This window comes from Callospermophilus lateralis, chromosome 9, assembly GCF_048772815.1.
Source record: "Callospermophilus lateralis isolate mCalLat2 chromosome 9, mCalLat2.hap1, whole genome shotgun sequence".
In the NCBI taxonomy this organism is placed as follows: domain Eukaryota; kingdom Metazoa; phylum Chordata; class Mammalia; order Rodentia; family Sciuridae; genus Callospermophilus; species Callospermophilus lateralis.
Window position 1 is genome coordinate 59,816,699 of NC_135313.1, and position 71,879 is coordinate 59,888,577.

At 42.2% G+C, this 71,879-nt stretch overlaps 2 protein-coding genes and 1 long non-coding RNA gene across 4 annotated transcripts in view; 1 reads left to right on the forward strand and 2 right to left on the reverse strand.

Moving 5' to 3' along the window:
- Positions 1-17,664: 17,664 nt before the first annotated feature.
- Gad1 (glutamate decarboxylase 1) lies at positions 17,665-54,230 on the reverse strand. Of its 2 annotated transcripts, XM_076865871.2 has the most exons (16): positions 54,125-54,230; positions 50,768-50,830; positions 44,887-45,045; positions 43,375-43,617; positions 38,351-38,441; positions 30,831-30,943; positions 29,517-29,632; positions 29,353-29,432; positions 29,070-29,124; positions 27,630-27,746; positions 26,325-26,389; positions 23,765-23,843; positions 22,600-22,749; positions 19,944-20,051; positions 18,608-18,697; positions 17,665-17,838 (listed from the first exon to the last, which is right to left on the reverse strand). In XM_076865871.2, exons 1-16 carry the CDS (start codon positions 54,204-54,206, stop codon positions 17,665-17,667), a joined length of 1,785 nt encoding a protein of 594 aa, XP_076721986.1. In that variant the 5' UTR covers positions 54,207-54,230. The 2 variants fall into 2 exon arrangements, with proteins under 2 accessions (XP_076721986.1, XP_076721987.1); XM_076865872.2 differs by lacking the exons at positions 17,665-17,838; positions 18,608-18,697; positions 19,944-20,051; ... (6 more) ...; positions 29,517-29,632; positions 30,831-30,943 and adding an exon at positions 32,345-32,381 and having other exon boundaries at positions 54,125-54,206.
- On the forward strand, positions 34,615-45,097 carry LOC143642121 (uncharacterized). The gene is made up of 3 exons (XR_013155592.1): positions 34,615-34,678; positions 42,509-42,706; positions 45,023-45,097. It is a non-coding gene; the product is annotated as an uncharacterized LOC143642121 (long non-coding RNA).
- A 12,683-nt stretch (positions 54,231-66,913) lies between the features above and the next one.
- Positions 66,914-71,879, reverse strand: part of Erich2 (glutamate rich 2) — an 11,845-nt gene continuing 6,879 nt past the window's right edge. The window contains exons 4-5 of the mRNA XM_076866559.2: positions 67,668-67,739; positions 66,914-67,038 (exon numbers count right to left, since the gene is read on the reverse strand). Of these exons, the coding sequence (XP_076722674.1) occupies positions 66,914-67,038; positions 67,668-67,739 (197 nt within the window). The remainder of the gene's footprint in view (positions 67,039-67,667; positions 67,740-71,879) is intronic.

The window sequence follows — 71,879 nt, forward strand, 5'->3', positions numbered from 1 at the left end:
CACCTCTTCCAGCGATGACTAGGAATCCTTTAGGGGCGTTCAGTCTCCAGGCTTGCTCTTCGAATGGGCAGAGTGGGAAATGAAGGTTGAGAGTTCTTCCTCAGACAGAGAATCTCATTCTCCAAAGCACCCGAATCTCAGCATTGTTCATAGGTGACTTTTTACTGAAGTTGTTTGATAATGGAGAGGATTTACAGAATAGAATATTTAAAATGGATGTTAAACATTGCTATTCTTTTTTTAAATGTGTTCTTTCTATATGTATATGACAGTACAGTGTATTTTGACGTATTATACATACATAGAATAACTTGTTCTAATTAGGATCCCATTATTGTTGTTGTATACAATGTGAAGTTACATTGGTTGTGTATTCATATATAAGGATAGGAAAGATATGTCTGATTCATTTTATAAACATTGATACACTTAAAGGTCCTTGCTATCCTTCCCCAGGGAATTTATTTCAGCTGTGCTTCTCCTTATCATTTATTATAAGGTTTAATTGTGTCCTCCCCAAAAATGATATGTTGAAGATCTAACCCCCAGTCCCTCAGAGAGCAACCTTATTCAGAGATAAGATCTTCTTATGGGTAATCAAATTCAAATGAGGTCATTAGAGCTGATCCTAATTTGATATGACTAATGTCCTCATAAAAAGGGGAATTGGACATAGAGACAGATACACTAGAGGAAAGACCATAAGAAGAGACACAGGACAAGATGGCCATCTACAAGCCAAGGAGAGAGAACCCTTCACAACCTCAACAACACCTTGATCTTGGACTTCTAGCCTCCAGAAACGTGAAACAATAAATTTCTGTGGTTTAAACCATTCCATTTGTGGCACTTTGTTTTGGAAGCCTACTTGTTGGTAACCAATCTCATCTATTTGGCCGTTTTTCTGAGGGAAAAAGTCTCTCCCTACCAAATCCCTCAAATTGCAGGTAGTTTTTAAAATAACTTTCCTCCTTTTCTGTTATATTTGGTTTTGTCACATTTAAATATTCTTGTGCTTAGCTTGGATATAAACATAAACTGGTTACATAGAAATGTCTTTTATTCCTCCTGGAACAATTTCCCAGTGACTCAAGACTTTGACCTTCAGAACGGAACACTCTGCCTTCCGCATTTTGTAGAGGTATTCAGTATGAGTTGAGTCTCTTGGGAGAGACAACAGCTCTATGCCTGGGATGCTACGAAATGTGGCTACAGTGTGGTCTCTAAAGAGACAGAATAAGTTTTTCTGGGCACTGATTAATAATCTGTAGTTTAAGAAAATCCAGGAACATATTTTTGGCAAGGTATGGATCATAGAGCTGGCTCTATAATGACTCCTGCCGGCTGAACTTGGATGAAATATTTAGCTGCACATAGAATAAACTGAATCAGCATTGCAAAGATGAAAGGCATGCGTAAGCTGTATTTCCTTTGTAGATGCACTTCTAAAAATTTTGAGATAAACAAAATAGTTATTCGTGTTTTAAATCCATAAGAGAAGTTGGTTTTTTGAAGGGCTTCATCTCTGAATACTATTATGCACAGGGTGTGGCTCATAATAAGTGAACAATATATATTTATTAGATGAAAGAATGAATGAATTCTGTTAAGGGAAAAGTCATTTTCATGGAAGACAATCAAATTGGTTTACTGTAGCAATTCAGAAAGTTCCTGGAGAACTCTTAGTCAAACTTCCCACCCAGTGCAGAACCCTGTAAGGCAGCCCACTCCCTGTAAGGAGTGGTAGGAAGGACAGCATCTCACTCCAGGGAATGAATGGGAGTGGAGGGTTTCAAGTAAAGTGTGTATTCTGGAGCTAGACTGCCTAGATTGAATTGATTCTGACACTCAAGAGCTTGTGACCTTGAACAAGTTACTTAAACTTGGTACCATCCAGTCTCCTCATCTATTAACTATATATAATAATGGTACCCACATTCTAGGTTTCTGTGAGGGGTGAATGAGCTCATACATGTCACAAGTTAGGCAACACTCAGTGGCAATGATCACATCTCATCATGTATTGAGTTGCTGTGTTCTTTTCTGTAACTTTGCTTGCCCTGACTTCGGTTCTGCTTTCTGGAACTACCAACATCATCAAATAGCAGTCATTATTCTCTCCCCCTTCTCAAGTCAGGTCCAAATGAAACATCCCCAGTGGCACCTTATAAAAGCACATTCCCATCCAGGTGCTCCTTGCTGAACTCTGTCAATATTGACTTACTAGCCACTCCTTCCCAGGCCATTACCAATGGCTCTCTAGATGTGGCCCAAGCAGGCTGGAAGACAATGAGGCTATTATCATCCTGTTTGGGACAATATACTTCGATACATCTAGCCACAGATTTCAGTAAGTGCTCTGGAAGCCAAGTTGCTTTGGAAACTCAGTCACTAAAATCTCTCATTATACTTTTTTTTTTTTTAACTTGTACATCTCTAAGTCTCATCATCCTCATTCTATGTCAATATAGCTGATGCATTTCAATGTTAGTGTGAGTCTACATACTAGTCTTGTTTCTTTTTCATATCATGTGTAATTAGGGAGGAGGAGGGAAGGGAGGAAGGAAGGAAGGAAGGAAGTTGGTCGTGTTGACAATTTTCATATTTTTTTTTACAGTTGAAACAGATGTTGAGTGAGACTATTTATGGTGCCCAAGAATTGGTGACTGGAGTTCAAAGATGAGGACAAAGAAATGTTAAGTACCTCATGTTTTAAAGAGATCCATCAACCGCTGGGCTAGATCCCTCTCTTGGTTGTATTAAACTGTGGTTTAACTGGCTCTTTTACTGGCATCTATCACTCAGTCCTGGTCTCCACCCATTTCACGTCCTGTGGGCCATGCAGTGATTTTTCAAGGAGCCCTTTAGCACTGCTTTAGTGAGGTGGGGAGGGAAGGGAATGCCCTTCCTCTTCCAAGCTAGATGGTGGGAAAAGAATTTCAGGAGATCCACTCACAGAGAGTGGGAAACTTGAAAAAGGGAGATTTCGGTATTTTGCTGTCTTACTGGATGTCTGCTTCGGCAGTAGACATGTGAATTTGTCCTGTACTTTTCTGAGCAGAACAAATGAGGACTGGGGCATGATAGCAGGGCCAAGAGAAGAGGGCACCAGCAGAAGGATTCGCTCTCACCGGTTAGTGTGGCAAGGACTCCTCAGGTCAAATGGACCCTGAGGGGGTAAATGAAGTTGAGCCATGAGGACTGACAGAGGCCTGAGAGAGGTTGGGAGAAGCTGAGCCATGCTGGAATGCACATGTGGGCAACTGTGCAGCTCCAGCCTCAAGCCCCTTGTGCACAGCATGCAAGAGCCTGGGCCTATAGCCACCAAAGGGAAGATCATGTCAGTGGCCAATAAAGGGCAGACAAGTGTCCCTTTCCCTCTGCCTCTCCCTGCCTCCCCCAGAGGAGCTACAGCCCATAGGAGAAAAGAGAAGGTAATGTAGCAGAGGCGGTACATAGAGAGATGGGGAGGAGGAGTAAAAGAGCAGCCGTGTCTTCTCCTCTACTTGAGCTTCCCCGAGTAACAGCCATCAGATGATGATGGAAAGGACGCTGTCAATCCAATATGATGTTGGAAGTTTAGATTAGGTGGATTTTTAATAACTAAAAAGACCAAAAGGTTGAAGAAATTACCCATGATACTGTTAGAGGACCCCCATCCAATGGGCAGAAAGATATATTTTAGCAGTTGGAGGCAGTGGTTGGAGGAAAATAGGATCATGTCAAGTTTGGATTCATTGAGTCAAGAGTGCTTAATAAGATGGTTACACCATATGACTTTTAGGTGACCTGCTGCTCCAGCTAACTCAGTTGGTCTTGGAATTAGTTTTCTGTTGCTATATTATGGAGTCTCATGAATTTAGCAGCTTGCAACACACCCATTTATTGTCTCACAGTTCTGAAGGTCAGAAGCTTGGGTGTGCTTGGCTGGACTCTTCGGAGTTTCATGCTCAAGTTGTTTGTTGGGCTGGATTCCCATTTGGAGGCTCTGGGAAAGAAAGACTTTCTAGATTATTCAGGCTGTTGATAGAGTTTTCTTGCAACTGTAGGTCCAAGGTCCCTGATTCCTTGCTGGGTGTCAATTGGTGGCCACTAGCGTTTCTTCTTACATGATCCCCTCCATGTTCAAAACAGCCATCGTGTCCTGACTTCTCCCTTCTCCAGGTGAGCCCTTAAAAGCAGAACTTGGAGAGATGTGGTAAAGGGAGATTTGGGTATTTTGCTGTCTTACTGGATGTCTGGTTAGGCAGTAGACATGTGAATTTGTCCTTTACTTTTCTGAGCAGAACAAATGAAAATTGGAGCATGATAGCAGGGCCAAGACAAGAGGGCACCAGCAGAAGGATTCGCTCTCACCGGTTAGTGGACCCACCTGGATCATCCAGACTAGACTCCCTATCTTAAGGTCAACTGATTAGTCACCTTGCTGGTGAGACTATGGACAGACGACTGGACATAGAGTAGTTATGGGAGACTTGAAAGAAACCATTCCTGAGAATGCTTATTGCAACAAAACAGAAGGCGCCTGGATCCCTAAGGACTTTACAGAGTGTAGATAGCAGAGCAACACTGGACAGCTCATTTCTTGACTTTTTCCCATAAGAAATACATTTCTTTTTAAAGTTACTCATGTCCTGCCCCCCTGTTCCCATACCTCATGTCAATCCTAACGGATTTATTCCTTTAGCCATAGCTCAATCACAAACTGGACAATTCCTCATGTGTTTGCTAGATGAAAGTCCCAGGGGAAAAATAGATCTGCCTAGCTCTGTCTTTTAATACCAACAACAGACATGGCCAGTTTCCACCAGAGGTTTTATTCCTTTTTTTATTGTATGGTAGCTGTCCAGGCTGAGGCTGCATCTCGTGGTGTACCTTGTACATAGGAGTGCCACTTGTGGACTAAAGGCCTTTAAGAAAGTCCTGTTCTCATTTCTCCTTCCTTCATTCCCTGTGTGCCAGCTGGAGGATGGAGGTCACAGGGGATGGTGGAGTCATTATATGGGAGACTGGGATCCTGAATCACCAAGTAGAAAACTGCCTGCCAAAATTTGTAATGTGAAAGAGAAATAAGCACCCTTGCATTAATCACCTGAAATTTAGAGGTTGGTAGGTTATAACAGTTATCATTTCTTAATACTATGCAAATCTATGTATCTGGTCCCCCTCCCTGCCTATGGATTGGCAGCCTGTAGTTGACTGAGTAACTGTTCAAGAGTATCTGGTTTCCTCCTAAAGAAGGCTTGTACTTTGCTACTCCATACTTCATCAAGATATCCGAGGCAGGACTAACCCCTTTGGAGGGATTGTGGGCGGGCATGTAGATAGAGGGTTCCTGTTTGTTGCTTCACTATTACTTTATCTCTGACCACTGGCCCTTTCCATAGTCCTTTGCAAAGGACTGTGCAACCATATTACTTATGAATCTTTTGATTGTATCATAAACTTATTTCAGACTTGTTGAAATATTCCGTATTTTCAGACTCCTAAATACCCCTAAAGTCTTCTTCAGGCCCAGAATTCATACATAGTGATACAAAATGTAGTATAGATTAGAGGACAGATATTCCCTACCTACAATAAACTCAACACTGATTTCAGTTGGCTGGTGTTACTGTCTTGAATAATTACCTTCTGAATGTCAGAGCTGTTCTGAGCAACAGTGAGTTCCAACCTGCCTCCTCAAATGCCAGAAGTTCCAGGATCCTTGCTTGTTGCTGTCCACAGGCAGCTGTAACCCTGATCTTCTGGTTTCAGTCTCTTGGCTTGAGTCTAGCAGTCACAGACTCCCATTTGCTTTGTCCCACCACTTGGGAATCCCTGGCACTCCTAGGCCATTGCCAGAATCCCGGATCAGCCTCTTTCCCAGTGTGATGGGCAGCCTTTAAGAGGTGAAAACATCCTTTATGCTTCTGCATTTGGCAGGTGAAGCAAGGTAGGGATTCAATGTCAACCCTGGCAGGCAGGTTCTAGCTGCGGATGAGCAGCTTGTCCACTAGGTGGCACCTGTGGAGGCTGGAGAGAGACAATGAGGACTTTTCTGTTAAAAAAGCACAAAGGAAGGGTTCTGCTTTTCTTTTCCCTTTCTATTTATTCCATCCACCACCATCACCACCCAAACCCCACTCCTAAAAGTAACATTAAAACAAGGCACCTTTCTACTTCTCCCTCCCAGGAGGGTTCCAGCTCCTCTCAGGTGCCTCTGTCTAGAGCAAGGCAAGAGGCTATTCTTTCATTTAATGTCTGAAACCATGGCCCAACCAGTTTGCTCTAAAGCTGTAATTGAAGCCCACTGAGCGCCCTAACCCTCACCTCATTCCATTCCTTCCTCCCAGCTGATTTTCTCCCAAGGCCCTGCAATTAAGAAGTGTGGCCCCAGGCTTCCCTTTCTGCTCTTTTTCTTCTTTGTCCTCCTCTTTGTCTCTTTCTTTCTTTCAAGTCTTCTCCGTTTTCAACCTACTTTGGATGGAAGAAAGTGGGGGGAAAAAAATCTCTCTTATCCACTAAGGGGGAGTCGACGACAGCGGCAATGTGGTGCATGAGGGTCTGCGTGGGCAGAGGTGTGATTTGGCCTGAGAGGTTACATCCATTTGCTCCAACAAAATGAAACTGAAGCTATGCCAATAAAAGACCTTGGCATTTCCAAGGAATTCAGAGAAGTTTGAGGATTGAAAGTGAGTTTTTAGATCAATTTGAAGGGAAAAAAGAAGATGGAATTTGGTCTCTGAGTTCCTTTCCCAGGCCATATCTGCATGGGAGTAGAAATATGGTCATAGCATTAGTAGCAAAACCCTATTTCTTTGGGGCTACTCTCAAATGTTATTTGGGGGAGCTCCAGGCCTGCTCAAATTCTTTCTAGCTAGTTCAGAAGGCCCAGGTGAGGAAGTGAGGGAGATACAGAAGGGCTTAGACAGTCAGGGCAAGATGGTGAGTGAGGGGTTTGGGGGCAGGGCCAGAACAAGGAGCATGGAGAGGGTCTTCTGATGAGGTCAACTTCCTGGTAGACAAAAGTGCTCATGAACTTAAGCAGGGACCCAATCAGACAGACGCTTCTGTACTGTGCTCCTAAGCAGGGGATCCAATAGAAGAAAAAAAAATTGACACATGGACAGAGGGGGCATCAATCAATAATAGTGTGGAGAGTGTGGACAGGCTGGGAGATAAAGAAAGGAGAAAATTCCAGAGACCATAAAAAGAACAGTCCAAAACTCCTCCCCTGGATTCCCAGCTCTGGGGCCCCTTCTCTTCAGGAAGTCTATCTCTGTAACTCTATTGCTTTTGCAATAAATCTACTTCTTGCTTGTTATCTCTGTGTCCTGTTCTTCAATTCTTTGCTGAATGGAGACAATGAACCCAGCACCCCTAGACGGTAACAGAAGTATCCCCTTAAATGCACGGGAATTCACCCAGCCAGGCTGGGCTGCATTCTGACAAGGTACACTCAGTGGCTCCCAGTCAGCCATGGCATGGAACATGCTCTCTGGGTCTGCAAGCATGCTCCAGACATCACTAGTAAGGAAGGACCCCCCCTACAGCCTGGCATGATGGAGCCTTTTCCTTGATGGGACCTCATACAGTTTCCTTTTGCTCCCTCCTCCCAACATGCAAGTATGTAAGAAACCTAGGCAAAGTCCTTTGTCTTTGTTTGCTCATAAAATGATTTGTCTGCTTTGTGCCCCTTTCTTAGGTTTTGTTCTCTGAAGCTGTTGGGGAAATCTCTTCTGCTCCTAGGAAAGACAACGAAGCCCGAATACTACCAGGGGAAAATGCTTGTGCTTATTCTGCCATTATTGCAAATCAGTTGTGAATATCTTGAACAAGCCTAACAGAGTGGGGTAAACCATGATCTGGTTTTGTCTTCCAGTCTCTGGTTTCAGTTATTGAATCTCTCTTTCTCATCAGTTAGTGGACCCTTGGTGTTAACTTAGATTCTATAACCTCCTGATCACTCTTGATTATTAAAGATGTTCCAGCTTTACAAAGTTCTCTGTTTTCCATCTTGCTAGGCTTATGCTGACGTGAAGTGGTAGAGGCAGCCTGCAGACTGCTCTATTCCTCTTCCTTTATTGCCCACAGGGTGGGGTGGGAGAAGCTTGCATCTCCTCTGGGATGTCTCCTTTCCAGCCTCCAGATGCTCTGGGTGTTGAGCCCCAACTTATGACCCTGACAAATGCCTTCTCTCTTCTCTGAGAAGGTCTTGGGGTTGTGTTTAACTTGCTATAGTTAAAAGGGCCAGCTCTGACCCCCCAGTAATCCATAAGTGATCCAAAGGTTGGCAGTTGTCTTTAGAATGTGGAGTACTTACCACTTTTGTGTCTCCAATGATGGATCCCAAGTATCAATTTGGGGAAAAGAGAAAAACTTCACTCATTAGTCTGCTCCAGAGTATAAAACCATTGCTCACATACTCTTCTGTTCCCCCACATCCACATTTTGAGGACCAGGGGCACAAGAAGAGCCCAAGATAACTCACCACACCATGTCCTCCTGCCAGCAGATCTGCTTGCTGTTTCTCTATTCACATCGGCTAGAGTGACTAGGTGGGCTCCATCATGGCCACGTTGTCCTGGTATGGGTACACCTGGTTCTCTTCCCTTTAGGCCTAAAATTATATTTATGGGTGGAATAAAACATCCTCAAAAGTTAAGTACTTTGGGGCTGGGAATACAATTCAGTTGGTAGAGTGCTTGCCTCGCATGTACAAGGCCCTGGGTTCAATACCCAGCAACACACACACACACACACACACACACACACACACACACACACAAATAATAGTAAATAAAATTCCCCTGTTTCAAAAGAAAAAAGTTGGGACTGGGTTGTGGCTTAGTGGTAGAGCGCTCACCTAGCACGCGTGAGTCGCTGGGTTCGATCCCCAGCATCACATAAAAATAAATAAAGTAAAGGTATTGTGTCCAAGTACAACTAAAAAAATATTTTAAATAAAAGTTAAAAAAAAAAAGGTTAACTACTTTGAAACCACCATCATTAAACTCTTTGTTTTTGCCAAACTTAATTCACTAAATTGAGTTCCTGACAGAAGGCTTGGCCCTTTCCACAAAGCCACTGGCACTCTCCCCACACACCCCCATTGTGGATTCCACTATGTTATGTGCCTCCAAATATCATCTTGCGCTCTAAATTTCTCAGGTTATAGTGAAACAACTTTCCTTCTCACTAACCCCTTTTCATAGATCTCTGACACGAGTTCTTAAGAATAATCTAAGGTCTTTGTCTATAAAAAATACTCTCAGCAGGACATTTCCAGCTCAACTTAACAGATTTCAGGTTCACATCTTCTCATTGTCCGTGGACCATCAGTTTTGCCTTTTCCTCAGATGAGGTTTGTGTCAGAAGCTACCTTGGCCCCTGTGCGCAATTATTTATGTTGGATGCTACCTGTAGGTTCTTTTTTTCTTTTTTAAAAATATTTTAGATGTTACTTGCCGCAGTCCAGCTGCAGCAAAATAACCGGGGGTTGACGAGGAACTTGCGAAGATTGATACAGCAGGAGTGGAAGCCGTTTATTGTAGGACAGGAGCAGTATTTATACATTCCACACAGCTTATCTAATTAGCATAAACTAGATACAGCAGTCAACCAATCAGGAATCTCCACACTTAATGGCTTACTGGCATTACTTCACAAATCACTCCCTCTGGCATTTTGCCAGGCACCATCCAGACTTGTTTACAAACTCTTACAGTTAATGAACTTTTATTCTATGCATTTATTTATATGTGGTGCTGAGAATCGAACCCAGTGCCTCACACATGCGAGGCAAGTGCTCTACCACTAGCCACAGCCCCAACCCTACCTATAGGTTCTTAAGGTAGACTGAGCAATAGTCCCTAAAGATGCCCATACCATTGCCCCTGGGACTTATGAATATCATCTTTCATGGCAAAAATAACTTTGAGATGGGAAGATTATCTGGATTATCTGGGTGAGCCCAATGTAAGCTTCAGGGTCCTTATAAAGGAAAGAGGGGAAGTAGGAGAGTCAGAGATGGAGATGTGAGATGGAGCTCTGAGTCAAGGCATGTGGCAGACTCTGGAAGCTGGAAAAAGAAGGAGATCTCCCCTAGAACCTGCAGAAGGAGCACAGCTCTGCCAACACCTTGACTTTAGGGAGGAAAATCCATTATGGAGAGTGAGAAACCAGGAAAAAGAGTCTTGAAGTGGTTTTGTTGGAATATTAAAGCAACCTAGCATATCATGTTTATTACAAAAAAAATTCATTCTTTAGCCCCAAACATAGTGAGATACCCTTTATTAATTTGCTTTACATCATTTTCTCAGGTCAAAGGGTTTGTTACTGGCAGTAAGTGATGCATGTATTTGGTTTCCTTTATGTGTAAAAGATAACAGAATCCCATAATGCCTAGATGGTAGGACTGGAATGGTGCTGTTAACTACTAGTTACCTTTCTCATCCTCAAGGCAGCACATCACTGTGCTTTCAAACCAGCCTCACAAATGAAGCCTGGGAAGCAAAGTTACAGAGCTTGTTCTACAAGAGGGGCCATTAACAGGCTTCAATAAAGAAAAGTTCAAACATATGCAGATCAAGGAAAAAGAAAATGACCTAAATGGAAGGTCTGAGATGTAAGAAGGAACCATGCACAAATGTAATGGTAAATATATGGGCATATCTAAGCAAAAGTCATCTGAATAAAATGATTACTGTATAAATTGTGAGGTTCAAAAGGATATTTAAAATACTGGATAATATTGGCATGAAAATGGGGAGAAGATGATCAGAGTGAAAGTATTCTAAGGTTCCCATGTGATTTGTGAGGAGAGTAACATTATTGTGAAATGGTGGAAAAGCAGAATATAACCTGTGAGCAGAGAAGGAAAAGAGTAAAATAACAGAAACAAAATACAAACAGCAATTAAAAGAGAGAGAGATTGGGGCTGGGGATGTGGCTCAAGCGGTAGCGTGCTCGCCTGGCAGGCATGCTGCCCGGGTTCCATCCTCAGCACCACAACAAAAAAACATGCGTCTGCCGAAAACTAAAAAATAAACATTAAAACATCGAGAGAGAGAGAGAGAGAGAGAGAGAGCGCACATTGTACAAAATAAGATTCTAGAATGAAACCGAAATATGACAGTAATCACAATAAGTGACTAGATGACATCCTTCAGTTAAAAGACAAAAATAGATTGGAAGAATGATGAAATCAAGCTCTAGGCCTTGTATACAGGACAAGCCTAAAACAAAGACAGAAATATTATAGTTCAAAGAGAAGAAAATAAATATGTTGGGCAAAGACTATATAAGGAAAAATAGTATAGCTGTGTTAGTATCAGATAAAACAGACTATTAGAAAAAAGGCAAAATAAAGTTGGTAACTACCTAGTGATGAAAGCTTTAAGTTACCAGAAAAATATAAAAATCAAAATTCATTTATAACTAAGAGAACAAAAATTAACAAAGTATAAGGGAAAACTGTCAGCTCTCCCATATTCAGGATAGAATGATAACACAATATTATGTGCCCAAACTTGTGGTATCTAGCCAATGAGATCCTTGCAGGGAATACATATACTCTTAATTGCTTCCTTTAGAAAAGATGAAAAGTTCAAAATTAATGACCTATGCATGCAATCTGAGAAGTTAGTAAAAGAAAAAGCAGATTAAGCTTAAAAAAAGTATCTTTAAGTAGAAGGAAGGACATATTAATATAGAAGGAGAAATTAATGAGGTGAGAAGCAATCATATAATCGAGAGTATTGACAAACACTTTCTGAAAAGCTTAATGAAAATGACAAACCTCTGCTAAGAGTAATCATAGCAAAAGAGAGGAGACACAAGTTAAGACTATCAGGAAACAATGGGGAATATAAATATAAATTAAACAGTTTTTAAGAAGAAGCGATTGCAGACAATTTTATGCCAACAAATATGACAATTTAAAGTATGTGTAAATTCCTGGAAAAATATACAACCTGCAAAATCTGACTTAAAATATGGAAAACTTAAAACAATTCAAGTAACACTATATTAATAGCTAAAAAAAAGACATAGTCATTCCAACAAGTGTAGAACATGTTATTGATGAAATTAAACACATATTTACTATAAAAACTTACAGCCAACTCAGAAAACCAATGTCCTTACCCCAATTAAGGACAACTACAAACAAACAAACAAACAAACAAAAACAGGAAACAAAATCAGTGGTGACCGGTGAAAACATTTCCTCCAATATCAGGAATGAGGCAAGGATGCCTACTAACATTCTTTTTTTCAACTATACTGGATATTTTGGTTTGGTTTGTGCAGCATATCAAGGAAAGGGGAAAAAAAACCATAAGAATCAAAAAATGAATAGACAAAATTGTCGTTATTTATAAATGGCACAAAATTGAGTTTGAGTAAGCTTTCTAGGTGCAAAATCACTGCTCATTGCCTAAAGGCAATGATATTTCAATAAATTAATTTTTAAAAAAGGCAATGACAGGTCTGGGGTGTAATTCAGTGGTAAAGCACTTGCCTCACATGTGTGAGGCACTGAGTTTAATCCTCAGCACCACATAAAAATAAAGATAATGTGTGTTCATTTACAACTAAACAAATATTAAAAAAGAAAAGCCCAAATCTTTGGAAATATATTTTTTAAAAAGGCAATGACATTTCAATGTATCAATAACAATTAATTATAAAATGAAATTTTAAAAATATGCCACTTAAAATAATAATATATGCCAGGCATGGTGGTAAGTGCCTGTAATCCCAGCAATTCAGGACTCTGAGGCAGGAGGATCTCAAGTTCAAAGCCAGCCTTGACAAATTAGTGAGGCCCAAAGCAATTTAGCAAGACCCTGTCTCAAAATAAAAAATAAAAAGGGTTGGGGATGTGACTCAGTAGTTAAGTGCCCTTGAATTCAATTCCCAGTTAAAAAATAAATCTCTCTATCTAATTCACCTAGGAATAAATCTATCAAAAAATTTACATATCCATTTGAAAACTTATTAAAAGCCATTACAGATGACCTAATTAAATGGAGATACATACTATGCTTTTAGTTGCTATATTCAATATTTAAAAAGATATTAGTGTTCTTGATCCACACATTCAGTGAAATTTCAAGAAAAACTCCAAAAGAATTTGTTTTTGTGGAACTTGATGAATTGATCTCAAAATTTATGTAGAAGAGTAAAAGGATGATAATAGCCCTTTCACTCTCAATGGAGAACCAAATACAAAAGTTAACTCAAGATAAACCAAAGTCTTAAATGTGAAAGGCATTAAATCTGTAAAACGTAGAAGTCAATATATGGGACTACATTTATAATTTGATGTAGGAAAAAATTTCTTGAGGAAATTTTTTGATAAATTTGGCTATATTAATTTAGGAACTGTTTTTTGGTACTAGAGATTGAACCCGGGAGTGCTTTACCACTGATCTATATCCCCACTCCTTTTTATTTTTAATTTTGAGACATAATCTCACTAAGTAGCTGGGGCTGACTTCCAACTTTCATCCTCCTGCTTTCAACCTCCCAAGTCACTGGAATGAAAGGCATGTGCCACCATACCAGGCAAGAACTTGTTTTTAAAAGACCATTTTAGTTGAGCAAAAAGGAAAAAAAGAAAAAAAAGTTTGGGACTTGGAGAAGAAATTTACCAAACACATAATTTTTACAAAATCAGTATATAAAATATGTAAAAAAGAGTTAAAGAATCAGAAGAGATAATTCAATTGAAAATTGGACAATGAATATGATCTATGCACCTCATAGAACAAAAGTCCATAATAATGTGAAAAAGATGTTCAACCTCACTTGTAATCAGAAAAAAAAAAGCTAAATCTATATATGATATGATTTTATACCCACCAAATTGGGAAAAGTTTAAGGCCAAGTGAGGGTGAGGAATAACTGCATTGCTGAGTATAGTGCCACTTGGTATTGACTGCTCGGCTTTGTTCAATAAAGTTCAACAACACTGCCCCAACCATTTCCCTGCTAAGTATTATAAAGCTTTAAAAATCTTTTGCATACGGTGTCAGGAAACAAATTTAAGAATGCTCATAACAACATTGTGCCTGAGGGCAAAAAACTGGAAAAACTCATATATTCACTCCCCAGAGAATGGACAAAGTGAAGTGTACCCATGCACTGCAATCGCATGACAGCAATAAAACTGAATGTTGAAGGTGAATCCTGAAAACATGGGGCTTCCACATGCAGCTGTGCATTCAGGTTGTCCCAATGGACTGAGCAGGCACTAAAATCTATTCCACCCCCACGGGCACAGGGAAGCTTGTTCTTGAAGGAAGGGATACCTTTTTTTTTTTAACTGCACCAAGTCTCTATGGATTAGCTCTGGACTTGCAAAATTATAATGTTGTCTAGAAAAATAAGTCACAGAAGTAATAAATTCTGTTTTATTTCACTTCCATAAAGTTCAAAACCCAGCAAAACTAAACAACAATGTCTTTATATGTGGTAAAACTACATAGAGAAAAGAGTGATAGCACAAAATTCAGACTAGTGATCACTTCTTGGGGAGAGGGGAGCATCCCATTTAGGGAAGGGTTGGAGAGCTCTAAGGTACTTTGATGTTTTGTATCTTAGGCTGATTAGTGGGAACTCAACAATAACTGTCGGGAGCTGCCCTGGATGCAGATGACTTCAAGTCCTGATGGGGTTCTGAACAACTATTGCATTCAGTCTGGCACGGTGATGCCAGGTCGTAGTAACTTGGGCGTTACTCCTGCTAAGATAACAAGGCGTGCCTCCAGGACTAGGCGTCACCTTTGTTCACACAAAACATGGGTTGAGTTACACTCACCTGCTCCTTTGTAATCCTACCCCTTTGCCCTTTTGGGGATAGAATGTTCTACACCTCCCCTTGTGTGTCTCCTATATAAGAATAAAGAATTCCAGTGGCTCTCTCTCTTTCCACGGACCCCGAAGGTCTCAGAGCTGTCCCTGGATTATTGAAAAGGTACTTCTGTGTGTTTGCGTGCTTTCTTCTTTGCCATTTTCTTAAGTTATTGGAATAGTCAGATTTTGTGAAACCAGCATTAAGTCACCAGCTAGGGTAGATGGCGATAGATAGCATTATTTTTATTCTTTATCCTATGTATGTGTGTTTAAAAAAATCCTCCTTATATAATCTGGGATGATTTTAAATAAAAATGATCCCACTCAAGAGAAGTGCCTGAAGGGTAGGGACTCCCAATTAAGGTCTGGACAGCAGAGACTGGACAGCAGAGACCGCTACAGACTCAGGACAAAGGGTTGTGTCTTAATTGGTCACCAGAGGAGAGACCTTGACTGCATTCAAGGTGAAGGACTCCAGTGGAATCCTTCCAAAGTGCATCATGCAAAAGTAAACTAAAATTATACATTACAATTTGTAGAGTGTTTCATTTCATTTCTCATATATATATATATATATATATATATATATACACATATAGTTGTAGTTGGGCACAATACCTTTATTTTATTTATTTATTTTTATGTGGTGCTGAGGATCAAATCCAACGCCTCACATGTGCTAGGCAAGCACTTTACTGCTGAGCCACAAACCCAGACTGAGTGCTTCATTTCTTAAAAAAAAAAAAGTTGACAATACCATATGTCAGCAAGAATATGTAGTAAATGAAAAATGTGTGCATTGTTAGTGAGAATGCAAAATGGTGCAGCCACTTTGGCAGATGGCTTAACAGTTCCTTATAAAGTTAGACATACTCATGAACTACTACAAAATTACAGGAGATCTAGTTATTTCCATATAATCTAGGAATCCTACACCTGGCAATTTACCCAAGTCAAATGAAACCTTTGTTCACACAAAACATTAGTATGCAGTGAATATGAATTTATATGAATAAGATAATATTTATTATCATTTAATAGAATATCATAGAAATTTGGCCCTATTTTCTAATAATTCAACTCTATTACATTTCCTGAGGAAATGAATTAGGACTATTATACAAGAAAATGCAGTAAGAATGTATGAGTCTGTGATCTTACACACATTCAGAGACCACTGACACCAAATGATATACAGTCCTCACTAGAAGGAATATGTGTCTGCCATGCACAACACTGTAACCTTAGTGCCCAGAACAGTGCCTGATATACAGAAAGAAAATACTTGTTGAATGAATGGAACTCCAAGCTATAAATAGGAAAATGAGAAATGGGACCAACTTTTCTTAAGGCTTGAACAGCAAATTTTATTTAACTACAATCAATATAGATGATTGATTGTTTTTATAGATGAGGGGCTCAGGATCTATGACAACAGGTTGAATCTTAGCTTAATGAAGACACTGAGCATCACCTAAACTTAGCTAGTGGAAAGTGAATGGGCTAAGTAAAATTATAACTCAAAATCTTTCTTTACATGAAATACAAGTGAGAAGAAATATTTTTCAAATTCTCCATGGAGAATATATTTATTTACATTCTTCTTGCATACTCTAAAACGCACAGTGTAGATTTCGTTTCTTCAAAAACAGTTGTGAAACGGTAGTTTATCAGAGATCTTCAGAAGTTCTTCAGAAACATTGCCTTAGGTTTCAGCTAAGCGAGTCACAGAGATTGGTCATGAACTACTACAAAATTACAGGAGATCTAGTTATTTCCAGCAATTACTAGAAAAGCATTGAGAACACCAGACATACAGCCAGACAGAAGGCAAGAGAAGAGCAGATGTTTTTGAAGTAATAAGATATCAATATATATGACTCTATGTACAGTATCAGAATTCTTTTACAGACAGTACACTTATGCATAAATCATCATTTTAAGGGCACTCTAATATAAATACACGTCTCACTAATTTCAATCTTTTCTCTTTGGCTCACAAATGCACGAAAATACCATAAACAGTATTCGGAGCTTACTTCATTAATATATAAATAAGATACATTACAAATGGAAAGAAAATATAAGATGCCTCTTTAACATGGTAAATCTCTGAATATAAATAAGCAATATTTCACTGACGTACAGTTAAACAGTATTGAATCATTACATATGTTCCCCCCACCCAAGATCAGACAACGGTAATATACACAATCTACACAAATCAATCTCTAAAAATGCAGCAATAGTACACCTGTAACAATGACTGCTACTGTTTTTCCCTAACAGGACACTAATGGGGAGGGCGTGATGCTTGTCACCTAGTAGTGCTTTTTCTCATCCATCGTTCTTCAGGTCGGAGAAACTCTGACAGGGAGGTCAACTCCCATCACCAATATTCCCTTTGGCCTCTATGACACAGCATTTTGGAGACCATCTTTCCTGCCATTGTTGGGCAAGCTGGTTTGCAATGTGTTTAACTCCTCAGTAACTGCTGAAAGTGAAGTTAATACCCTTGGGGCAGGAGACATGCTGTGTGCTAGTACTAAGCCACACTCACTATACATATATATATGTAGAGAGAGAGAAGTATATATAACTGTACATATATACTGTGTTCCTAATGTGCAACTTTTTTTTTAAAAAAAAGAACATTATTTCCTGCTAACTCTAACAAGCTTAAAGTTGTAACAAGTATTCTTCAAGATATTACATTTTCCTTCAATGAAATGACCTATGTGTTTCAGCAACTTATAGAGGTTTGTTCTAGAGTGTCAGCGGGGAAAGGGAGTCCCATCAACTTATGTTCTTCGAGGGTGATTACAGATCCTGACCCAGTCTTTCTATCTCCTCAATGAGGAAGTCGATGTCTGACTGGGTGGCGCCTGGGTTTGAGATGACCATCCGGAAAAAGTTGGCCTTGTCCCCCTGAGGCTGGTAGCCCACCATGGTTGTGCCCGACTCCATCATCAGGGCTTTGATCTTTGGAGCCACCTTATAATGGAAAACAAAACAAAACTCAAAACCAATATTAACACCTTCTCTTTTTAACAGTTCAACCCAACTGGCTTTTCACCATTTGTGTCTACACTGATATAAGCACAAAGAAATATTTTATATCAGGTGTGTTTTGTGGCTAATATCTAATGACTATTTAAGCCACCTAGTCAGTCATAAGATCCCTCAGAAAGTACTGGGTGACTGGATTTTGAAAGTCAGTCATGGAACAACAAAAATAAAGAAAAACAAAGACAAATTCAACAATACAAATTAAGGCTTCTGCATAGGAGCTCAGGATACTGTGTTAAACATGTATTTGCTCTGTGGTTGGATAAATAAAATATTACATAAATATATTACTAACAACTCTGGATAATAGATAAATACAGAAATCAACAGCTGAAATGAATCAACATTAGAGTAGACTTAGACTTAGTAAAAAGGTATCATAACGGACATAGTTTCATGTCAAATGTTCCTAGAAATATGTCTGTGTCATTCACTTGCTCCGCATAGGATTCTTGTAATGAAGAATGCCATCCTTCCAAAGGCAAGATGCATTCTTAAGAGCTCCCTGTTTTACTTGAACTGCAGCAAGGGCTCAATTTAGACCTGAGAACAATGTAACAAGATGGCTCACCAACACCCATGGCTAGAAGCCCACCCCAAGTCTTTATTTTTCATTTCTTTCTCATTAGAATAAGGATGTCCTGACCAGAGAAACTGCAAAGAATTAGGTGAAACAAAAAAAATAAGTCCATACCCTGTGTAATTTTTCCTGTCGCTCAGGGCTATCTGGAATACCTCTGAGGCTTTGTGGAATATACCAGAAACAGACATTTGTGTGCTCAGGCTGCAAAGATTTTAACAAACAAAAGATAATTAAGAGAAAATGAGAGAAAACTGATCCCAAGCCCATATGCACCCTCAGTGGAAGCTTCTCAGATCATAATATATGAGTCAGAAAAAGCCTGGTTTATCCGATCATATCTCTTAGGAGAGCTTCTCCCTGCAATCAATTTTCTAGATAACTCCAGTTACCACTTTTAAACACTGAAATATTAATATTAAGTACATTTAGGTAATTGAAAAAAAGGTTACTATTTATCTTGCCATTTGTAGAGCCTCACATACAGAAGATCCTTGAAAAATGATTTAGTTTATTGATACTAAATAGTTGTTTTTGATGCTTTCACTTTCCTAGTTGCCATTTCTAGCACCACATCTGCCAGTGACTGGCTTGAGACACTGCATTTGTTGTTTTCAATCTGCTAGTAGAATGTTTAAAATAATGCAAAGAATCAGAATAAGGTCCCATGGGTGAGATGCCCAAATATTAGACCATTGATTTTAACTGCTCAAAGCTTTTTCTGTGCTCATTTGGGGACTCTCAGGTATTTTCCTGATAGTTGAAGTTGCTTGATAAACAGGCAAAAGTGAAATGTAGGTGGTATTGTATACTCTGGGTTCTGAGTGATTTTCTCTTCGCAGCACTGACTCCAATTTCATCTTCCTTTATTCAATGAGAGCTCCATTAGGGAAGAGAGTATGTGTTTGGGCCAATACTGTATAATCCAGTCCCTGGCATGGGTCTGGAATGTGGTAGGAGCTCAGTAAACACTAGTATGACAAATGTTTTATTGTGTGAAGTCGGGGTATAAACTCAGGGAAAAGACAATTTTATCTGAATCCTTTATTCTACACAGAATAAAACAGAATCTCATTTTAGAATTGGTCTTGGTGGGTAAACATATACCCATCCTAAGAGATCCCACTCTAAACTTCTTGGAATTGAGAAACTCTTTATCATAGAGGTCCAGTACATTTTCATCTGGATGATGAAAAATTCAGACTTCCATGGAAAGACCTCTAGTATGCAAAGGGCTGGCTGAGAGTGACAGGATTTTAAACGAAGTAAAGGGGGGAAAGTCAGTGCAGTGCTACCAGAAGAAAAGTTCATGAACGTGGAGGGAATTAAATGAACAGTGCATATGAATGAAAATTCAGAAGCAGCTCATGGCGATGTGGGAATACTGGCTTTGGAAGATTCCTGCAGTGGTTTTTCTGGAAGTGCTGTGCATTGATCCATAACCACTTACCTCACCATCGAAAACCATCTCAAATTCTTCTCTATTTTTAATCTTGGTGTAGAGATATTCAGCCAGTTCCAGACATTTGTTGATTTGATTTTCAAATCCCACTGTGCCCTGTTTTTAAAGAAAAAGGTCATAGTTGTTGATGGTAAGTTGTATTTCCATGGGATGGGCATTTGGGAAGACTATGCTGTCCTTGCTTATGGGGAATATCAAAAGGAGTGTTCCTGGATGGAGATAGTCAGGAAAAACCATCTAACTGAATAAGTACAGCTTCTTCAAAGCTCTGAGGACAGTAAGATGAAGTGGGCTTGCTTTCTCTCTTGAAGACACTCTCGTCTCTGGGAAGTTATTCTCAATAGAGCTTTGAGCTTCCTGCTAGTTATTCAAAACCTCAACTTGATGCCCATTTCTTGTTTCTTTAGGATAGTGCTACTCAAAGTGTCATATCTGGACTGAGGCCAGTCCACAAACCATAACCAGTCCAGGATGACATGAGTTATAGACATCGCGATTAGGCATTAAGAAACTATTAAAGCCATTCAACAGAGTAATTTTATGCATATTGACTCTAATGAAAATATTAGCTTATATTTTATATGTTCTGTATTTCATTTTTCCAGCAATTATTTTTTTATTTGTTCTAATTAGTTGCACATGACAGTAGAATATAATTTCTCATTCCTCTGTTTGTACATGACGTAGAATCCCACCTGTTGTATAGTTATAGTGTACATAGGGTAATAATATCTGATTCATTCTACTATCCTTCCTACCCCCATACCCTTCCCCTCCCTTCACTCCCCTCTACCTAACCTAAAGTAACTATATTCTTCTCTAGCCCCAACCCTTATTGTGAATTAGCAACCGCATATCAGAGAAAACATTCAGCCCTCAGTTTTGTAGGATTGGCTCATTTCAGTTAGCATGATATTCTCTAGCAATTCTTAATTGTAACAGTTCATGATAGCTTACAAAACAAACAACTGGTTCTTAAAAGATTACTACCTTAGAACTGGTCTTCCCCAGCCAAGTCCTGACCAAACACATTCCACATCCTTGCAGGCAGGCTACCTGTTACCTAGCACAGAATTATTCATTTTCAGTGACAGGCAGGCAGGCAAAGTGGATGGGGAAGTCATTGGTCTCAGTTCCTGCCCTAAGACGGCAATAGCTCCAACTATTGACAAACTGGTTGAGTGTGAGTTTCCAAAGCCAGCATAGCTGGTTACTAGGCAGCACAAGGGTTGCTGAGTGGGTGGGTGTTAACAAGGAGAGCAGATGCACAAGGCTAGCTTGTGGATGGCTGATGGGCCTGGGCAGAGTACAGGCTGGCAAAGCCTGAGCTTCCTAGTAGTGTCACTGCTGACTGGTCCCTGGGAATGAATCCTCCACCAGGATCCTACCTCAGCAAATGATGCACCATGAGCCAACCCTCCTGAGGATGGTTCAAGAGGCTATCATTAGGCAAAATGACTGAGATGGGCCATGTGGTCATTACAGTATTTCTAGATAATAGGGCTCTTTCTCTTAATGCAATGTATGGCTTTGTTTACTTTGTGGTAGAAATTAAATTCAGATTCTTTCTATATTAAGGCATACTAACTTGATATTTTGCTAGAAATCCTTATTGTTTTGGTATCAGGTGGTTCTCATCTTAAACATGGAAATTATTAAAATTAACTTATAATAGGTAAATAAAAAATTAATGTGATATTCAGTTGTGAAATCAATTGCCTTTACTTGGTAATATAAAAATGCTTTTGAGCTGGGGGTGGTGGTGCAAACCTGTAATCCCAGTGGCTCAGGAGGCTGAGGCAGGAGGATGGGAGTTCAAAGCCAGCCCCTGCAACTTAGCAAGGCCCTAAGCAACTCAGAGAGACCCTTCTCTAAATAAAATACAAAAGGGCTGGGTGTGTGGCTCAGTGGTCAGGTTCAATCCCTGATATCAAAAAAAAAAAAAAAGTTTTTGAAACAGTTACTAGTAATCTTCTCCATTACTCATATTTTCGGGGAAATTCTAATAGTTAAGCTTTGTCCCCCTATGTACTAAAGTGCAACCCAAGAGCCTGAAGATGGCTAAACAGCATGTTTCAGTCTAGTACAGGATTTCTAAAAATAAAGTATGCAGTTTCAAATCCTCAGCAACACACACACACACACACACACACACACACACATTGTGTAGTTTCTAGATCAATATATAAAGTACAAACAATGGAGAAGGCATTTCTTAAACAGAACTTGAAACTGTCATATATATTTCCTGATGAGAGGCCTCATAAAGGAATTTAGGGTTCTTCTCAGTGTAAGGTAGTTGTTTTATCTTTTACCACTTTCTTTATGTCTTCACTAGATAATTTTAACATCCCTAAGGATTGCTGTAGAAATCCTTATCTTAGCACAAGTTTTAGTTGTTATAAGAAAGTTATAAGAAAACTTCATGATAATTCAAACTGAGGATACAGAACTGAAGGAAGAAGAGAGAATTTGGCCTAAGCGATAAACTTATTTCATTCACAAAGAAAATACAGTTAACTCAATTATCTAAGTATTGATTACACACATCCTGAGTTATCCACGATATACCATGGCATCTCTTTCACAGGCAGTCTGTGCAAATTACATTTCTGCTCTATTTCCCAAATGTCCCCCTTCATACCTTTGCTTTCCACATCAGCCAGAACTTGAAGATGTCCACGTGGCGGCCACACTGAATGGCCTTATCCCCTGTGTCGTAGGAGACATCATATTGCTTGTCCGGCTGGAAGAGGTACCCTGCGCACATCTGGTTGCATCCTTGGAGTATACCCTGTCGTGGAAATCAAGATGCGTGCATCTGTATTTACAGATTAGAGATGTCGGTGCACAGAGGGGACTGGGGGTCACATGCAGTCTTTCTGCTGGTGACTTTCTGAGGGCTTATACTTGTTCTGATATCCTTCTCTAAAACCACTCCTGAAAAAACTTTTCCCTTTTGCCCTCTGTCATTGATGAGCAAATGATCTCTTTCCTCAGATGCCCTATCCCTCTCAGGGCATTTGTGTGTGTGTGTGTGTGTGTGTTGTGAGTTGTTTCAAAGTCTGGGAAGTGCTATGGCATTCAGTGGACAGGGGTTAAGGATATAAACCTCCTAAGTGGGTGGGACAGTTTCATGATGTGAAAAAAATTTCTCCCCAAGAGTGCCTCCCAAAAGTCCTCTTTTCCAAGATCTGCTATGATATTAACAGGGACTTGGTGTATGAGTGGAGTCAAGGGCTATGCAGGTCTAGGCTTCTCAAGCTGGGCTTCCTAGGATGACTCAGGGTGCAGTTTTAGGAAGCAGAGATGCTTTGGAAGGCAGGCTCCTATTTTTATGTGAATGAGGAAGGGAACATGGCATTATTTTATCCACAGAAGCTTTTTGGTCAGTGTTCCTTGTTGCCCTAAGTTGGTATTTGTAGTTCTTGTTCCTTAAGCAAGAACTGATTTTTTCTTTATTTCAGCCCTTGGGACCATAAATCCATAATAAGAACTCAAAGTATGTTCCAGTGAGCACTTTTGTCTTCACCTGATCACTCTCATATTTGTGCAAACACGAAGGGATGCACAAATAATTCCCTGACAGGTTGGTACTGAACAAGGAGGGAGGGCAGTCGATGCAAGAGCCTGGAGGAGAATCTAGGTGAGCCACAAGGGCAGGAAAGGACAGTAACCACAGTCTCACAATGGGGCTGCCAATCTTGTCAGTTAGCTGGCAAGTATGTGAAAGGACCCCATGCTTTTCCCTTCTTGTGCCTTCAAATGGACCTGCAGGCGGTCAGCAAATCTCTGCAGGGAGTACAGACCTTTTCCCTGATGAGAATGGCAGAGCACTGTAGCAGCACACCCATCAGTTTGTGAGGGTTCCAGGTGACTGAGTTGGCCCTGAAAGAAGCACAGGATCCTTTGAGGAGAAGGTGCAGGAGTTGAGGGAGAGGCAAATGCCCTGTGGACGAAAACGCCACCCGTCTCCACTTGAGTCAAAAATCTTTCCCCGCCTATTCTCCTAAATTGACTCTAGTAATAAATATCTGTGGGCAGTTTCAGGGTATTACAGAGTGCATCTGCTAAGTCACTGCTATTAATCATAGGTAACATTTATGATGAATTTATGTGTTTGATTGTTCTTTGAGCTTTAGGCATATATCGATATGGGAGTGTGGTTAAGAGCTCAGATTTTGAAGCCAACCTGTCCAAGTCTAAATCCTGCCTCTGATATTTGCTAACTTGGGCAGGTTACATAACTCCTCTGGGCCTCACTGTTCCCATCTGTAAGATGGAAGTCTACCTTAGAATCAAATAAAGGATAAATGAGTTAATAAATATAAAATACTTATAATAGTGCCTGGAACACATAATTCCTGATGTACAAGGTTAAATGTGTTACCTAAAGCCACACAGCTGGGAAGGACTGGTGCAAGGATTCAAATCCAGGAGTCTAACTGTAGAGCCCATGCTCACGCCCACTCCATTAGACTGTCCCTCCCTCTGGGCACCAGACCTTGGATTCTTTGTGCCTTTCTGTTCTTATTTATAAAACAGATGGGTGATATGGAACCTACCTACATATGGGGCAGTAATAAAGAGTGACACCTGAAAGTAAAAATCAACTGTGAGACTATTCTAGGCTTTGACCAACTAATTGCATTGATTTTTCCTCCTATTTTTAAAAATCTTCTAAATTTATTATTTATTAATTTACTTTAGCAGCACTGTTTAAATGCTAAACGAGCATGATTTTTGCCAGTTTGGGCTGCAATGCTAACCCAACAAGCACTGTCTCCTAGCAACAGCATCAGTCCATCAGACACAATTAGATGGTGAAGGAGCACACAGGCCAGGAATTACAGAAACAACCGAGTATGTATGTTGATTAAAACTTGGGTAACTTGCTTCAGTGGGTTACAGACTTCTTACCCCATAGCCTGGCCCACAGCTGAGCACTGTGTTTTCATACCTGTGAAAGCTGCTTTTCCCTGACAGAGCAATTGCCTTGGAATTATACTGCCTCTACTCTTCGCACTAAACCCTTGCTGTGAATTTTTAACCTCTTCATCTTTCTTAGTCCTTTAGAGGGGGAATAACTTAGTGCATATGTGCACTGCATTTCAAGGAGAAGAGAGAAAGGCCTCAAGTACTTTCCCCCTAAGTGCATGAGCAAGAAAACCTTGTGAAAGAAACCTGTGAGTACTCCCAAGGCAAGTTAATTAACTTCTGACCTCACGAAAAAGCGTTCATGTGAAGCCACATTTAAAAGGTAGTGAATTTGATCAGTTTTCTCATTGCTGTCATTTATCAAGTCATTTAAAGATCATATTAAGATCTCATAAAATGTCTTAAATGGTTCTCTGAATATCTCGAAGGTCTGAAGTAAATTGTTATTATTTTTTTACTGCTATAAATGGAAAGTAATAAGACAGGGTATGAATTCAGTTTTATTTAAAAGACATTTTTTTAACATTTAAAATGTTAAAAAAAAAGTCTGGCACAAAATATTTTAGGTTTTCCTAGAGTCAAAGATGGGAAGAGAAAACTGCCTGAAAAATCTCATGTCCAGTTGGGCTGGCTCATGGTCATTGCATATATTATTTTCCAAATTATAGGAATATATAATCATGCTTCAAAGAGCCAGTCTCGCCCATCTTGACGCTGGCACTTTGAAACTGAGACAGAAGGGAGGAGTGGTAACAAAAGCCAGAGTTCTTGCTAGGAGAGAGGTCATGATGTGCTGCCTGGTACTTGCTCCACATCCACCTCTCCCATCTTATTCTGCTCTTAACCCACCCCTGCTTTGCTCCAGCCTCATGGTCTCTCTGTTGGTTCTTCAGTTTGCCAAGAACAGTCCTGCCTCAGGGCCTTTGCGCTTGCCATTCCCACTGCCTAGAACACTCTTCCCCATATCCTTACTTCCTGTCTCCCTTTATCCCAGTACTGCTAAGACAAGGTAGCTGGAGCTGAGCATCTTGCTATTTTCCCAGGAGTCAGTTTACTGAGGAAAAACAAAAATAAAATCAAAAACAAATGGAATTGCTGGACTTTCTTGTACTCTTGGCTAACTCTGATTGAGCCTCCAAATCCCCACACTGTATAGTGTCTCTTCTCTCCATCCTGGGCACCTGTAATTTTATCTACTGTCACACTTATGACACAATGTTATAATTGCTTGTTTAGGGATCTAATTTGTGAATGCACGGAGGACTCCTTTGCCTGAGAAATCAATCATATAGTAAGTGCTCAATAAATGCCTGCTGAACTAAGAGTGAACTAGGCCAGAGAAAAGGTGTTGGCATTCAGGGCAGGCTGACATCAGAGCACAGCATGTTTAGTGTTCTGGATGCAGGGAGGCCCAGCATGTGTGGCCCATACCTTTCTATGCCGCTGAGTTTATGGCGGTGCTTCCTGGACATGAGCAGCCCACCGCCCCAGGCAGCCTGTGAGGACAGAGAAAGGAGGGAGAGGAGCAGCGACATTGAGATCTAAGACCAGTCACTCCACACCGCTAGGAACACGCCAGCAGAACATAAAAGGTGAAAAGCAAGCTTCTTTGATAAAAGGAGCCCACCCTGTTCAACCAGTACCCTCAACATTGATCATTTCTTTACCAGAAGTTCTGGGCTGGGAATGTAGCTCAGTGGTAGAGCACTTGCCTAGCATGTGGGTGGCCCTGGGTTCCATCTCTAGCACCACCAAAAAAAAAAGAAAGAAACACAAAGTTCTTCCAGTGGAATGTCAGCTCTCTGACTGATACCCATAAGCCAGGTCTGAGCTTATGGTGTCTTTTGGGTCCAAGACCCAAAGTACTATGGAAAGCCAGGGATACTGTGAGTCTTCTAAGGAGGTCCTGGAAGCTACCCCAAGGGCTGGGGCATACTGTCTGCTTCTTCCTAGAATAGAATTCTAAAAGCTCCTGAGAAAATCAGAAAGCATCAGCTCCCACCAGGTCTGGAGGTCCCACCAAGCTCCAGCAGCAGCAGGACATTTTTGGGGGTACTGATACATGTTTACTAGATAGCTTGGCATGTTATCCGACACAGCAGCTTTTGTTAGTTATTGTTCAGTAGCAGGGCAGATGTCCCCATTATCCTGTTTTAAGAAGTTAAATGCATCAAAGGATGGACAGAAACAAAGGAAAAAGACACCCAAATCACACGTGTGAAAGTGCACCTTTTGTACTGCCAGGGAAATTTGGGACTAAACCTCTTAGTTGATAATATCTTCTATATATTTCCTTATTTTTCCTGCATGTAGCAGGTAGGCATTCTTTTTAGAAAAATGTCATAGAAGGTTGGACTTCAGGCAGGTAGCTGAGCGTTCACATTCGTAGTCACTTTCTGTATATGGTGTCTTACACTTTTCCCCTTTGAAATCGGCTATATTGTACTCTGTAGCCATTTGTTTGAACAAAGGAACCTGGAAAGGCAACAGAAACCATATTCTAGGAAGAACCACAGAGGATAGCAACTGAACGGTAAGGAACTGGAAGAGTCCCAAGTCTCTGGTAGGTATCAGTCATGATTAGCTGGCTAGTGACCAGGGAAGAGCTGAAACTACCTTGGTGTGCAGAAAAGGCCAGCTGGGGTGTTTGTTGGGAGCAGCTTGAAGCATATCATAAAACAGAGCTGCTTCCGTTCCCTGGATGGACTGGGCTGCTCTGTGAATTATAGCACTTACATCGACATGGAGCCAAAGGTTGTATTTCTCACAAATATCTGCAATCTCTTGTATCGGATCAAAAGCGCCATAAACAGTTGTGCCAGCAGTTGCATTGACATAAAGAGGAACATATCCCTATGAGGAGAGAGAGAGAGAGAGAGAGAGAGAGAGAGAGAGAGAGAGAGAGAGGAGAGAGAGAGAAAAAGCTGATTAGTACTTTTAACCTTTCTCATTTTCCCACTTTCATATGAATTGGAAGAAAGTAATAGCATTTATTTCAAACAGTGATCAACAGAGCTGGTATAGTAGTATTCTTTGTTGGTTCATTCACGCATTCATTCAACTTTTAGTAACTTTTATGTGTCAGGCCCTGTTGTAGAAGATGGGGCTATAGCAGTGAGAAGAGTAGATAAATTCTGCATTCACCAAGTTTACATTCTAGAAGGAGGGAAAAGTGACAGATCATAAAATTAAATAATCAAAATACACCCTACATTTAGTGGTAAGTTCTGTGGCTAAATAAATAAATGCATGTGACAGGGGTTTGGAGTGATGGGCAGGTATAATTCCAAATATTTCATTTCTGAATATCATCTGGGTGTTGTTTTTTTGTAGGTGTTGTGTTGTTTTAAGTTCACTGATATAAACAATTGAACCAAAATTGTTCAGTTATTTAGAACAGGTCTATACACTGTGGAAGCTAACACAGTAACACCTGGTGAAATTTTGATGTGAACAAGAAGCAAATGAGGAAGTGGATTATAAAGATAAGACAGGTTGGGGAAATCTGAATCTCAGGTGCTTCTGAAGCTCAGGTCTCTCACCTCTCCTTCTTGCTCAGACCTAGCAACATTTCCTTCTCTGCAGAGACCCCAGCAAACAACTACAATTAGAGAAGGAGATACAAGAAGATAACCCAAACAACAATGTGTTGGAAATGGCCTGGCAGCTACCTGGCAATGACTTGAGGATCCATCTGTTCCGTGAAATTTGTCTGTTTAATAGAGTTTGTTGAGGCTGGATTTACCAAATACCCCTGGCCATCTGCTAGGGCATGAAAGCACTTTGCGTAACACAATTTTAAAGCTAAAATGCTCTTAATAAAATGAGGTCATACTTAAGAAGAAACAAGTCCAATTAGGCTGGATCTTCCTAATGCTCAGGGAGTTGATTTATTGAAGAATATCAAACTAATCACTTTGCATAAAGAAGGCAAGTGGTTTAGGGACTAAATTTTTCATTTTTCAAAAAGAAAACTAATATTTTGTAGACATCAATCTACAAGTCGTTTGAGGCCAAATTATTTCATAATTTGCAAATAAGCAAATATCTAAGAAAAGAATTTTAGAAACACATAAAATTATCTCAGGGTCAAAGATTTTCATTGTCTAGATCAGAAATAGGGCATTTTAAAAAATTCATAGTCACTGGAGTATAGGTGTACTATATTGTACATACCTTTTGCTTGGCTTCAAGAATCTTTGCCTCTAAATCAGCTGGAATTATCTTTCCCCTGTAATTATTGTAAAAGGAGGGAAATTAAAATGAAGAATCAATGAGACTGCACATGAAAAAACTTATAGCAGCAGCAGCAAAAAAGGTAATTTAATCGGGTATTTTCAACAGACCATTAGCAGCTTGGCACACTGTACTGCGCCAGTCCTTAAACACAATAAAACAAATTTAACAGATGAACACATTTAATACATCAAGAACCTAATATTCACTCTCCCCTGCCTACCTTTCATTGCACTTTATCAAAATCACATTGTCAGTTCCAAAGCCAAGCGCGGCCCCAGCTTTCTTTATGGAATAGTGACTCTGCAACACATGGAGGCTTAAGGTTAAAAGTTTAACAGTGCCTTGGAAAACACCCGCATCTGTGTGCCAAAGCCCCTGACTCACGTGTTCTGAGGTGAAGAGGACCAGTTTGGGCACAGCGGCCATGCCCTTTGTCTTAACTTCCGGGAAGTACTTGTAGCGAGCAGCCATGATGCCGTACATGTTGGATATGGCTCCCCCTATCAGCAAGCAGACATATGGGCTCTTTCATTATTGCTTCTAGCTCAAAGCCTGAGCTGGTGTCTCAAGAAAGAAAGGAGGTCAAGAAGGGGAAGGATAATATCCTGATATGTTTTGGGGGCCTCCCTATTGCCAGGGCCTCTCTCTGGACCCTTGTCCCTGGGGATAGAAGTGGCCACACTCACTTCCAAGGCCTCGTAGGTAATTTGCCTGGAGGTGATTCACTTACTCCAGTGCCTCTCCCAGAGGAAGCCTAGATAGAAATACAAGAGGAGGTGACAGCAGTGGCTACAAAGAGATGGGTGAGTTACAACCTTTCAGCTTCCACTGTCTGTTCAATCCATTTACTGAACAAAAATGAATCTGTTCCCTGAGTCCAGAAAGAAGAGAGGGAAAGAGCGAGCAAGAGAGAGTAATGAAACCTACAGAAGGAAATAGTGACATTGTTTAGTGACTGGGTTTTTGAGTCATTTAGGAGAGCTTTAAGTTTACTTAAATAAAAATGAATTCCTGTTTTAACTGAATAAAGACACAAGGATAATTGAGGTAACTATCGAGGTATGTTTGGCCACTGGAAACTAGCCATTTTTCCATCAGTTACCTGAAATGAAATGGGCAAATTCATGGTCTGCTTGAATTGCCTGGACAGTTGCATTTTTTATTTCTTCTCTCCACCTTGCACACGATCACACTCTCTCTGACACCATCTAAAACTCCTCCCTATTCCAAGAATACCTGTCTTTGTTTTGAAGATTACTGATACTTTTTTTCTTATTTTGTCCTGGTGGTATTGAGGATTAAATCTGGGCATAATTGATTACTGAGCTACATTTTTAGCCCTTTTCACTTTTATCTTGAGAAAGGAGTTTACTAAGTCATCCAGGTGGGCCTCGAATTTACCATCCTCCTGCCTCAGCCTTGTTGTATCTACCTTGAACTAGAGATTCAAAGTAGATACACAATTTGGCTGAAGTTAATCAGTTCATTAATAATATTGACACACTGATTCTCCAGCACATCAAACTGCTATTGACAGTGAAGCTTTGTGTAGCATGACCTCATACAGCCTTTGTTACTTTGTACTGATTTAGGCACAGCCTTTATTAGTTCAGAGAAAATGTAGCATTCTTGCTAGCCTTCATCCAAGAATCCCAAGGATCCATATTATAAAAACTGAGGACAGTCAGAGAAACCTACCAGGAGAAAATATCCCATCACCATCTTTACTTGACCATCCAATCATCTCTCTCATCTTCTTAAGAGTTATTTGCTCCATGAGGACAAACACGGGTGCAATTTCATATGTAAACCTGAAAAGATGTTAAGAAAAAGGATGAACATAAAGAAGTGAAATCACTTACTTTTGGAACACAGACAATTGGTTTAGAACTTGGATTCTAAACAGATGTTCAAAACCCCTAAAACAATTCATTTCCTGGAAATGCATTAACTCACCAATCATAAAATGTCAGAAACCAGCCTGGGTAACCGAGAGAGGGAGAGAGGTGGTGGTAGGAGGGTGTGTTCTGTGGTACTTCACCAGCAGAACAGATTCATCAGTCTTAGGTATGGTTCACCCAGAGGAATAGAGGGAAAGGTAATGACTTTTCTGGGTCGTTTTTACCTTTCACCTCTAAGACTTAGTGTGGGACAGAGCAAATGTTAATTGAAAAAAAAAATATTCTAAGTTCTCTTGAAAATTGGTTTGCAACATTTCTAAAAAGGACTGCCAGTTTCACACTTGTAGAATCTATAAAAACCAGAGCCAAAGTCTGTTTTTTACAAATAATGTAAACATCTGAGAGCTAACTGTGAAAATAATTGGAAATATTGACCCATGTTTTAAAGACCTTAATATAATTATCTACATGGTTTTTCTACTGATATTCCCCAAGGACAGCTATGTATCTATAATTCTCTGAGGTCAATATCTGTCAAGAATAATTATAAGTGATGACTTTCTAATTACAAATTATAAATAACAAGAAGATAGTCAACTGGCATACACAGTTAACTGTGGGCATCAGATCTCCTGGCAGGTTACATTTGTCTCCTAATAAATTGACGTGAAAGTGGCAAGCCATGCTCTTTCAAAGCAATTCAAAGCAGAGGCACAGTCTAGTAGAACAGTCATTGAAACAAGATCATGCACCAAACAGAGCCTAAGAGAAATGAGGGAAGGTCCATCTACCTAAAATTAAGCCAGAAGACCAAAAGATATTTACTAAGCTCTAAGGCTCTTTGTCTTTCTTGGTTCTGCTTGAACTTCTTAAGCATTTGAGTCTGTGGGCTGGGCTGAAGAGAGATGCCTAGACGGCCTCAGTCAAGTGATGTGGGGAGGCATTGTCACTGGTTAGGGTGTGCTAGTGACTAGGACTAATGGGAATTCTTGCTTGTTAAATGATTTAGAAAAGCTATTTGCAAGGACGAGATAACTCATGCTGTACATGAGACATAGGTGAAGCTACTAAGTTTTAATGATAGAGGAAAAAGCAGTCACATTAATCACACGACACTGGAAGAGGACAAAAAGATCCGAGAGGATCCTCAGGAAATGTCTGTTGGTAAAAGAACTTTGTTTCCAAAAAGAACATGTCCATTTTCCTTGGGAGGCCCCTGGAAATTTAGGAGGAAGACCCTTGGGAACCATGTGTTCAGTTACCATCACCTCTGGAGGTCACAATCATGCTTTGGTTCTGCTCTGAGCCCCATCACCGTAGCAACCAACACTCCCTCATGTCTGATGGCCTGATAAAGGAAGAAGAAGAGAAGGGTTCCTGGTTTAGCCTGTGCTGCTGAGTGTATCAAGAGGCAAACTCATGATGTGCTTCCACCCATTCTTGAACAAATGAATTATCAGGGGTTCCACAGGTTTTTGGAAAAGTTGGAATGGCAAAAATGTTTGCATGGTGAAGAGGTACAGATGGCAAGTGTGTGTGCTAGAATCTTACAATACCAAAGAAATCTCTCTGGGGTAAGGCAAGGAACAAATGAAATCATTTACTGTAATATCAGGACCGTATCAAGGATTGTATGAAAGCTGAGTTAGAATTAAGTTGGTGGTAGACAGCCAGATGCGAACTGCATGGGGAAGGGAGAAGGCACAGTACCAAAGACCAGGGGCTTGGTTCAGCTCTGAGTTTCATGATTTCAATCTACTTAGGCTTCAGGTTTGCATGAATTGGTTTTACCTAAGACTAGTAACACGGCCATTATTTTCAGGATCTACAGGAAGTCAAGAAGGTTCTATCATGAGGCTATCTGACCTTGTCTATTTCAATTTCCTTATTTATGCCAGGCACTTGATTCCTAAACCTTTTTCAGTTCTATTCATCCAATGCTTACTAAGTGCCAGGCAATATCCTATGCATGGAGGAGATGAAGAATTCCCAATCTTGAGGAGGAAGCTTCTTAGGGGGAATCCAGCATCTGACTCTTGACCTAAGGTACCTTCTGTTTGACAGTCACTGCCTAGGTCTGAAGGATCAATTTTCCCAAACTAACAACAAACGTATTCTGGCTCATGACCTTAATCTGACATTCTTCCTCTCCTATGAGCTGGGAGACTGACCCATGGCTGTTGATCCATGGAATAACGTGGTGTTCCCTATTCCTAACTCCACTTCTGACCCTGCCTTCCCATTCTAGGTCATGTTTATAATTGTTTTGGGGGAAGTATGCTTGCACCCAAAGCCTTATAGAAGGTCTTGAAGTTTACCATAGAGCAGAAGTTCTTGACTTAATGGGGGTCACAAACTCCCTTAGGAATCCTAGGAAAGCTAGGTCCCTATCTCTAGGTAAAAAGGTATGCACATTATTTTGTGTATAATTATAGGAAATTCTCCTCTTACACAATCTGGACCCCAGGTTAGGTATTCTTTCCCTATATGACAGATGAAAACAGATGAAATAAAGAGATCCAAGGTTAAATATGGATTCAGAAGCAGCTGGTTAGATGCTTACGTCAGAGTTCAAGATCACATTTCAGAATCAGAGTACAAGACACTAATCTGCAAAATACTTTGGGTCATAGCATGAGAACATGGGACTGGAAGTAAGGATTTAAACGGTAAGATGGGGATACTCACAGAGTAGCACTAAAGGAGAATTCTGAGCCTTTCTAAATTCTGAGTAGGGACGTGAGTTAGCTCCTTTTTAGTGGTACAACTCACTTGCCTAGTGGGATTTATTCAGGACCAAGGCAAATTGATTGTCAAACCTCTGTAGTTCCCTTGTGACAGAATCTGCTAGTTGCTAACCATATCAATTTTCCCTTTCTTCATTAATTTTTTTAAGGTTGCAATTCACCCAGATCAAAGATTATGTTTTCTGGCCTCCTTAAGTGTGCCCATGGGACTAAGTTCTGGCTAAACTGTTGCTATGGGAAATGCTGCGTGTGACTTTTGAGGTTTCTTAGTAATAGGGAGAGTGTTCCCTTTTTACCTGCTTGCCTTTCCTTCCTCCTTCCCTCCTCCTTACCCCTTCTCCTTTCCTTAGCCCTTCACTCTTTCCTGCTTTCCTCCTTCCTGTGTTCTGGAACATAAAAATACTGGCTAGAATTCCAGAAGCCAACATGTAGCATATGGATGAGAGCCATATGCTACAATATAGATCAAAAAGGCACAAGGAACCTGATTCCCTGGTGACTGTCAAAATGAGGACTTCTTTAAAGAAGGAAAGAAATAATCTTCCATGGTGTTATGGTGTGGATGGGAGGTGTCCTAGAAAAGCTCACGTGTGAGACAATGCAAGAAAGTTCAGAGAAGTGATTGGGTCCTGGGAGTCTTAACCCAATCAATGAATTAATCCCCTGATGGGATTAACTGAATGGTAACTGAAGGCAAGTGGGGTGTGGCTGGAGGAGGTGGGGCACTGGGGTGTGGCTATGAGGTCTATGTTTGTATCTGGTAAGAGAATACTTCTCTCTGCTTCCTGATCATCAAGTGAGCTGCTTCCCTCTGTCACACTCTTCCGCCATGATGTTCTGCCTCATCTGAGCCCTGAGGAATGGAGCCTGCTGTCTATGGATTGGGACCTCTGAAACTGTGAGCCCCCATATAAACTCTTCCTCCTTTACAGTTGTTCTGGTCAGATCTTTTAGTCACAGCAGCAAAAATACTGACTAAAACACAAGGTGACTATGTATCTTGATATTTCTTAGATTCTTCACTCTATAGATATGTCAGGTATCACATCTTCATCTTAAAAGGTAATATGTTTGAGGGGAGCTTAGTGAAACCTCTGTTGTCCAGAGTTGAAGACAGACTGAAAAAAAAGAAAAAAAGAAAAAAGAAAAATCCACAAAGCTGAATGGAGGGGTCTCAAATGGCAACAGTGACCTGTGGGATGGGCTGCCTCTCCTAAGTGTCTACACTGCATCTTGTATACACTAGGCGTTTAGGACTGCAACCTTTCTTAGTTTTCAGAACCACTTTGTAGGATGAATATTATCGTCCCCCCTTTTTCTGATGAAGTAAGTGATGTTCAGAGAAATTCTGTGTCTTGGGTTTTCACTTTGGCATCTTTCAGAGCCAAAATCCCAAGTCTTTCATGTCATAGCTGCTTTTTTTTTTTGTGACAAATGAGAACTGCTTACTGCAGGCTCCTCTCTAACAGCCTGCCTGGTAGTATTCGATGACTGATAACTCCCATAGGAAATTTCTCCTGTGTAACTTCTATGAAAATAAAGCACTAGATGCTTGAAATCATAACCTCATAGCAAAGGGTTGTGATAGAGCTGGCCATTAAGATTATATATTGCCATCAGGTGTTTGAGAGAGGCTGTCGTTTACACTTGGGCACTGCTCAACCTGCACATTTGTTCTTGGAAGACTTGTTTTGGAGGAAAAGAACTGGATATGCCAAGGACAACTACATATTTGCAAGTTTTCTTTGAAGATTCACTGGGTCCTTGCGTGGAAGAACAGATCTCGAAGCTACAAGCACAAGCAGGTGTAGAGGCATAAGCATAAATGTTCAAATGTTCTTTCTTTGCTAAGAGGCACCTTACCCTTTGCTACTTGAATGAGAATATTAGACAGTTCTTTTACAGGGACTGTACAGAGAAATATAGTAATTATTCTCTATCACTACTGCCCCCATACTCAGTGCAGGGCCAAGCGGGGAAAAAGGGATATCACTAATTAAATCATGCTCTGCCAATGAAAGATTCTTTTTGCCATTCTTCCCCAGACATATTTTGAATGCTGTTCCCAGCTGGAGAAGGAATTGACTCAAGGGAACAAATGCTGCCTAAGCTCCTACAGTGCTGCCACATTTCATGATCTTCCAGGGGAACTGGCTTAGAACAATTTCTAGATAATAGTTATTACTTCTTCAGACAATGCCTTTTCTCCAAAACTGACAGAAACTATTTCACTATTTTAAATAGCCTCCTCTATCGATCTACTGGAATCAGATCATATTTTATAAATATCTACTGTTCAGTACAGTGGTAATTACTATGTGTCATTTAGTTGGACTGGCCTTGACCTCAGATGGCTGGGACATATTTTAGTGTTTCATGACTGAGCTGAGGTAAGAGAAAAGTAAGGAATTTTGATTTTATGAACACAGACAAAGAATAATTTGTGGGATCTTTCTGGTTGAAGAGAAGTCTTTTTAGGAGAATATCTGGTCATAAATGGTTCAAAAGGGTGAGTCCCTTTTATTTACATTGAAAGTGGCTTAGATATATTAAGAAGCCACAGCTGAGGGTCTGCAGAATATGTATTTAAAGATGGTGGGTAAATTCAGTACCTATATTACTATAGATACTTGCGCCTTAGTGAATATGTACCTTACAATCTGCTTTTCTCATTTATTTTCTGAAATTATTGACTTAAAAACAGTATTTTCTAATTTAAATTGTTGCCTAGTGTTATATGCTATAATTAAGCATTAGTGTATTTTTTTCAAGTTATAATTAGCATATTATGATGCCTGTGCTTGCAGAAATATTTTTATCCCCCAAATCGTAATACAGTAAAGATTGCAAAAGGGAGCTTTTGGGTGGAGGTCATCATCCAAGCTAATTTTGTCTTCGACCTGAATTCCTCTTGGCCCTTTGAAGTCTCTGTGATCCAATGTGGACATTCTGTGAAGTTACTCATGACTTGTGAGCAGAGAGCATGAAAACCATTTTCATTTTTCAATCAGTTGATTTTTTAATGCCTTTTAGCACTGAAGGCTTCACTTGTCACATTTACTTTACAAAGCATGTCAGTGTTTTTAACATTAGCAAACAAAGCAGGAATCTTTAATTAATAGAAACATTTCTTGAATGTAGTTTTAGTATTTTGAGTCATAGCATTAGACAGCCTTGGAATGCACATGAACAATATGTAATTTGAAAATGCCTGTCTGGTTTTGTGGTTGGTTATAGTTTATTTAAGAAAAATGGAATACCTTGAGCTTTAATAATTTGCATTGTCTTGATATCAGATGGAATTTCTCATTTTAAACAGTTCCACTCTTTGACCTAAATTCATTTTTCAGAATCTATTCTACCATGAACTTAGAGTCAGAGTAGGGCTGAGGGTATGGGTATAGCTCAGTGATAAAGCACATGCTTAGCATGCACGAGGCCCTGGGCTTATTTCCCAGCACCACACAAAATGAATAAATAAATAAGTGGGTAATTAGCTTTCTGAATATTTCCACAATAACTAACACCCTTATAATTCTTCTACAGTTATTATTTAAATTATTGTAAAAAAATGTTTCATTATTTTCCTCTGAATACATTAATGGAATGTGGTGCCATTGTCTAGCTGTATAGATCATGATGAAACACTGTGATTGTTGTCAAGAGAAAAGACAGGAGTTACTAAGCTATGATGACCCTCCATTACTCCTGTCCTTATCTCCAAAGAGGACACATGTGTGCAGAGGAAACTTTAGGGTGATTGCGAGAAGGCTACCCAGGTAGTTCTTGTACCTCCCAGATCTTAGAGTCAGTTTCATGTAAATTTACAGGAATTTAGAAATAATGAAAGCTTTATCTACATAAACCAGTGTGGGGAAGATGTCAAATTCAGCAAAACGATTAGTTATTTTGAAAGGAATATATAGTGTATCAGTATCAGCTGAATTTCATTTTAGAATTTTTAGTTAAGCAATATGTTGATCAGATTGGCTAGTGGCTTTATGTCAGCTTTAATTATGGAAGAAATATTACCTAAGTGATAAGGACCAAGGAATGGGAAAAGGAAGCCAAGATTATACCCCAAAACACAGCCTTTTAAGATATACCAGTAAGAATAATGGAGTCTACTAACATGAAATTTCACACTCTATTTTGAAAGCTGGAATTCTCATGACCATTCTCTTAAGTTGTATTATTCAATTAAAAAAAAACACTAATCAAGTATCTACTATTAAACTAGGGCTGTGAGAAATCTAAAAGATTTTAAGGGAAAAAATGACCAGGGAATAAAACAGAACTACTGAAATTGAAATTTTAAAGCAATAAACCGTAGTCATAGATCATGGTTGCTTATATGAAAAGAATATATGAGGGGCTGGAGTTGTGGCTCAGTGGTAGAGTGCTTGCCTAGCATGTGTGACGCACTGGGTTCAATCTTCAACACCACATAAAAATAAAAATCAATAAAATAAAGATATTGTGTCCATCTACAACTACATATAAATATATATATACATATATACACACATATATATGTGTATATATATATAAAAGAATATATGAGACTTACATATTGGTATTGGCAGTTGATGTCAGCCATTCACCGGCTAAACCAATGATATCCAATCCAGAGGAAAGCTGGTTGAAAAATCGAGGATGACCTAGAGATAACAGGGAAGCATCAAGGCAAACCCATATTTTTCACTCTATCTTCAAAGCAAAAGGTCTGTCCTACTGTATCACATTGATGAAGTCCCATCACAGTGGTCTTTCTAATTGAGCTACCCAAGGATATTGGAGAAGGGAGGGCAGGTTGACCCAGTCTATACCAATGTTAGTAATAAAGATGCCCCCCAACTTATGGGCTTCTAAAGCATCATGTTTTTAAATATTTTTTAAAAGATGACTATCATAAAGTGAATCATGCTTTATAATATTTTTTATTGACATTCAGTTGAGTTCCTAATTAGAGGATGTGGTGGTCTTGATTGTTTTTCACAACTTTTTCAAGTTATAATTCAACATCCCAAGGATCCTAATTCCTAAATCAAACTTTGGTATGGGAGAAGAGGCTTTAGGCCTTAAAAAGGGTTCTTAGGTCTTGGATTAAACCAAGGTTGGGGGAAGTATCTACTCTGATGCTGACACTAAGGCCATCCCATCATTCTTTGAGTGGCTGTGACAAACATGACATCAAGTGCTGATGTATTTTGCCCTTATAATGCTAGGTGCCTGTTAACTAACTTGATTGCAGAGCTGACCTAGCATCTCCTCTGTGAAATAGGAAGACACAGTCTTCCTTTACTTATTGGGCTGCTGGTGCAGTAATTGTTATTGCTACTCAACTATGAAGCCCTGTGCAACTCACACTATGCTTTAACAGCCCTGTCCTCAGAAATTCAGGACTGTGGCCAAATTTTTGCCAACTTGGCATTCACCAAAAATTCAACTCCATATCAGCAGGCTTGGTTCTGCTGTCACGGAGGAGTCAACACAATAGATTATCTAGGGATGTGTGACAGAGAACTGGTGTTAGAAAGTTGCTGACAACTATGTTTCCAGTGGAAATTGCCTTTGCCTGTGAAATAACTGTCAGAGAGTTAGTGTTCAAATATTTCTGGTCTAACTCTCCTCCCTGAGATGGTCTGCTCTTTCCTAGTTGTGAGGGGGACTCATTCGCAACAACTGAACTATGATTTCTTATGTCAGAAGATACCAATCTCTGCATCTCAAGAACCCTCAAAAAATAATACTGATTTTTTGAAAAAATAAAAAATCATAAACAGTAAATTTAGTGTACATATGGGGCCAGATTCCAGATGTTCATGTAGACTTGTCTAAATAGTTTAAGCTATAGCATTTACTCTATTCTGTTCAGTGCCAACAGAATCTATGAGATCTCCTGGAATATAAAGAATTTTGTTGAGCTGGGTGCAGTGGCACACATCTGTAATCCCGGAGGCTGAGGATCAAAGCTAGCCTCAGCAAGTTAGCAAGACCCTGTCTCAAAACTTAAAAAATCAAAAGGACTAGAGATTGTGGCTCAGTGGTTGAATGCCCCTGGTTTAATTCCCGATACCAAAAAAAATTTTTTGTTGTTGAAAATAAAATATATATGCACTTAAAATATATATGCAACACTCATTTGAAAACTTTTAAACAATAAATATTAAATGTTATATTAAACAGGACTGAATCATACATATGTACTACCACACTTTTTCTGATAATGCATCAAAAGCACACAGCATGGCAGAAGCAAAAGTTGGACAAAGAGAAGCTGATACAGAGTGAAACATTATCTTTTTGCCCATTAAAATATAAAGCACACTGAGTCCCCCCCACCTTACTTTTAGCAAATAGCTACAACTTTATGCTTCCAAAATTTTCTACCAGAATTTCTATCAAGCAACAACCTAGTTTACATTTCAATTTCCAACTCTAACGAAAATAACAGATGACAGACAAGACATTGAGCAGCACAGAGCCTAAGGTCATGTAGCAGGAAAAGAAAGGGTTATTTTTTCAAGTAAAGTTTTTTAACATAAAAATTGCAAGTGCAAATAAAAGGAATGGAGTAGAAAATCTATTGGTTAGGAGACATGTTAACGGACTGCAATGTGAGGGACTTATTTGGATCCTGATTCAAATGAATTAAAGCAAAATAAAAAAAATATATTTACAACATTGGTGAGACACTTGGAAATTGTGTGTGTATGTGTGTGTGTGTGTGTGTGTGTGTGTGTGTGTGTTTAGATTAAACAATGACATTGTGGGGTTTTTCCCATAAAAATGAAGTTTTTGAAGATGAAGAATATGTATGGAAGCAATAATACTAAATTGAGGATTTGCTTCCATATAATATAAAAAAAGGGGGAAGCAGTGGCAGAGGTACATGTGAAATAAAGTTGTCAGGAGTTGATAATAGTTAAAGCAGGGTGTTGGTACATGGAGTTCATCATATGATTCTACTTTGCTTAGTTTAAAATATTCCATCATAAGAAGGAAGAAGGAAGAAGAACAACAATCATCAAAGAAATGTGGTATATCTATAAATCACCTAAGTAGCTACTGTGAGTGAAGCCTCACTAGTACCTGCATCAGTTCATAGAGAATCTATAGATGCTGGTTCCTTTTCTGAAGCAGTCTTTTGTTAATTTATACAGAAATTTCCAAATGCTTTTATCATCCCTTCACAAAATTAGTATGTTTTAACTATTCATTATTTTGGCCATTTATGCACTTAAAAAAATTTTTTTTTCACTGTGTGTAGCTACCTGCAAAGTTTACCCTACTGCTTCTGTATTGCCACCTAAATCAAAGACCAGCAACCTGGAGCTGTTTATGATATGGCAGCAACAGTATACCTTAGCGAGGGCCAACTCCCTGAGATGCAACGGAAAGCTTTACATTGCTAGGAAGATTATGAATTCTGTAAATGCGTACCTGCTTCCAGGGCAGCAGAAATGGATGGCTGCAGACTAAATACCTAAATAGATTCATATGTTGTACTAATGACTGCTTTCTCTGAGCATCTTCAGTTTTGAGATGATATGATGTGCTATCATGATGAAATTATGTATTTTTCTTTTCTGTTTATTAATGATAAAAATATGTAGTCCTCATTTCTCTGAGAAAGTATGTATAAAGTGAACGAACAAAAGAAAAAACAGTGGACCAAAACAAGTCAAGCTAAAACAAACATGGGGAATTCCGACTCATTTTAAATCCAGTCAAATAGCACTTCTTGTTCTCCACAGGGCTTGGGTGGCCATCAGACCAAAGTGAGATGCATCTAAATCTATTAGAGTGGTTTTCTTTAACTATTTAACTATCAGACTTTCTACATATAATTGAGTTGGGTTCACTCAGAAGTTATTTAGTGGAACTGGCAGACTTCAAAAGTAATTTGGAATTCCTTATTTTAAAAAGCTTCTTTGGCCAGCCTCATTATTTCATTATAACAGCCCTGCTCTACTCTATCTCCCCCAACCTCCCCTGTCTTGGTCTTAAATCTCTCTTCTTATGACTAAGAAGGGTGAGAAGGAAAATAAAGGGAAAAGAAAGAGAAAGAAGTAAAAACAAAACAACAACCACAAAAAAGAACAGTGGGCAGCCAGATGTGGCCTTGGGGATTTCCCCATGTGGTGGCAAGCGTGCTAAGGACTGCTAATTCCTGAGGATCTGTCTGCCCAAGAACTCAGGCAAGTCAGCTGCAGAGGGGAGAGATTACAAGGAAAAAGAAAATGCTGCTTCACTTCTGTGCTAAGAAACAGCTCAGAGGACCAAAACGTCCTTGAACCTGAAGAAATTGGAAAGAAATCACTTTGGCCAGGATTGCTGATTAGAGAGGACCCTGTAAAATGAAAGGGAGGCAAGAGGAGAACCTTGAGGTCTCCTAGTTGGAAACAGAATTTGGAGACTTGGGGAATGTGAAGAGAGGGTGTGTGTGTGTGTGTGTGTGTGTGTGTGAGAGAGAGAGAGAGAGAGAGAGGGAGAGAGAGAGAGAGAGACTGACTTTTTGGCTATCCAATAAGATGGTGCTGTGGGTTGAATTACATCCCTCAAATTCAAATCCTAATTATATCCCTACACATTCAAATCCTAATCCCTTGTTCCTGTGAACTGTGACTTTACTTGGAAAATAGGGTCTTTGTGAGTGGAATCGTAAAGTGAGGTCATGCTGGATTAGAGTGGGCCCTAATCCAAAGACTGGTGTCCTTTTCAGAAGAGAGAACTTTGGACAGCTGTGCTCAGGGAGAAGGCCATGTGAAGGCAAGGCAGAGACTGGAGCCATGTATCTACAAGTGGAGGAACACCTGCAACACCAGAAGTTGGAGGAAGCAAGGATGGATTTTCTCTGAGAGCTTCAAAGAGATCATGGTTCCACCAACACCTTGATTTTGAACTTTCAGCCTCCAAAACTGTAAGATAATAAGCTGCTACTGTTTCAAATCACCTAGTTGGCAGTAATTTGTAATGACAGCTCTATGAAACTACTACAGAAAGGGAGGAAAACAGGCCCAAATTCTCCACAGTGTCCATGATAGGGAAGGGTAGGTAAGATTTATCAGAACAAAACAGGCATGAAAATGGAGGCAGAAAGAATAGGGGAACCTGTTCTCTAGGTCCTGAATAGCCTGAACCTCAAAATGAACTTGACCTATTACCATGTATCTGTATCTTTTTAATTTATTTTTACAAAAATAATGATGAGGGTTTTTTGGTTTGTTTTTGGTATCGAGGATTGAATCCGGGAGCGCTCAACCACTGAGCACATCCTCAGTCCTTTTTTATATTTTATTTAGAGACAAGGTCTCTCTGAGTTGCTTAAGGCATCACTATGAGGCTGGCTTTGACCTCTCAGTTACGATCCTCCTGCCTCAGCCTCCTGAGCCGCTGGTATCAGAGGCATAAGTCACTGTACCCAGCTCGATGATGAGCTTTTGCAAGGGTTAATTTTATGGCCACTGAGCACTTTGCCTTTCTTTACCAGGGTGTGTTTCTCCTTCACCAGGAGTTTGCTGTCCTCACAACTGGCCAGGGGACATGGAGGGCATTGCCTCTGTGTGTTCACCTGGCTCTCACCCTTACCTGTGCGAACCCCATACTTCAGGGTGTCTCTGCAGTCAACCAGGATCTGTTCCAGGGACTCCGGGTGGTCAGAGAGCTCCAAGTTAAAGCCCTCCATGCCTTCCAGCAACTGGTGTGGGTGATGGAAGTCCAGCACCTTGGTGGAGCGATCGAATGTTTTGCGAACATAGTTGAGGAGTATGTCCACCACTTCGAGTAGGAACTGCACGGTTTGCTCCTCCCCATTCTTAGCTGGAAGCAGATCTGAGAGGGAAAGCCAATGGGTGGTTATCACCTGCCTTGTACCTGGATTCTCTCGATCCAGAGATCCCTAATATCAGTCATGATATCCATGAGGCCCAATTTCATTCCAGGATGTGTATATGCATTGAAGTGACATCCCCAGAGGGAGGCACGTATGGACGTACACAGAAATTTTGCATATACTTTACAGGGATTCACAGACTTTCTGCTCATCAAACTGCTCGTACATGGACTGCTGTGCTTTGAGAAGCAGCGAGCAACCTGCAACTGCAGTTCTCTACTTGAGTCTGAAGGGCACTTGTGAGCAGCGTGACCAAAGATATTTCTGATGGGCCCTTGGGGGACCAAGTGTTCCTATACATCTGATTTGATGTTAATGATGTGCTTGATCTGTTGATGGCAGAGGGTAAAGCCTCTGCTGGTAGAGGATGAGGTCCCTCCTGAAGAGGGTGGCCCTTGTGTGCTGTCCTCAGACAGTAAACTAGAACTGAAATTGGGGCCTCAAGAAGGTGATAGAAAGGATTCCTGCTTTTCTCTTGACCTCATCCTTTGGGGCCTAGTCAGGAGGGGAGGGGTGGGGGGTGGGGAGCTAGCCAGGAAGAATGGTGGGGACCCCCACTGAGGTCAGCCACAGCTCAAAAAGCAGGTTGCACTGTGCCCACTCCTAGATTATCTCTAAGGTTTTAGTCAATGTTCTGGTCTGGCTTCTGTGGCATTCTGGGGAGTTCATAGAAGTGGGTGGCGGTGGATTCATCTTTGAGCCACTTAGGAGACAGTGGTGGAGCATCTCCTGAGAACAAATTTATGGGGGCACAGGAACTGGTAAAGGATCTATAGAAGGACAGTGAGTTTTAGGGTTGTCCTTGGTTATGAGGGCTAATTGAACAACTTCCCATAGGGTGATTATTTTGGGGAGGAGTTGGCAATGTTAGAGGATAAATATGATTAAGGAAATCACTAGATTCTCTTATATATAAGTTTCCTTTGGATTCTGAGATTTTATGAATCCATATTTGTGTCTGCATGTATCTTTAAAGTTGACTGTTTTATGGACTTCACTAATCTACATTCCAGAATGATGGGCTACCTGGCAGTAGGGACAGAGGGTGTCTGTTATACTCCAATGTTAGAAAAGCAGTTTCAAGAGAGTTCACAGACAGTAATGACATTTCTTGGCAAAAGAAGTAAAATTTCATGAAAAAGTTAAGACACCAAGTAAGGAATCAACTGGCTAGTAGTGCTAGAGCTAAGAGCCAGGGGAGGGACCACCTCGAGCAAACAGGTTGGAGAAGTCAGTCTCTGTGCGTCGGAAGCGGGCATCCCGGTCACTGTTTTCACAGGAGATCAGGTTCTTGGAGGACTGCCTCTCCTTAAAGGCGCTCACAAGACGACTCTTCTCTTCCAGGCTATTGGTCCTCTGCAAGAATCCTAAGGTATAAGAAGCTGGGTCAGAGAAATTAGAAACTACCCAGCCACTCTGGACCAGGTCCCCTCTTCAAGCAGGACTCTCACTTCTGCTAAGAAGAAAAGCTGAGTATCTGTATTTTATATATAGTGGTTCTGGCATGGCTAGCCTTGAGGCAGGAGGGAGGGCAGGGATGGGGCAATGCCAAGTGCCATCAGTGGCAAAGACCCAGTCATGCAAGAGAGAAAATGGTAAGTGAGGCTCAGGCTTCTCTCTGAATGTGACAGTGAACTCAGGACTAAGTCAACTGGACAGCTTCCACTCCAGTAACCAGCCTCAGGATGGGGATGTTGAAGGAAGGGACCCAATCAGACAGGATGCTGCCAGCCTCAGGTTTACAGGCAACCAGAGGAAGGAGAAGAGAGAAGAGGAAGGGAGAGGACTACAGGGGAAGAGGGTGAGATCCAGCAGAGACAAGAGGAGGGATGAGAACAGCAGAGGGAGGAGGGTGAGGGCAGCAGAGGGAGGAGGAGGAATGAGGACAGCAGAGGGAGGAGGGTGAGATCCTGAGGATCATGGAAGATGCTTTCCTCTGATGCCAGGGAACCCTCACTGGATTGAATATCAGTGTCATTTTTCTGCAGTTCAGCTTTTCCTGTGCTACCCACTCTGTGTTAAAGGTTTTGTAGAAAGATAAGAACATTTAAAATCTTATGGGCCTTGGCATTTAATTTGTAAGTGTGTACAAGGCACCTGTTGTGGAAGAGCAGTTTGGGATGCATTTAGGGTGGGAACTGATGAAGACTGTAAACAGGGGCTTACAGTCTAGCAGATGACAACTAATGTTGTGATGGAGATAGAAAGCCATTTGAGAACTCCACAGAGAGCTCTGGGCCCAGTGTGGATTCATAGTCCCTCACTTCTTTCCCTAGAGGCAGGAGAATATCTCCCACCTGATGTGGGCAGAGCAAACGATAGCAACAGCAAAGGGGAAACAGGGTTGAGTCAAAAAGGCTCTGCCAACCTGGAGTATGCTTCCTTCAGCTGCCCTCCAGGGCTCCCGCCTACAAACCCCATCTTTCCCCCAGCATCTCCTATCCCAGTACAGCCTCAGCCTGAGCCCATGAGGCATCACACTGAAAAAAGGGAGAAAGTGCTAAGCTTCTTGGTGACACCAAAGCTGTCTTTGTGGATACTAAGATCCTTGGGGAGTTGCAGACATCACAAGACAGGCTTGGAAGAAAGTCCCAGGAGGTATAAAGGAAGGCAAGTTAATCTGGGAATTCAGCTTCATTTCCCTAGGAAGAGGATTCAATGGTGATGGGTGGAAGAGGGATGGGGAGTGGAGGCCGTGGGGATTAGAATCCTCCCCCACACAAGCCTTTCACTGTTCCTAGCACATTTTAAAGTCATTACTAAGCCTCAAAGGACATCAGAAGTGGGAGATACACTGTAATGGTGCTGCATATGTGGATATGAAGATGGGAGTTGTATCTTTTCCCTCTTCTATTGTACTTTCTTCCTCTTCTAAATCCCCAGTATCCAGATGCAGGTGCCAGCACTCATTTTCTGGGAGGATGCAGGGTCACCTAGTTCCTGAACCCTGACACTGCTTTCCTTGTCCCAGAAAATGACCTTGGAATTTGCCAGAGTAGAGAGACCATATGCCAATGCGGGTGAGGTCCTGTCCAACTGAAACCCACTCTGCACTCTCAGATCTCTATTGGTCTTTTGACTTACTCCTGGGAAGGCTTAAGTATCCTCATCTCGAAACTCCTTTGGAAACCAGTGACTAGGAGCAGGGCCACAGTTTAGGCTTTTGGATACTGTCTCCAAAGAAGGCTTTCATATGGGCTCATCCAGAGATGTCCTGATGGGGCTGAGTGATGACAATTATGACATAACTTTAAACCTGTTTCCTATTCCTGGACTACACATCTAGGAACCCAAATTTTCTCTAGATTGCATAATTATCTTGTGAAGAGCACACTTACATTGAATTATGATTTGTGTGAAAAACCATTAATAAGCTAATGTAAACTTTTAATGTAGACTGTCCTTTCTTTCACTTTAAGAAGGCATTGTCTTTCTAAAATACTGGGATCCTCAAAAAGGTAAATGCAGGTTTCTCTAGGCCCAAGAGGTCCTGGGAGATCACTGAGATGAAGGGTGATAGGGAGGTGGGGGCTTTGACAACTTCCCTGGCTAGTAAGGAGTCTTGGGAGCAGGGTCCCTGAGACTGGGACAGGCTATCCTCCCTCTCAACTCTGCACTCCATGTGTGGATAATTGTCATGGAACTCTACATTCTGAGAGCAAATAGGAAAGCCAAGGACAGCCAGGGAGCAGTTGTGTTTCTGCAGGTCATAGCTGGCTTGCCTTAAAGGGAGAACAGTGAGGTCCTGTAAGGACTCTGTCTTTGGGCTGTGAGCTTGGGTGGGGTGGGGTGTTCTTGCTTTTGGTTCCCCACTCCTGCTCCCAACCCTTGGGGAAAGGGGAGGGCAGGGAGCTGTGTGGAACCAGAGAGCACCTGGCTTCCTCCAGTTGTTTCCAAGTGGAGCCCCAAGCTGTGCACAGCATAAGGATTCATGGCCAACAGGCCATGTAGGGGCTTAAGCCCAGAACATTCTCTGCTCACCAAGTTGTTGGCATAGAATTACTTTTGCTTAGAGGAAGGAGCTCTTCTGACTTTTTTATGGGCTAACAGTACACTCCCAGATCTCCTCCCACTTCTTTTCAAGAGAAACCAGAAACACAGAATACTTGAGGTCTCTCTATTTTTAAAAGTTGGGGACTAATACATAATTAAACACACTGTGTGGACTAAATAAAATGGCTCAGGGGCTCTAATTGGCAGCAAGTTTGGGATCTCTGTATAAAATAATGATGGAAGCCCAAGGACACACTGGAAAGTTAGCAGAACCCAGGGCCAGAACTCAGGGATCCCCGAGACTCATTTTATTTAGGTCACACCACCAGGCCTGGAGCCACTTTCCAATTATTGGCAAGACCCTGGGTTACTTCTGATTACTCTCCCATGGGGATTCTGCTTCCAGAGCTAAGGGCACTATCAGTAGCACCCAGAACCTTCCTTACAGCTTCATTCCCAGGTTAAGGGGAAGGAGGACAGGAGAGTAGGCGGGGACTGAATCTTAGCCAGGCACTGAGGGTGTAATGGAGGTCACCCAGGGTAATGGGTAGAGAAGAAAATGGGATGAGGGCCACTTGTACCTCTGCTGTCTTAAGGTGAAAAGTCAAACTAATCTTAGTACCAGATAAGAGGGCACCCTCTGGTATATGAAGGTCTGGGATGAAGAAAATGTGTGGGGACAGGGTAGGAGGTGGGAGACAATAGAGGGTGCTGTGGATCCAGAGCTGATGACTACACTCTGGGGCTGGGGATATGGCTCAGTGCTAGAGAGCTAGCCTAGCAGGTACAAGGCCCCAGGGGTATGTGTTTTGGGGGCAGTAGGGAGACTGCATTTTGCTTCCACTAGATTAAAAAAGAAAACCAGAGTTAATTTAATGAATGAAAAATAAATTGACCTGGTGCTCTCCCACCCCACAATCAAACCTAAAGGTGAGTCTTCTAACCTGTGGTCCCCAAAAGCACAGCATTTTAGCAGAAGGTAATTTCCTCTCAAGAGACTACTCTGTCTTCTTGCCTACTGATGACACTCAGATTGCAAGTTTTCAGAAATTAGTGTGAGTGTGGGGTGTGGGGTGTGGGGTGGGGTTAAGAAATAGGTAAGAAACTCTCTGAGGATGGTAGCCCTCAAATGCTCAAAGAACTCTTCCTCATGGCATTGGCTGGCATCAGGGGAGGGGAAGTTAATGATAACTTAGGGTTCCCTATTCCTAGACTCAAGGAAGCTTAACTCTATCCAGCCCCTTTACTCTTTCAGGGAGTAAGGTATGTCCCCGGAAGCGAGCTTAGATTTCCCCACCACCACCACCCGGCCAGTAGCGGGAGCAGGGAGTGGGGGTGGGGGCGGTGAGGGCTGCCCTTCTAGTCCCAGCAAGCCCACCAGAACCACAGGAAAGGCAGCCTGAGCCTGCCCCTCCAGTCCTCGGCCGCCCTAGAGGGCCAGGCTTGCTCGGTTCTGCTTGCCCAGCTGCATGACAATGACGGCTGCAGAAGGCAAGCGTCACCGCCACCGAAGGGACCTGGAGTGAAACGCGCCATTAAGCTTAGAACCGCCGCGTGATGGGGTACGGCTGGAGAGGAGGGGACTATTAATAGAACAAAGCGCTGGACCCTTGGCTGCCCCAACACGGAGACGCTGCCCTGGCTTCGCCCACCAGCCTCGCGCCGCGCTAGATAGTGGGCCAACCCCCAGGCAACCCTGAAGCAGGGCTGGATTTTTCCTGGAAAATGACTGGGTCTAGGAATTAAGCTCCCTGTCTACCCCTTAAATGTTGGGCCCCGGGATCTAGGGGACAAGCCCCAGAAACGCAGAGAGGAGAGCAGCGCGGCCAAGCGGGGAAGGATAGCGGTTTTAAAAAGCTGCTAAATAACCCCTCTCTGTTCTCCTAACTGCCACCCGGTTCAGAACCGGGTGCCCAGGGAAGCCGGGAAGATCAGGTCCAGAGAGCACCCACTCGCCCACTGGCTCCTGGGGCCTGATGGGGCTGGTGAGCCGCGTGCCTGCTCTGCCGCTATCTTCGCCGCGCAGCAGCTGACGAATGGCTCTTTAATAAGCCCCTCGTTAATCTTCCCCCGCCTCTCCACCCCCTGCCCGGGGACATCCGTATTTTCTAGCCCGATAAGGCTGGAGAATTTTAGACGGTGAAATGTAGCAAGGAAACCAAGTCCTCATTGTTCAGCCAGAGCCGCTCAGCTGTGTCCCTTCGAACAAATCTCCCTTTTTCCCTTAAAAAAAAAAAAAAAAAATTACATCCCTTGGGCGTTTTCATTTCAGACCCTCACTCTCCAGAGAGCAGTTCTTTTTCCTCTCCAGCTTCTGGATCTATTTTGTCAGACAACACCCTCTCCTCCGTGCCGGTGGGCTCCCTCCCGTCCTCTCTGGTCCCTTCCTTCCTCGCCTTCAAGGATATGCCCTGCAAACACTCGAGCCTGCGCTTCTGGCACCTCCGCTAGGGAGGCCACCGAGAGCTGCAAGCAATCCTTTCCCTTAGCCTCCGAGCCCCAAAGAACGAAATAATCCATTATGACATCTCTGGGCACGAACTTCAAGATGGAAATGCCACCTTCAATGCTCCCAGGCCTGGGGTGATTGGTGAAAGGTGGGCGGGCAATGATAACAGGGAGGGGTACTTTTCAGCTGCAGCTTTAGGCACATGCTGCGCCCTTTGGTCTGTTCTCCAAGAAGGCCGGGTCAGTTCACCTTTTCTAGAAGACCTTCCGGACTCTTGGGCATAGTGCACCCACCCGGCCGGCGACCCCGGCGCAGGGCGCAGGGCTGGGAGAGCGAGGTCGCCGCGTGGGAGCGCTGTGTTCCGTTTTCCTCGTCTACTCATGGGCTCTCAGCTTCCTTCTAGCTGGTCTCCAGGAGCAAGAACCCCAAAGGAAAAGGCCCCTCGGTTTGGGTCAGGGGAGGGAAAAGGAGGGCCAGGACCTCGAAAAGAGTGTCCTTTCTGGATGTCGGGGCTGTAATTACATTAGATAAGGAGACCTAGGGGTCAGGATCCCCTCCGCGTGCATCTGATTCTTCCAAACCTACAAAGCCCGCGCGCCAAGCTTCCCTGCCGGTTCTGCCAAGCTTCCGCCGGCCCTTTCGCTTACCGCAGATCTTCAGTCCCAGTTTTCTGGTGCATCCATGGGCCACGCCGCACCAGGTGTCGTAGGCTAGGACAAGAGAGAGCAACAGGGGTGTGATTAGGCAGGCTTGGACCGCCAGAACCTGGGTGGAGAGCAAAGTTTTTTCGCGGGGGGAGGGGAAGGTCTTCAACGTCCTGGTTAAAGGCTCTTTTCTGAAAGGTACTAGAAGCCAGATCTCTGGGCAGACAGGTAGACTCATGCCCTCCAGAATCCTAATCACACTCCCTTCCTCTTCTTGGCTTCAGATACACAATAGTGTCTTTGAAAGGCGGGGTTCGAGGATCCCCAAGCGATCCACACCCGAGAGCCGCCAAGATTGGGTCGGATGGGGTGAAGGCTGACCCCCCATGTGCAAAGTGCCAGACCCCACCTCTCGAGTTGCCCAGCACCCAAAGGCCTAGTCCTCTGGTCTCGCCCCGCAGACTCGAAGGGCGACCACATCAGCACAGAAAGGGAACACAGAAGCATCTGGGACCGAAACATCTCATAATTTCTTGGCGGGTCTCCAGCCGAGTGGCAGCTTAAAATAAACTGGCATGAAATGGGGTCGCGGAAGAGTTCAGGAATTAATTGGGTGAAAAATAGTATTTGACTAGATGATCGGGCCCGCATGGCTGCTCTTCAGTCAGACTGGGGAGTCAGGAAGACAATAGTGCGCCTCGGGTCTTCGTCCTGGTCCTTCTTCCCACCCCGACCCTCATTAACCCTACCCTCGGACACCTAGGCTCTGGAGCAAGCGAAGGCTAACGGAATCAGGTACCCTTCCTCTGGGTCTGAACCGCCAACCAAGAGGATCACGGATTTTCCCTCTTGGCCAAGCGGTTCTCAAACCCCTCTGGGTTTACCTGCCTTTGCGGTTAATTTCCATCAAGGAATAAAAAAGGCCAGTGCGATGGGTCCAACGCGAAATCCCCTCGGATTCCTCAAAGCAAGGCGCCTCCAATCACTCCCATCCCCCTGCCTACCCCAGTCCGAGCCCCAGCCTCCAGCCAGCGCGAGTGTTGGCTGCGATAACAGAGTGACATCCATTAAAACCGAGGCACAACACAGACCTAGTGGGGAGAAGAAATGGCCTGATGTCCGTCCGGGAGACAACGTGTCACGGATGAAATTCCACTTACAGGAGATCGGTTGCAAAGCAAAACCCTAATAATAATATGCGTGAGGCATAAAGAACTATTTCCACCCCATAAAGTGCCTTCATTTTAAACATCATTTCATCTTAACCTTAAAACAATCCTATGACACAGGCAGGTAGAGTGTTGATCTAAGACTCATTTGACAAAGAAAAACATTGCAGCTCAAAGAGGGTTAGTGAGTTTTCCAAGGTCATTACACCGGAGGTTGGATTTCAAATACAATTGTGTTGCCTTTCAGAATTGAAAGCAAAATAAGTGGAGAGGGAAAGCAGGAGCTAGAGAGCCCTTTTGCTGTAGCAGAAGTGGGGAAGACCAAGTGCTTGAGGACAAGGAGGGTTCCAGGCCTGACCAGGGGTTGCTGGAATGAGAGGGTAAGACAGGTTGCACAGGTGGAGCGAGGACACCTCTCAGGAGACCTTGAAGGGCCAGAGAAGTGGAGCCAGCTGGGTGCCAGGGTGTGTCCGAAAGAGGCTGAAAGTGGAGTGTGCCTGCCAGAACAGCCTAGGGTTCTGACACAGCTAGCTTATAAGTAAGGAAGATTACTGGGACAAGAGCTTTTTGCTCTTCCTAGGCAGGGTCTTTGGCTCTCTTGCCTCCACTACAGTGGCTTTCAGGGGTGCCAGACCATATGTGGACTCAGGCCGTCATCTCTGCTGGGTCTTGCACCAGGAGCTGGGTGCAGTGACCAGCTGATGGGAAGTAGGGGCAGGGACATGGGGGTGGATGAATTCAAGGGCTTCCTTAACCTGCTGGCTAGAAAGGGGGGAAGGGGGAAGACCAATAAAGAAATCTATCAAGGCCAAAGCAACAGACAAAAGGCCCTGAGCCTCACCTTCCTCTGGGCCTGCTTTGGTCAGCTCTGCTATCTCTGCCTGGCTCACGTGCCATCAGGGCTGGCGGCTCTCCCAAGCCCCTCTTTGTTGTGAGGGTAATTGTAGCCTGCCTGGGTGGTGGGAAGAGGAAACTGGAACATCGCCTGAGGACTCAAAACAAGGCCTCCAGCCCAGGAGCCAGAGCAGTGCCAAAGGGTCCTTGGAGAGGGTCTTTGCTTTCCCAATAACACCTCCCACCTTCCTTGAGGACAATTATTTTCTCAAGCTTATAGAAAGTGCCATTAAAGCTCAGCAATAAGGACTCCTAACCACACTGTCCTCCCTGAGCCTCTTCTGAATAGAAATTCTGGGGGTGATTCTGGGGTGTCTGAAGCTGATAAATTTGGGAGGGTGGGTGGGATGAGGAAACACTTCACTCTAATCTGGAAAAAGATAAACAATCCCTCATTCCCATGCCTTCACAGAGAGGAAGAAAATCGGAATTACAGAAAGATTCTGAAAATGTTTGAGGAACTGGTAGGATTTAGGAAAGGGACACATAAATCCCACTCCTTTTAATCTGTTCCCCTTTTCTAACATTTGTCACCTGCTGACAAGTTATCTCCCCTGGGAGAAAGGAGAGAGGTGTTCTCGGTTCCCGCCCTGGAAAACCTTTTTGCTCCCTCCATTTCCGCACCTCTTGCCACTCAGAATGTTGCTCAACATCCGCCCCCCACCCTTTTTTGTCTCTGAGATGTAATTAAGTGTAGGAAATGTCGAGGCTCAGTCTCAAAACAGTTTTATGCACCTTTCCCGCCCCTGGCTTCTCCCTCACTGTCAATAGCTCGACGCAAATTTGGAGCAATTAGGGACCCTGAGTTTTCTAAAAGCTGCAATTAACGTCGAAATTTCCGCTGATTATAGACTTTGAGCACAGCGTAGGGGGAAAGGAGGAGGAGGTCAGATCTTAGCTTAACGAAAGCCAGAGACAGAAAACTCTATTCCCGATAGGACGCTGGCTCCTCACCCTGCCCTCTGCTCTGACCCTTGTAGTCCCACCAAGCAAAGAAGCCACACCACACAACAAAAACAGCACTCTCCTGGAGCGCCCCTAGCCCAATGAGAAGCCCCTGACAATCGCCGCCGCTAGAACCCTGTGGGGTTTTCGCTCTTGGATGCTCTGGGGGTAACCTAGCGTCCCTGACAGTCAAATGACCTCTGGCAGGAACCTGGGCCAGAGCCCCATTTATTTCCCAGCCTCCATCATCTCCGAGCTCCCCTTTCCCTTTCCGCCAGCGCAGTCTGCCGCCGTCCCAGCGATCCCCATCTTCCCTGCAGTCCATCTGATAGGAAATTGGGGCAGGACCTACTTGTGGGGCGCAGGTTGGTGGTATTGGGATCCGCGCCTGCATTTGAGGAGGTTGAGGACGAAGAAGGAGTCGAAGACGCCATAAGCTCGGCTGTCCCGGGGCCTCTACTGTCCGGGGTCCTCGGTGTGCTGGGCGCGAGAACAGGCTGCAAAGACAAGCGAAAGCTGTGTGGCGAGGGCTTTTGGAGTCCTGCGTACCGGAGGCGACAGAGAGGCCAGAGTGGGGTGTGTGTGCGTGTGCAGACACTCCCCTTGAAGTCTCGGTGCGGGAGGGAGCGGGGGAGGAAAGGCAGCGAGCTGGCTGGTCAGGGTGCGCGGTTGGTGAGGGGCGGAGGACAAGTGAGCGCTAGCTCAGGGACTCCGGCGCAGGCAAGGTAGCCCTGGGCGGCTCTCCAGTCTGGCGGCGCAGCCGGGCGACCTGGAGTGTAGCTCAGAGACAAGGGGGGACCAAGGCCAGTACAGGACGCAGGGGTGTGAGGGACTGGGCTAGAAGCACAAGGGAGCGCTCAGTGAACGATTTTTCAGTCAAGCCGCGACAAGCCCCATTGGGCTCTCGGCAGCCGACGTGCTGGAAGGCGGGGGGTGGGGGGGCACGGGGCGGGCACGTCTGGTTCGGTGTCTGGTTCCCGTTGTTGTGTCTGGCTGATTCCCTGGAAAGAAGGAGAGGCTAACAGCTCCGGAGACCGGGGACTTTGGTGAGATAAGGTGAGAGGAAAACAATGTTCATATCTTTACGTTTCTCCCTCGGAGGTGACCGGGTGAGAAACAGAGTCACCTTGCACTCCAATCATCCAGAAAGCAGCGGGTCGGAACCTCGCTTGCTCGTCTGCTTCTTGTTCTACCCGGTTTTGAGCCATCTTGAAGCCTAGGGCGAGGCTCTGTCCCAGTTTCTGTGCTTCTCCGCTACCTAACCCCCCAGAGTTCGCCGTACAGAACCCGAGAGGGTGGGGGAAAAGAACGTCACCCGAGAAACGAACTTGCGCCTAAAGCGCAAGAGGCGACGGACAAAGATCAGTACCTGGCGTCCCCGCCTGGTGCTCCGCGCCGGCACGATGGCGTCCAAAGGCTCCGGGACGGAGAGAATGCGGGCTGATCTGGATAGATCAAAGATCCCCGAGAGAAGAGCCCACCAACTACCGCCTCCACACCCGTTTTTTCCGGCCCTACACAACCCTGCGCGCGCGCGCTTTCACAGCAACGCGGGCGCAGGTGGAACGCGGCTGCTGGGGAAGTAACAGGTTATTGCTTCTAGGCGCACCTTCCATTGTTGCTATCTAGGCGCCCTTTGAAAAGACCGGCGCTCGCAGTCTGGAGACACAAGGGAAAATCGCTCTCCTTCTACTTCAGCGCGAACCTAAGCCTCTGTGCCACCTTGGGGCACAAAACGGCGGGCAAGAATAGGAAGAATGCGCAGGGCAGAAGTCCTTGCGCCGCGTACTAGCGGAGAACACGGACTGGAGTGGATGGGAAGCACTCGGCTCTGGAAGGTGGGTGGGTGGTGGGCGCAGTGGGTAGAGGTTGAGGAGAAGCTGTGGGCCTAGAGAACCCAGCTGAACAGCAGAAGCTGGGCACTGGGAAGTCCCAGTGGTTGCGCGTTTACCCACCTGGGCTCGAGCGACTGCTAGCCGGACACTCCCGCTGCTCCTCTGCGCAGCGAGTAAGGATCCACCAGGCTTCGCTTGGCTCTGCTACAGGCGTATGTGTCCGGCGTCACCTCCAGCTGCTAACTCGCCTTCGCTACGCTTGTCCGGCACGCGAGCGCCTGGAGGAGAAGAGAGAGACCCGGAGAGGTGGCTGCTTGGCTTCGGGGGAGGCGGGGGCGGAGTGGGGAGGCGGGGACCCGCTCCGCGGGGGAATCACGAGGCTGCTGCTCGCGGGGGCAGCTCGTCGGTGGAGCAGCGGGGCTCCTTTGCAGGTGCCTGACCGCCTCTGGAGCTTTATAGGGCGATTATAAATCCAGCTCACGATTTTGCACCGAGAAAGAAAAAAAGGTCCTATGAGTAATCCAGAACGTACTCAGCACACTCTATTTTTTGAAATAGGCAGTGCGAGAGGAGGGAAAAGATAATTCCTACGAAGATTTCTGCCTCACTGAGCGTTCCTTCTTTACTCCCTTCCTCCCCCACCCCTTATATCTTAGAAGAGACTAGGGCAGTGGATTTTCCCCAATCTCTTTCCGCGTGATCCCCCCGGATCCGAGGTCCCAAAACGCTTCCTCGAGCGAAATCGCTCTGGGTGGGTGTCCTTACTGGCTCTCTGCTGTGCCCGGATTTGCTGTAAAGACAGAGATAAAGGGGACCACTCAGACCATGGAGGAGTCTCCATCTCATTCCAGTTTCCTAATTCAGCTTGAGGCATCCCCAAATTACCTCATCTGAGTACAGCTACCTGGTGCCACCGGTAGGAAAAGGGTCCCATTTCCCATTCTGTATACACTCACTTCCTTGGCGAAGTGAAAAGAAGTCCTCCTGATTGATCGTGTCTGAAGGTTAATAACACGCACGAGTGCCGCTCCACACGCTTGGGGAACCCCAGCACAGAGGTGGCCTGGGAGGGTTGGGCCGACTCTCCTTGCTATGGCCCACTCCCCTCATTTCCTTTCGATTTCACCCTCGCTTAAAAGGTTCTCCCTTTGCAGTATTTAAGCCCCTTTAATGACTTGGCTGCGTAGGGTCAAGTCCCTCACCGTAAAAAGGCGTTGAAGGTAAAATTCCCACCAGAGGGCGCCAAACGCCCGGAGACAGTCCCCGCGCTCTTCTGGCCTTTCCTCCCGCGCCTCAACCAACACCTGGAGAGGCTGACCAGGCTCTGTAACTCTGCCTCTTCAAACCTTCTCTTAGCCACTCTCCTCGTTAGTTTACTTTCTCCTCTTTCTTATCACTCACTTTCTTTTTCTTTAGGAAAAAAACAAAGTTGATCTTTGTCCTTGTCTCCGTGTCACCGTGTATACACCCAGTGAGATTGCTTTACTCCTTTTCCCGGTGACTCCCTCCCACCCCACTAGGTGAGATGCAGCAGGCAGGGATTATTTATTCGCACGTCTCGGGCTTCGCTGGTTTACCCGAGGCCTGTCCCTTCCTCTGAATATCTTATTTCTTTTCACCACCACAAACTCCCCAAATCTTATAAGTCACCTAAAATTCCATAAGGGAGATAGAAGCTTCCGCCCTGGGAAGATAGAGTTCGATCAACAAGAGGGATTTGCGGAGAAGTTTGAAATAACATCGTTGTTTTTAATATTAAAGAAACTACTGTAGCCTCTTCTTCACCTTACAGTAAAAGCCCGGACGTTTTTGAAGGCACAAAAGCATCGTGAAAGGCACAGCGCGTGGTAACAGCAGTCCCCCGCACTAGTGCACCCAGTTGGGCACCGTGCATATGTAGGGGTGCCTGTTCCGCGTAGGAAACACCCGGTAGCTTGTCTGAGCCCCTTGAAATGCGCGGTTTACAGCGAGGAGGTGAACTAGGAATTCCATCCACACCCCCCTTCTCCAGTCTTCCCTAAACGATATGGTTGCACCAATCAGGGAGCCTGGTGCCAGTACTAAATCATTCAAGACGCCCTGGGCAGAGGAGGGAGGTGGCAACAAATCCCGGTTCTCCGAGATGTCCACAGTCCTGCCTAGATGCCCGCTCGCCCTCTATCTCTTCGACCTTCTCCGGAGACCTGAAATTCCTTGGAAAGAAAGATTCATTTACTTCACCTTAGCACTAGATTGAGAATTTCTCAAAAACTTTCTCCTTCTACCCCAGGATTCAAAACACCCTTAACCCTTAACATTTCAGTCAAGAAAATAATCGTGTTGGAAAAAGAACCTGTAAGACTATTGCAAATTAAAGTCGGCTGTGTCCAGCTCCGAGGACATCTCTTTCTCCCTTATGGTGGGGAGGGAAGGAATGAAGTCTCCTGCTCATTCTTAACCTTAAAAAGTTGAATTGAATATTAGTACTGGACTGGGTTACAGTTCAGCGGTAGAGTGCTTGCCTTACACATGTGAGGCACTGGGTTCGATCCTCAGTACCACATGAAAATAAATAAAATAAATAAAGATATCGTGCCATCTGAAAAAATAAATATTTGTACTTAATTAAATAAACGAATGTCTATTAATGATCTCCAATGTGACAGGCACTAATCTGCTGGAGTTTACGTTGACCTTTCAATTTAGATTATCCTTGCACTAATGGAATTGGCATTCCAATGAGCCAGGGAGAGTAGTAGACTTAGGAATTCATGACTTTGATTTATTCCCAGTTGTGCTCCACTACAGCTCAGAGCTTGGGCTCAGTAGGAACGATAAGGAATTGAGGGCCCAGAAATCTTACCCAGTTCCAATATATCAAGTGTTGAAGTTGGGGTGGGGGACCCCCCCCCCACCACAGGTCTTTCAGCACCGTGGACAGCACCTTCCGCTCTGCCCCATAATCCGGCACTTTGTGGGCATTACATGGATAGCACGCTGGGCTCATCTTTTCCGCCCCCTGCTTTTGGTAGTAATTGCCACGTATATTTTGCCTGGTTGGGGGTTGAGGGAGGTGGAATATTTCACCCACTTCTCTGGGAAGAATTTGGATTGAGGGTAGCTATGGTTGTTATTTGGCTGTTGAGAACGTTTAGAACCTTTATTTTTATTTGTGGTTTTCCCTGTTCTTTTAATCTTAACACTCCCAAGGGTGACTGCTTAGGATAATGGGGGTGTAAAAAAAAAAAAAAAAAAGATATCCTCTCCAGAGACTCGAACCGGGTGGTAACTGGTGGCCCGGAAGGGAGTGGTGTCCGCCCAGCTGTTTCGTTTGCATTTGATCTGAGGTTCAGCACTTTGAAGAAATGGGAAAACGACGCCTAAAGGCAACAAAAGGAGGGGGCGAAGATGCTTTCCCTCCGGTCTCTCTCTCCTGGGCTTTGGGTTTTGTGAACTTGAGGCCTGGCTATTCCATCCTGTTTGCCAAATACAAAATCCCTTTCAACTAGGGTTGGAACTTGGGAACAAGACTCTCCGCCCACAATGCCCTCCCCACCCCCAGGTTTAAAGATATTCCAGCAAAAGAAGAAAGGGACGCCCAAACGGACTTCCAGGTCCCTTTCTTTTTTCTTTGTGTGTGTATGTGTGTGTGTGTGGGGGGGGGTTCTGTCAAGGTGAGTAGATAAAAAAACAATTTTGAAAAATGTACTTCGCATTTTTAATCTCCAGTAAAGGTGATTTAGAGTCAAGTTGTTGGCTCATTTCAGATGGTACTTTAAAAGCTATTTTAAACAGGTAATTTATAACAACAAAAACGCAGTGCTCATCTTTAAATGGGTCTCTAGATGAGGACTGGGGAAGTGTTGCTTAACCTCACTTTCGGCTTTTTTTTTTTTTTTTTAAGTCCAAGCTTAAGTCCGTTTGCTGTTTGTGTACTTTAAAGATAGTTCTCGAATCATTGTGGGCTCTCATTGGAGAGGCATAGCTAAATCCACACTATTATCCCAACAGATCACATAAACCCCCACTCTTGGGAGGCAGGAAAGGGTTAAAGTTTGGCGTTGGAGGCAGAATTCTAGTCAGAACGCTGGAGAGGACTCTGGATATACAATGATTTCTCGAAAGGAAGAGAACTAAATTCTTCATGGTCCTTGCCCTTTGGTATTTAGAAGGCGAAAATATTTTAACATAATTAATCAAGGAGGACTGGGTGAGTAGTATATGGGTAAATTTCCTTGTGCAAATCTTAAAACGCCCAATTCATACTATTCCAAACACGAACACAGAGTGACCACCAGGTGGCGATAGATTACAACTTCTGAGCCGGGCCCCTCGAGAGAGCTGTTCAAGGAAGCCTGCAGACCTTTCCACGTCATGCTCATTCCTGCCATTTTTCACAAAGCACAGCTTTTTGAAATGTTGAGAGATACTCCAAAGGTGACCTGAAACACCCGGGTCCTCTGTACAGTTGGCGGAAGAGAAGGGGATGCATGGCATTCATTACTTTCCCACAGCTGCATCCCGAAGGTACCGTTTGATAGGAGGCAAGAGACTGTTTCATCACAGAACCAGAAACCAAGGAGTAACAGATCTGGATTTCAATTCTGACAGGGAGCTTTAAAGATATGTCTGTGTTCTGTCCTCTCAACAAAAGCTAAGCCAAATCAATCTCTCCCCAAAACATGGGGTGTGGGAAGAGATTTCTAACCTGAGATTCCTGTACTGAAATGGTGTATGGAATGAATGTAATATTTTACCCATTGCTTTTAGTGCTCTTGAACTCTTTAAAATAATAGGTGTTTAGTCCCCATTTTCAGGTGGTGTTTGGGACTACTGTTTGTGAGAAGGTTTTGGATGGTTCTGATTTGGTTGTGGACAGTCTATTAACTTAAACTTCTAGGTCAGGATAGGCTGCTACCCTAATCCTAATCAGTTACTCAGGGGCTTAAGGGAACCTTAATGGGAGGGGTTTATCACAGCTGCCCCACCCCGTCTGTTTTATGCAAAGAACTCATGTGGCAAAGCTCACTGAAATTTTTTTTGTAAATCAGTACCATGGGTTTTTCCGCAACACAGCCAGGATCTCATTCTTTTTACCCTTAGTTGCCAGACTAAGGTCCTATTTTCTTTGACCACAGATGAGCCCGGGATCCTTTAGATCCATTTAACCTAAGATCTCAAGCAGGATCTAAACATAAGATTAAACGGGAATCATCTTCTCCCTGGAGTTATGATTATATTATCTCAATTTCATAAGCAGGAACAAGCCGTGGAAAAGCATCAGAGCATAGGGAGACTTGAAAGTTCTTTTTCCTGGATCAGGACAGAATACTTCTCTCTCTCCCATCCCTTTGAGGTTGGGTTTGGCCACTGAAGTGGAGCCAACCTGCAAACCCATGAGTTTTGGGGGTGATGTGTTATGTATTAATATTATGGCAGTAGTTGATGAATATACTATCCCACAGCAAGAAGGCCAAGGGGAACCAAGGTGGACTCAGGGAAACATGTTGGCATAGGCTGTCCAGGATTGCTTACTGCGGGACAGTGTGGTGGTGGAGGTGGAGGTAGTCTGGGGTACTAGAGATCTGTATCTTTGTCTCCTTCTCTCAGTCTCTCTTTAGCAACAGAAATGATCTTATTTTAGAAGTTAGAAATAAGTCTCATGGAAATCATGTGGTGTGTTTGTTGTATGAAATCTCACTTATCACTTGAGGTCCTCTGTTTTATAGATGAGGAAAGTTAAATTCAGAGAGGTTATAAGAAGTGGGTGAGAAGTGGTCAGGAAATTCTTTTTTCTCCCTTCAGGTACAGTGCTCTGTGCACTGCTAAGAGAGGTCTTCTACTTCAGTCACAAAATAACAATTTGACCTTGGAAAAATTGCTTACTCTCTCAGAGCTTCCATAATAAAAGTATTAGAGGTGAATAGACCAGGCTTCATTCTTCTGAAATAATATTTTGTGACTCTTGTCACTGGGGAATCTTCTCATGTTGTAAATGCTATGGACTCAAAGACCTCTTGGGCTCTTCAAGGTGGCTTTGACTGGAGGAAAAGTTAAAACAGGGGCTGGGGTTATGGCTCAGTGGTACAGCGCTTGCCTAGCATGCATGAGGCACTGGGTTTGCGCCTCAGCAACACATAAAAACAAGTAAATAAAAAGGAAAGGTGTTGTGTCCGTCTACAACTAAAAAAAAATATTTTAAGAAAAGTAAAAGCACTGGGTCTGGGGTTGTGGCTCAGCGGTAGAGTGCTCACCTACCATGTGTGAGGCCCTGGGTTCAATCCTCGACACCACATAAACTAAATAAAGGTATTGAATAAAATAAAGGTATCTAAAAAAATAAAAAAGTAAAAACACTGAAGTCAGTCAATCTTGAGTTTACATCTTTATTCTACTTATCAATTCTCATTTAACTGCTCTGAGTTTTCTCTTCAGCAAAACAGGAAACTTGCGGGGGGGGGGGGTGGTGACGAACGACTTGTGTATGTTGATGCAGCAGGAGTGAGAGCCCTTTATTGTAGGATCTGAGCGATATTTATACATTTTACCCAGCCTATCTAATTAGCATAAAATAGATAGATACAGCAGTCAACCAATAAGGAATCTCCACACTTAATGGCTCCCTTTGTTACTTTACAAACCACTCCCTCTGGCATTTGGCCAGGCGCCATCCAGACTTGTTTACAGACTCTAACATTTCTCTGGCAAAATAACAGGTGCCAATCTGACTTGTTTACAGACCTTAACAGAAACTAATATCAGCTCTGTGAGTTATCTTTTGTGGTGTTCATAAAATCCTTTCTAGCAAGTTCATCTGTGCCTGGTTTATGGTGTTCCACAAATGTCAACTGTCGCTCCTGCTCCTCCCTGTTAGGCCAATGTGATGTTTTAAAAATTTTTTTAGTTGCTGATGGACATTTATTTCATTTATGTTTTTATATGTGGTGCTGAGAGTCAAACCCAGTGCCTCACACATGCTAGGCAAGTGCGGTACCCCTGAGCCACAACCCAGACCCTAGTGACATAAAATTTTTAATATTTCTTCTCTTTTCTCTAGGTCTCAGTTTTATCATATGTAAGTTGGGGAGAATGTCTACATTACAGAGGTGTTATGAGGATTAAAAACATTAACTTGTGGAAGAGTTAATACGGTGCCTAACACAAGCTCTTAGTATATATTATTATCCCATGGATGGTGCTCATAACAACGTTTTGGTCAACAACTGACAACATACACAACTGAGGTCTCGTAAGATTACATCACCTAGTGATGTCATCGTCGTCTTACTTTTTGTAAGTAAATGCTATGATGTCCGAATAACAAAATCACTTAAAGACACATTTCTCAGAAGGTGCCATCTTTAAGTGACACACAACTATGATCTTTTTGTCATTTAATGATACTCCATCTTTTTTCTTCAAACTCCTTGTTATTGCTTCTCTCACCTCTAATGCACTCAAATTCATCCAAATGTGGCTGCAGCTGGTACTTTGTCTAATACCACCATCCACCTCTTGTTGTGATCCAGTCACCTTTTTTAGTTCTTATTTGTCATCTCTACAACTTTTGGCAAAATGGATCTTTCCATCTTCCTTGAAACTCTTTTCTGGGTTTCTGTGGTGACACCTATATCAGCTACGATGAATTTGTGAGCAAGTACAAGAAAGTCTGACCCAAACTGGCTTTAACAATAAGTGTATCTTAACAGTAAGCTCAAACAAGGGGCTGGCTCCCGGGGAGTTGGTGCAGCAGCTGAATGTTATCAGGGACCTAGGTTCTTTTTGTTCTTGTTTTTTCATCTTCAGCATCTGCTTCATTCTAAGTTTTTGTTTGTTTTTGAACCAGGGATTGAAGCCAGGTGTGCTTAAGGATTGAGCCCTTTTTAAAATTTTAAAAAAAATTTGAGATGTGGTTCCTCTAAGTTGCTTAGGGCCTCGCTAAGTTCCTTAGGCCCTCCCCAAGTTGCAGAAACTGGCTTTGAACTTGCTATCCTCCTGCTTTAGCTTCCCAAGCCACTGGGATTACAGTTGTGCACCACTGTGCCCAGCTAGATTAGTTCTCATGACCATAAGATGATTGCCAGCAGTGACAGGGCAGCATCCTTCTTAGTTCCTACCCAGAGTAATGGAGGAACATTTCTTCTAATCATGAGAGTAAGTCAGAGTCACCAGGGAAGTGCCATGCACGGATTGGCTGAAGATGGAGTCAGCTTTCTGGAGCTTCATGGCTGTGTGTGTGTGGAGCCGGGGTGGTGATGGGGGCAGTGATTACATGAACAGATCCAGGGCTCTCTTTACAAAGCAACAGAAAGGAATGGATGCTAAGTAGACAACCAATGGTATTTTTCATATTTCCTTTTCTGATTTTCCTCCTGGTGATTCCTCAGTCTCCTTTGTGCACTTCTCTTACTACTTTTTTTTTTTTTTTTTTTTTTTTTGGTGTCAGGGATTGAATTCAGCAATGCTTAACCACTGAGCCACATCCCTAGTCCTTTTAGTTTTTTATTTTGAGACAGAGTCTCAGTTGCTTAGGGCCTTGCTAAATTACTATGGCTGGCTTTGAACTTGATATCCTCCTGCTTCAGCCTCCCAAGCTGCTGGGATTACTGGTGTGCATCACCGTGCATGGCAAATTAAGACTTCTTATGATTTTTTGTAGAATATACTATTTTCTATTTCATGTATTTAATTTTTTAAAATCTCAGCTACTTGTGACTCACTATATTGATTTCACAATTTACCAATGGATCATGATTTATAGTTTGAGAAAATATTTTTCTTCCTGACTACCAGATTGATCTTTTTAAAGTACAATAATTTTCTTTCAAATACCTCCCACTACTCTAAGGATAGATTTCAAACTTTACCTTGACTTCTAAGACCCCACATTACCCAGCCCTTTTATACCTAGAACTTCCTTTTTTTTATCACCTCTCATTGGTTCTGTTCATTTTACAATCTGACCTTATTTTCTAGACTCAGTATATCTCTAGGCTTTTGCAAGTTGTGTTACCCCACCACCACTGTCTTCTACACACCTTCTTCTTGTAGCTAATTCCTATGCATTCTATCTTCTTAGTTTAGATTTCACTTTTCCTCTTGAAGGTTTTCCCTTGATGCTTAGCCTGGCTTAGGTGTCCCTCTTGAGTGTTCCCTTAGTACCCTGGACTTCCTCAGTGGCAGTGTGTAACACCCTGCATTGCAACAGTGCTGGTTAAAAGCAGAGACCGGACCCCCACCAGCAGCCCATAATAAACCTACTAGACCATCAGTAACTATTGAATAAACAAATGAAACTTTTTCAATGGACTCCCATCAGGTCTATTGAGTAGGCATTCTTACATATTCTCTTATTGTTGGATATACATATTTGGTAATGGGGAATGAACCCAGGGGTTCTTTAACCACTGACCAGATCCCAAGTTCTTATTATTTTTTTGAGACAGAATCTCAGTAAGTTGCCCAGGCTGGCCTCAGCCTCTGGAGTTGCTGGGATTATAGGCATGCACCACTGCACCCAGTGATATTTGGGTTCTTTACCATAAATGTAATGTGTTTTACATTATGGAAGAAAGCAAGGGTTTGGGACTGAATTGTCTAATTAGATACAACTTGTTGGTTGACTTAGTCTCTAGAGTTAGCTATATGTGAGGCAGCATGAAAAAATAAGATTAAAGATTCACTAGATCTCTAAAACCAGGACGTAACTTGGCATCCCTAAGTTTCTATTTCTTTACCTGACTTCCCATAATTTAGCTAACATATAACTTTATATGTTTTTAATCACCCCAAATTCAATTTGTATGATCAAAGGGGATAACATGCTCATAAGACTATTGTGAGAAGACAAAGGGCTAAATAATTTAAAAATACTTTGTAAATTACATTTTAGCTATTATTATTACTTACAGATGTAGTGTCAGGCTATGCCAATGCCCCAATTTTCATTGATTAAAAAGTGAAAGTCGGATGAATAAGAGGGAGAGACATACTAGATAAGCAAGTCTTATAAATACTTAGATTTAGTTGCAATGTGGTCTGTGATATTATGGCTTTTAATTAATAGTTTTTTCCTTAGAATTACTTCATTCCTTTAAAACTAAAAAATTGCATTTTAACACATTTAGTTTTTAGCATCAATTTGTGTATTTTGTGAACTTCTGATGGGGCAGGGCTGGCTCCATAATCAAGTTAGCATCATCAGATTAACAGCTGGTGATTTTCCCTATGGTGGGGAGGAGTGTTCAATGCAAACTGAAGTGAAAATAGGTCATTTCTGAGATGTGTGTCAGGTAGAACTCTGATACTACTTGGTTATTGATGCACCAGAGCCTGACAATTTATTGTAAATTAAGGAAGGCTACCTATCATCATTTCTTTCAGTTATTCTATACATTGATATAGCTCAGTTTCTTCCTCTGATAATCGAGGCCATAAGATGCTTAAAGAATAAACTATGCTGCAAATATCATGACAAAGTACTAAATAAAAATAAAGAGCCAAGATGTTTACCCTTCAATAAGATTGGCAGATCATAAACAAAATTACTTAGGAACATTCTTCTTACTTTTACCTCTGTTACCTTACAACCAAATTTGAAAGTCACAGGGATCCATTAAGGATTACAGAATCAGTAAAATAATGTAAATTGACACATAAGAAGTGGAAAACCTTGTAAATGGTTCATGAAATAATATAAACATTTAACTTTAACTTCATTTATTCACTTGGTGTATACCCAGCCTATTATTTGCCAGGCATTTATCCAGTTTCTAGGAATACAAAAGTGAAAAAGAAAAAGTCTTGCTTCATGGACGTTGCATTGTATGTCAATTAGGGAGAGGATAAGAAGAACAAAAAATGAAGTGTTTCAGATGTTGATATATGCCATAAAGAACCAAACAAATGACATAAATGTGCCTGATGTGGTAGTCCTTCATGGGGGACTGAAAGTATGGCTTCTGGCATCATAATGTCCACATCTACATCTAGGCTGTACAAATTAATAGGTGCACAAGAGGCTAGGTAAGCTATTTACCCTCTCTTCATCTCAGTTTTCTCATCTGTAGAATGGGTCAAGTTCATGGAATTGTTCAATTAAATACTGATGTGTGTAGAGCACACAGTACCTGGCACATACTATTTCCTAATTCATATTGACTAAATGCTTAAATGTTAGGAAGGAGCTCCAACTAAGATTATGGATAACTGAAAAGAACTCTCTGTACCAAAGAAAGAACCAATAGACAAAGATGCAGCTCTCGCTCTTTATATGCGCATGGTATACAATAATGAAAATACACGAAGCTGAAGCCACCCAGTGACCTTCATGATCCATCTTCACACTCATCAGAACTCTCGTCACTTAAGTCCTCGCTGCTTTCTCCCTCGCTCTCACCACTGCTGTCCTCTTCGCTGTCTTCCTCATCTTCCTTGAGATTCTGAGCTTTCTCTGCCATAGAAAGGAAGACAAGTGCTTCAAATGTGTCTTGATATTGTCAGTCAAACAAACAAACCAACACACACACCATAATGCTCCTTACCCTCCCCCTACCAAGGAATATGTATTTCTGAACAGAAGAATCAAGCTGAACTTCACTAACCATACGTAGGATCAAAGTAGTAGAACAAGTGAGAAATATATTATTACTGGCATGAAGATGTTTGTAGGTTCAAAGTTAAGTTAAAATATAGGTCTATAAAATCATTTGTATTATTGTCAAGAAATTCTTAAATAGAATTAGGGTGACTGAGACTTAGGTAATTAAGAGACTACTGGCTTTCCTGGAAATCATGGTACATCCCTTCAACACATGAAGGTGGTTAGCATGTTCTCTTTTCTATACCCAATGCCTCACAGCCAGGGAGCCTTGGCAGTACCATCCCACAGTGAGAAAGGCGTCCTCTTTTCTATCCACAGAGGACAAGCTGATTTTACTAAACCATTTGATTCAGCCATTTAGCTATTTCTTAACCACTTCTGATGAGGCATTTTTGACAATTTCCTGAGATAATGGGGTTTTAAAGACTGACTGCCCATAGTTCTATGAGAAAAAAAGGAATTTAAATTTTAAAAATTACCCATCAGCAACATTTCTTCAATAAGTGATAAAAACTCCTTGGCCTCAGGATTTTCTGGTTCATAGATTAGGACTGAAAATGGACAACAGAATGTGTGTTATTAAGGTTCACAGTGTTTCAACAAACAGGATCCTTAGAATGAGATTGAAACTGTCAGTCAGAGCAGGTAGAAATGCCCAAAGCAATAAACATCAACAATTATACCACAGATAGACTGAGGTACAAATAGAGAAAATGCTCCACTTATATTTGGTGCTTTATTGGAGAAATTATCCTTATTATATTTTTCTACCTCCTATCCAAATAATACAATCTCAATCACCTCAATATGGCTTCCCTAATAGGCCAGTAGCCAAAGTGTTTCATGAATAGAATCATTCTCCAAAGAGTGTACAAATCCTGCAAATGTGGAGAGTTTGATAATGAAAAGACAGTGTGCATATATGTCTGTAATCCCTCATCTCATCCATCAGATTATCTGCATGACATCCTTTGCTGAAGATCTCCTCTAGCACAAAGGAAAGGAGTGTTCTTTGTGTGACCTCTTCTGTAGAGGTGCCACTTTTAAATAACATCTTTTGCATAGGGAAAACTGACATTGCTTTTTTCCCTTCATTCTGAGAACTTTAGTCTACTCACCAGTCATTACCTGCTTAACAGTACTCTCCCCTCTTCGTTGAGCCCCATTTATTCCCTTTGCCTTAGGTGACTGTTGTCCTTCCTTTGGACCATATCAGACTTTTTAAGGCTTGTTGGTATATTATCTATGTGCTAGATACCAGACTTCTTTCCAGAATTTTCTAGGGTCTGGTTTTCAAATCTCTCTACAACTCAATCTCTCTTTCTTATTCCTACATGCCTAGAGGAGTATTCATTATTTCTTTCTGTATCATCCATTGATGACTCCTTGTGCAATATCTTGGTGGCCCCCAGGGGGCACTGAAACATCAAGTGTGCTATTCATCTGGCTAAAAGAGAACTGTGGAAGGTTCAAGGCTCCATTGACTCATGGCTTTCATCTTGACATGTCAAATAAAGTGACTTTATTTCCTAATCCACTAACATAACATACATAACTGTATGCTTGGTCCAAAACTGCCTTTAAGGATCCCAGGTATTTTATACATTATTATACATACATATAAGCTTTCTAATAAGGTACCTTTATTGTACATTTAACTTGAAATTAAATATACTTATCACTAGTCTAAATTTTTCTTTGAGGCTAAGCCTCTTTCTAGAGCAGGATTTCTCCAACTTGCTTCTTTGGATATTAGATTCTTAATACATATTTGGGTACTAAGTTAAAGAAAGTTAATCGGGAAAAACTTACTCTAAGGAGTAATCACAGGAATTTACAGAACCATTCAGATGTTCAAAACTGCTATGAATCTTATAGAGAGGCAAATGTGATTTATCCAAATTTATTTGACAATGGAATCATTTTTGTGGAACACTTACTAATAAACCCTAAGCTATTACTTGGAACTAGTTTAGAAAATTAATGTTGGAATTGGATTCATTTCAGGGATTGCAGTGTAAGTTTAGCTAGCACTTATCAATTTTCAGAGAGTGAGGGAAAGGTATCTGGTTTGAAATTTGGCCCAGTAATAACTATTCTAGGTGACAAATCAAAAATTCTTATTTCACAGCCTAGAAGGGTGTGTAAAGAGTTGAGATAAGCATCTAGCACATGCAGTTTCTGTCCAGGGGTTGTTTTCCAACTTGGGTTCCATAATGGAAGCAAAGCCCAGTAAGGATCCTGGAGAAAGACTGCCCGATATGAATTCTGGTCCTGCTACCATATTTAATATGGTTGTACTTCAGTTTCCTTTTCTGTAATAATATCTGTCATATTGGGCTATTTGGATGAATCAATCAGATAATATAAAGTACTCAGTCCAGTCCTTGGTGCATGGTAAGTGCTGAATAAATATTGGTTATTATTAGTTTTCCTGGAATGGTTCTTGGACTAGAGGATTGTTTGGTTTCTTTTCAAACATTCAGTGGGTGCTTCTTCTGACTGCAGGACTCATGTGGGGAAGTGGGGCTTCTGATGCTATGGGGCTGAACAGACTGGAGCTATTTCAGGGCAGAAAACACTTGTCTTGTTTACTGTTGCATGCCCAGCAGAGTGCTTGCTATGCAGCAGGAGCCTTCAAAACATTAGAAAGGGGAATAAGTGAATATAATAGACAAATGAGAAGAAAGCAGGCTTTTTTCTTTTTTAACCCCAAGATAAGGTGATACTGTAGGCTAATAGAAAGGGATCATTTATTTTACTTGAAAAGAAACAGCTTTATAGGAACCATCTTTTCTGAAGACACATCTATATTCAAAATAGAGCTACAATAATGAGAACTGTTTGGGTTTCAAGCCATTGTTCGTTACTATTTACAATGGTTATAACTCATGATATAGATCTTGTAACACTTCCCTGTTTTTTGTGTGTAGAATCTCTAGCTACTTGTGAGCAGAACTGATGTGCCCTGAGAAGACTGAGCTGCAATTTTCTCACTTATAGTGAAATGACCAAGAAATAGGGAGATTGATTGGCACAAAAACCTCAGTCATGAGCAAAATGAATGAAGAAAAGTACTTTGGACCCTTGACTTCCAGTCCCATTTAAAAACCATTTTTTTCCAGGTTGCCCCTGCTGCCTGACAGGAAATGGAGCAGAAATATAAGTTCTGCATGAGACAGCAGGAAAATGATTGAGGAACGATTAGGACTATATAAAAACTGTGTGGAAGACAGAAGAAATTCAAGCCTATGTCGATAGATACAATATTTTGGAGGAACCCAGCACAGATTTTTAAAAAGGCAGGAAAAAGAGAAAAGAAGCTGTGGGTGCCTAGATGCTGGGTGGGATGCCCTACAGTCAGACAAAATCATATAAGACTAGCTTGCAATTGGACTTCAAGGCACCACCCCAGGAACCAGGGGTTTCTTTCAAGAAAATGAGTGTGTACACTTTTGAAGGGATTAGGATGCATTATTTTATATAAATTAATTGTCCTTAAAAATAAAAAATAAAAAATAAATTAATTGTCCTTGATATAAACAAAGAAAAATATATATTCATCAATCATGGGACCCATTTCTAGCCTGACAGATCCATGAAAATATTTATTTTCCAAGCCTTTGCTTCCTTTACCAGAAAAATAAGCTTATTAACCAAATGAGGAAATTGAAATGGAGTATGGAAATGACAGACTTTCAAGTTAGACTTGGAATATGATCCTACTACTTAGGAGCCATTTGACCTTGTATGAATTAGGCCTTGCTTTGCCTCAGCTTCCTCCTCTATAAGAGTTAATGATTCTCACAAAACTGTTTTGATTATTAAGCACTGTTTCTTCAAGAAGGTTCCTATAGTAGGTATTCAACACATATATGTATAAATGCATAAATATGTAAATATATAACTACACTTACAGATATCAGAGGTTATACATTTAAAATAAAAATACAGGGCTGGGGTTGTAGCTCAGTGGTAGAGCACTTGCCTAGCACATACGAGGCACTGGGTTTGATCCTAGCACCACATATAAATAAGTAAGTAAATAAATTAAAGGTATTGTGTCCATCTACAACTAAAAATATTTTTAAAATAAAAATTAAAAATACACACATATAAATTCTATCTATATCTATCTGTATATACATAGAGAGAGAGAGACAGAGCGAGAGGGAGAGAGAGAGAGGGAGAGCACAAGCACAAAGCAGGTATTTTGTAGAGAAGCTAGAATATGATAAAGGGGACAGACAAGAATATCTATACTATAAGCATTTATATATAAAGTATGTGGGGTCCATGCTAGATAAGAACAATTCATTTTGTCTGCAGCCATAAATACAGAGAAAGTTATGGAACAGCCTCCAATCACATGCAGTGTTTTTTCTCCCTGAGAACTTGGTTCTTCCCTTGACCTGACTTGGCACTGCAGACTCTGGGCCTCCCTAACTTCACACCCTCAGCTGGGAATCTGCCTCAGAAGCAGGCAATCCTGTTCTGCGAGGGAACCCATGCATCCTATTTCTGGGCCTCTTTGCCCATGTTTCCAGTCAGCCCTTCTTCCTCCTAGAAGCAGCGTTCTTACAGGCACCCTAGAGCCTGGTGTCTGATGGGGACCTTAGCCACTCTTCTTGTAGTCTAATCCTCAGTTTTAGAGGCACCACTATTTGACACTGATCTATAAGAAGGGACAG

Coding starts and splice junctions, on each gene's coding strand:
- Gad1 (XM_076865871.2), bottom strand. CDS start 54,206: ATGGCGTCTTCGACTCCTTCTTCGTCCTCAACCTCCTCAAATGCAGGC. Junction 30,944..38,350: donor TCAACTGCCAATACCAATAT/GTAAGTCTCATA, acceptor ACATCTTTTCAG/GTTTACATATGAAATTGCAC. Junction 20,052..22,599: donor GGCTGATGTGGAAAGCAAAG/GTATGAAGGGGG, acceptor CTTTAAAAACAG/GGCACAGTGGGATTTGAAAA.